Source organism: Oncorhynchus tshawytscha, linkage group LG01 (assembly GCF_018296145.1).
Source record: "Oncorhynchus tshawytscha isolate Ot180627B linkage group LG01, Otsh_v2.0, whole genome shotgun sequence".
NCBI lineage: Eukaryota > Metazoa > Chordata > Actinopteri > Salmoniformes > Salmonidae > Oncorhynchus > Oncorhynchus tshawytscha.
In genome coordinates, this window is record NC_056429.1 from 9,438,702 (window position 1) to 9,510,499 (window position 71,798).

The window sequence follows — 71,798 nt, forward strand, 5'->3', positions numbered from 1 at the left end:
CATTGAGTTTCATGTTTTTTGTTGTTGAATCACCTAGTTCTCCTGCTCAAGTCGACTACTCACTGAGGAACCGTTTCAACGCTCAGTCTTTCTGATGTTTATTCTTCTATTCTATTCCTGGTGCTGCTGCTCCACCTCCACTTCCTGGTTATTTTCGGCAGTGTGTGTTTTGGTGTCAGGCTCCGCGGATGGTGGGTTTGGGAAATACCTGGTCACGATAAATCAGGGGGGAGGTTTAGCTAAGAACATGTCACCCCCTACTGCATGGGAAGGAGAAATGCATGCATATACGGATGTTAGTAGATACATAAAGTGCTGTATTTGTATTTGCCCCGTTTCTAATTTTGCATTTTTTCTTTTAAATATTAAATGTTATCAGATCTTCAACTTCCAATGGCCCTATGGGGAAAAAGTAATTGCCCCCATACACTCGAAATTGGGTAAAGTGTTATGAAATATTATGTAATATTTTAAATTGTATATAACTGTCTTAATGTTACTGGACCCCAGGAATAGTAGCTGCTGCCATGGCAACAACTAATGGGGATCTTTAATAAATACAAAAATACAAACAACTGGTTGTGGCACCTTTATCTGCAATGACTCCAACCAAACGCTTCCAGTAGTTGTTGATCAGTCTCTCACATCGCTGTGGAGGAATTTTGGCCCACTCTTGCATCCAGAACTCATGGTTCCTTCTATTCTTTACTGCCTCAGGACCTGGATGACTGGTCTTAATAGGAGATAAACATCATTACCATTATCACACCAGCCTCCCTCTGGACCCCCCCATAATCACACCAGCCTCCCTCTGGACCCCCCATAATCACACCAGCCTCCCTCTGGACCCCCATAATCACACCAACCTCCCTCTGGACCCCCCCCATAATCACACCAACCTCCCTCTGGACCCCCATAATCACACCAGCCTCCCTCTGGACCCCCCCCATAATCACACCAGCCTCCCTCTGGAACCCCCATAATCACACCAACCTCCCTCTGGACCCCCCATAATCACACCAACCTCCCCTGGACCCACCCATAATTACACCAACCTCTCTCTGGAGACACCATTATCACACCAACCTCCCCCTGGACCCACCCATAATCACACCAACCTCTCTCCGGAGACACCATAATCACACCACTTCCCTCTGGAGCCCGGCCTGAGACAAATGCATACTCATCCAGTCAGATACACACCCCTCTTTGTATTGTTTCCATCCATGTCATGGTAGTCATGTTGACCTCAATAGGTTGCCATAGTCCCAAGCCCTAATCATTTAATAAGATGTATTCACTTATCTCAGATCTACAGTTCATTAGAACCATGTAATGGGAATGTCAGCCAAGGTGGTTATGATGCTCTGACTCCAAGAACAATTTTTACATTCTGGGTTGACGAGAAAGGGATTCTCTCGACCTGACTAGCAGGGCCATGTTCAATGGGCCGCAACGTTTAATAGAAGAGAAACTGTTAAGTGTCATTATGGTGGCTCCAGAGAGTGGTTGTGTAGTGGACATGTGTTATTATGGTTCAGAGGGATGTTGTGGACATGTGGTGTGATTTCAAATGGTCACCCTCATATAGATCACAAAACGTAAGAAAACATACCTTATAGAATGCTGAAGAATGGTAAGCATAGTTTTGGGAAAATGTGATGTTCTATTTACACCGTTGTAAAAAGGAGCAAAACATATCACGAACTGAATGCGTCCCAAGTCTCAAAGCTTCTCATACCCGGATAGAATGCATTCTGCAATGCAAAGAGAATCAAAAAACTTAAATTATTATTGCAGGAGTTCAGGGACAGGGGGGGACAAAATGCTGGTCTGTGTTGCCCTCTAGTGGAGGATTTCAGGGTCCATTTGAATACATTTAGAGTGCCGATCTAGGAGCAGCATAGCATTTTATATCATAATGAATAAGATTAGGTTGACAAAGGGGAGACCTGATCCTGGATCAGCACAGCTACTCTGAGATACTTTATAAAAATGGGCCCAATTGTTCAATGTCAAAAGGCCAACAGCAGCCCGGATGTTGATGGCCGCAGCCCGGATGGAACCCTATACCTTCCTACTTAATGGGGAAGAGAGGGCCATTTGGGATGCACCCTTGCCTTGCTATTCCAATTAACGTTACCCAATAAGAAATAACCGCAGACTAGAAATCTATTCCAATTACCATTACTCAATAACAAATAACCGCAGACTAGAAATCTATGAACGCTTAAAGAGTATGCTGTGTGTGTGTGTATTGTGAGAACAAATTCAGAATTTACTTTCAGATTGAAATCATTATTGTAAATTGCTTATGTGAGTTTGACCTTAAGCTCCTCCTCAGGCTAATGGATCTTAACCTCTTCCTCAGGCTAATTGATCTTAACCTCTTCCTCAGGCTAATTGATCTTAACCTCTTCCTCAGGCTAATTGATCTTAACCTCTTCCTCAGGCTAATTGATCTTAACCTCTTCCTCAGGCTAATTGATCTTAACCTCTTCCTCAGGCTAATTGATCTTAACCTCTTCCTCAGGCTAATTGATCTTAACCTCTTCCTCAGGCTAATTGAGCTTAAACTCTTCCTCAGGCTAATTGATCTTAACCTCTTCCTCAGGGTAATTGATCTTAACCTCTTCCTCAGGCTAATTGATCTTAACCTCTTCCTCAGGCTAATTGATCTAAACCTCATCCTCAGGATAACAGCTTCTATCTCAAGGCCATCAGACTGTTAAACAGCCACCACTAACATTGAGTGGCTGCTGCCAACACAATGACAATGACACTGACTCAACTCCAGCCACTTTAATAATGGGAATTGATGGGAAATGATGGGAAATGATGTAAAATATATCACTAGCCACTTCAAACAATGCTACCTTATATAATGTTACTTACCCTACATTATTCATCTCATATGCATAAGGATACACTGTACTCTATATCATCAACTGCATCCTTATGTAATATATGTATCACTAGCCACTTTAACTATGCCACTTTGTTTACATACTCATCTCATATGTATATACTGTACTCGATATCATCTACTGTATCTTGCCTATGCTGCTCTGTACCATCACTCATTCATATATCCTTATGTACATATTCTTTATCCCCTTACACTGTGTATAAGACAGTAGTTTTGGAATTGTTAGTTAGATTACTTGTTGGTTATTACTGCATTGTCGGAACTAGAAGCACAAGCATTTCGCTACACTCGCAATAACATCTGCTAACCATGTGTATGTGACAAATACAATTTGATTTGATTTAATTGATCTTGTCCTCAGGCTCATCGATACAGCATGTAAAAGAGAGAGTTAGCTGGCGGCCAACACTAGTTTGATTTCAATCACAAGAAAGTTCTTCATTCAGGAGGCTATGATTGATAAGATAATACATTTTTATATAATACATTTGGTATTAAGTCATTAGCTCAATTGAGAAATCTAAACCATAGAAACCACACCTTGACAATATGAACACAATAAACCACCTTGGTATTGATGTTCATCAGTTCGTTGTAGGGCATTTCCTACAAGTTGTCTTCTGCTTCACTGAAAAACGAACTATTCAGATAAAGAGGTGAGGAATTGAAACTACCACCCGATTCAGAAATATGAGAGAAAGAACCGCCCCCCTCCTCCTCCAACAGACGTGTCCCCACATGCAGACCTGTAGCTCCCACTGTGAGCGCGTGTCGAACCGAGCCAGCATGTGTGCGATGCGTGAGCAAGAGAGTCGGCACTCCATCCGGGTGTGTAAAATAAAAGAGCTTTCTTAACAAGACAGCCGCTATTTTTAGCTCCTTCAATTATTGGGCGCCAGATTCTACTCTCCCTACTTCAAAGCAGTTCTCCCCACTCAGTCCCGACGCTGGTGGAGCTGGAGGGAAAGAAAGAAGGGGTGGTGCAGGAATGGAGACAGGATACATCCCAAATGGCACCCTATTCCCTGTACAGAACACTACTTCTGACCACTATGTAGGGAACTGGGTGTAATTTGGGAGACAAAAGAGGGGGAAAAAAGAGCACCAAGCAAACCTGACAGGAGAAAGGGGGGGGACTCGGGAGAGTGAGAAGAGAGGAGGGGAGAGAGAAGAGAAGGGGGACTAGAGGGGGAAAGAGAATGGAGGGGGAGAGAGAAGGAAAATATAAAATGTGGATCCCAGATAGCAGGGCCTTAGCTAAAATTAGCTCTCCCTTCCTCCCCTCTCCAGTTGATGAAAGGGTCTGAGCCAGGACTAAACAGAGGGGGAGAGGGAAGGTGAAAAGTGGAGGGGAGGAGTCCAGCACAGACCGAGAGGAAGGGAGTGATGAGGAGAGAAGCATACAGGTGTCTATGCTGCCCTTTTTCACTTGTCCTTCTATCACTTTGGGTTTAAAAAGACCCACATCGCTCTCTGACTACACACAGAAATGCAAACGATTACTTACAATCTATATAGCGGTCATGTTTTCCTGACATAAACACACAACGACTGGACTACCATATATTCTGCTCGTCTTTCTGTTGCTGTAAGATTCTGTTCACTCTTCTCAACAAGCCCTTGGAGAGGCCCTGTTATATGTTGTTCGGTGGAGGCCTCTCCAACAGCTGCCATGTGTTCGGTGGAGGCCTCTCCAACAGCTGCCATGTGTTCGGTGGAGGCCTCTCCAACAGCCGTTTCATCTCTTCCTCTGCAAGTTTCCATTTTCACCTTGCTGCTGTCATTCTCTCCAAGCCTGGATAGATTAGTTGGTCAAATAGATGTCAAAAAGCAGATATTGTTTTTGCTTTGAAGCTAACCCCAACCTTAACCCATTACGTTAATTCTCCTAACCTGCTACGAAAAGTCAATTCTGACATACTATAGTATCTAGTCAAAACCCTGTCCAAGGTGCTGAAGAAAAGGGTTAGGAGGCAGCTTGAGAGGCTTCAGAATCATCAGCAACCTAAGCACAAATGTTTGTGTCACCTTTAGATAAAAAGGTCACCAGTAATATTTTAGCTAGGAAAATGAAATACATTTAACAAACCAATATTATTAAATCTCTATAGAAACCATGTCAAGCCATTCCTTCCTGTGGTGCTGAGGGTGAAAGGGAGTACTTCACTGCTGAATTCCACTGCTGTGGAACTGAGCGGATTGGTTAGGTGGAAGCAATATGTTAATATTTCTACCCAGCAAATCACAAGGCAGGACGAAGCAATCCACCATAACATGAATATATATTAATTCCTCTCAGATCTACAGGAAACAGTGGGATGTAATTTCCTTCAAGATACCTTACTCTTCCTTTGACAGCAAGGTCACTTGGGCTTCAGAAAACACCAGTTCTTTTACAAAAAAAAAGTTAAATCAAATCAAATGAACAAATCCTAGCAAGTGAAGCTCAATACAAGCTAAAACAGGGGGTTGTGTTCAGTTGGTCTTTTTTTTGTAGCAACAATTAATAACAGTCCATACCAAACACCACATATGTCCCAAATACCACAAGCTTGGAGGTATGTTTGCTCCCGCGTGTGGAGGGGTGCGGCATTCAGAACTGCACTGGTTGCGTTCAAATCAACAGTTGCTATGTTTCCTTCAACCCGAATGCACCCCAGGAGTCTGTTTTGTCTTTTGCATTGATTGACTATATAGACGATACACCACCAACTATAAAGCAGAGAACCTACAACACAGGTCAACTTCTGTATACTGCATAGTCAGGAAAAGCTTTGAAGGACCATTTGGTAGAAAAATACTCAAATAAATCGATCATGTATGCCAATCAGATTTGATTTCCTTTTTTTAATCCAAAAGTTTTTAAATAACACGGGGAGAAATATTTAATAAAAAAATAAAAGCATGCAAAACATTAATGGAAAACTCAAATTGAGACTCTAAACTCATTTAAATTTAGTAGAAAAGTTACTTGGGAGTTAATTAAAATTGAACTCCCAAGTCCTAAATCTGCCTTGGCTGATTCAAAAGACACCCAATGTCCAATAAAACAAATTGACTTTAATAATCATCTATTCAGCGTCACACAGCCTGTTTTGCAGAGGAAATAATCTAGTTTTTCCTACTACCTAAAAATTCAGAATACATTGGTTTTCAATGTAATTGTCTTATTTTTAACAAGGTTTTACACAAACAAAAGGGCATGGTGGTGGAGACATCAATACAAGTTTGATTTAAAAAAAATTCTGACGAAAACATTTGGATTCATACAAAGTAAGCGAAGAGAGAAGGCCAATCCAAATCCAAGCTCCATTTTTTTTTAAAGAAATAAAAAGATAGAATGCATTTGTCAACAGTTTATAAAACTTTTTTTTTCTGACAAAAATATCAAATCAGGTACAACTTGTCAGTCTCTGGTTCCACAAAAATACTAATAAAAAACTAAAACCACAAGGATCTACTTGAACAATCGCTTCACCAGGCAAGAGTGTGAGGGTGGAAATGTCAGGTAGGAAAGTCCAAATCCCAGTCTCCTTGAAGTGGATTTACTCTGAGGGCAGGAAACGACCAAAAACAACAACTTCCTTTGCACAGGTGTTTGGAGGCGGAGGAAAAAGAACAAGTGGACACATGTTGAGGAGCGGTGGTCATGGAGACCCCCTTGGTTACGGCTGGGATCCTGATGTGCTGCAGTTCAGTGTGTGTAGTGTGTGTGTGATGGTGGACTCAGTAGATTCGGCCTCGGCCCCTGCCTCCGAATCCTCTTCCCCGGCCGCCCCTGAAGCCTCCGCGCTGCTCTGGAATCACAAGACGGGCACAACAAACAGGGGATCAGTATGAACAATCATCATAAGGGCCAGGAGATTTTCCTGACTGTTAGACCTGGCCAGGAATAACCTCTGGGCCTTATTTTGAAGGGATCCAACAGCCTATAAAAGGAAAAACTAACGGTGTTACTTCATGTGTTTCATAGCTCAAAAGGATCGTAATATGGAGACATTCCCTTCCATTCAGTTGCAGATTTCTCAACTGCTCACATGAAACAGAGGGCTCAGCTTGAAAACAATGCCCGATTTGGGTTAATTAAGCAGTAAGGCACCTCAGGTTTGTGGTATATGGCCAATATACCACGGCTAAGGGCTGTGTCCAGGCACTCCGCATTAAGTACAACATTAGCCGTGGTATATTGGCCATATACCACACGGCCTTATTGCTTACGGCTAAGGTTGTCCTTCAGCACTACGCATCGCGGAGTGCCTGGACACAGCCCTTAGCCGTGGTATTTTGGCCATATAACACAAACCTGAGGTGCCTTATTGCGATTACAAACAGGTTACCAACATAATTAAAGCAGTAAAAATATGTTTTGTCATACCTGTGGTATACGGTCTGTTATAACATGGCTGTCAGTCATTCAGCATTCAAGCCTCGAGCAACCCAGTTTATAAAGTCTGATATACCACGGCTGTCAGCCAATCAGCATTCAGGCCTCAAACGACCCAGTTTATAACTATCCTATGAACACGGTACATTCTAGCATCAAATCATTAGCATGTGCACCTCGGTCACTCAAGTAACCAGAAAGGGTGTACGTGGCACAATACACGTTGGAAGTGAACAATATCCAACACACACACATTGGAGAGGCTCAGTAGGCCCCCAAAACATGACTACAGTTCAGTCAGTACATCATCTCACCCAGAGTGACTAAGTTACACCAAGAGCATTCTACTTATGTAGAAGAGACAAAATGTCAGACAATATGAGAAAAAAAACATATGTCTGCGCAACGTCTGTCTTCCACCCGGTGCCCCTAAAACCCAGCTATGGCTCAGTGTGCCACCCTCGCCGCCCCAGCGCCACCCTCACCGTTAGAGAAGTTGCCGATGGTGGCGCTGTACTTGCCACTGGGGGGGTTGTAGATCTGCCGTGCATCCCTCCGGGGCAGGGGGGGGGACAGCTGCTTCTTCATGGTACTGCCTGCACCCATATCCTCCCCGGACGGGCGCTTCAGACTGTGGTGGGCAAAGGTCACAGTGTTATGACCCCAGGTGACCTGATCGAATGGTGTTTTATATCTGAAGATTTGCCACTAACAAGTTGCTAGTGTCCCTGTATAATGCATTACAAATCCATTCATCAGTCATTGATATGGGCAGGTCCGTTGAGATGAGACTGAATCCCATGAATGAACATTACACTCCAATTTACAAAACAGACGGCCTGGCACTGAACTCCCTGACAGACTACTTTTGGAGATCTGAAAACATCTGACCCATTTCGATTTTTGACAGCGTAATGCATCTTTAAGACTGTTAAAGAACACCTCGTCAGAAACCCGATATTCTGGGTCACCAGATTCCCCGTGACAACATTGAAAGAGGCTTACGCTACAGCCTCAGCCTTCTGGACAGGCTTCCAGGACAGCGTGACTGTGCTCTTGTACGAAGGTGGGTTGTGGAAGAGATCCTGCAGAGAAAGGGAACAGTAATGAGAAGGTCAGCTAGTGTTTCAGGGTCGACCAAGTGCGTTTCAGGGTCGACCAAGTGCGTTTCAGGGTCGACCAAGTGCGTTTCAGGGTCGACCAAGTGTTTTGAACGCCTCACCTTGATCAGAACGTTGATGTTGTTGGTGATCTTCAGAGCCACCACTTTGATCTTGTTCTGAGATGGAAAGACAATATAACCATCAGGGAATACTCACAATAGAAAACGGTCTACAGCGCTTCATTGAAATCAGAACAACTGCGAGGCTTGTCAAGAAGAAACAAAACTAGTGACTTATCATTGGAGACCAAAACAACAGCCATGATACATAGCTACCTCTTCGGTCTTCAGTGCGTCTCCAGTCTTGCCTTGCAGGGCAACTCGCAGCTGGCGAATGTACACCTGCAGCCCTCTGGCGAAGTACTGTAATCTGGAGGCAGGAGAGAAATAACAAACTTGGGTTATACACCTTTCAAACCAAGACATTTTTCCTCGCCATCTTCAGCATCCCACCAACTTTTAGTTACATATTTCCGCCAACCGCCCTAGTAATGATCTCGGGAAAGTTCTGCGTACGGCCGAGTATGAACCGTAGACGTAATGCTGAGGCGGTATTGGCACGCTCTTGGTGGTTGCTAGGCAGCTAACTACTATCATCCTGGCAGTTGTAAACTTTGCGAGGCATGTCACTTCATCCATCTCGTCGCGTTGCCCACCACACGCACTGTTGTTTCCTCAACCACAACTGGATGGATCCATAAAGACTTAGTGGGAATAAATATCACTGAATGACAAAGAAAATATGGAAATAAAATAGGCTAATACAATTGAAGGCATCAAATTGTTGCTTCCTGAAAGGGGGGCAGGGTAGGGGCGGCAGGGTAGGGGAGGCAGGGTAGCCTAGTGATTAGAGCGTTGAACTAGTAACCGGAAGGTTGCAAGTTCAAACCCCCGAGCTGACAAGGTACAAATCTGTCATTCTGCCCCTGAACAGACAGTTAACCCACTAGGCCGTCATTGAAAATAAGAATTTGTTCTTAACTGACTTGCCTGGTTAAATAAAAGGTAAAAAAAACCAACAAGTTAAATTTAAAAAATTAAAAAATCAATTTTTATAAACTCTATTTCAGCACTGTTTTGAGACAAACGTGAATATTTTTTTATTTTCACCGAATCGCCGTTTGGATATTGGTTAGGCTGTGGAAATGTTAGCTAAGTTGAGGCGAGTGCTGCTCACGATTATCTTGTCTAGTTGGCTCATTATTTTGCATTGATCAGAACATTTTGCCAGCATGTTATGTAGTTTAACTAACAGATTATTTTGCTCTTCACTCGCAGTCGCTTCGTAGCCTAGGCCTACTCCCAACCAACATGTGACTCGCCTTAAAGTGATTTTGTTTCACTGAATATCTGTCTGTATATTAGGTTAATTCTAAATAAGTAGAGGTGGGACAGCTCCATCTATCGCTGCTCAGAAACATTTAGCATGCTATAATGTAGCCTAAATCAGGTAAACGTCTATTATTTTGGCTCAATTGCATAAATGCAACTCCAAAAGCCCAACGGAGGATGTGAAATTTGAACACGAGACTCAAATGATTTTCAGAACGCTATTATTTTCTACGGGTATAAATAATGAAGATACTCAACGTGAGACCCTACCCCTGCTCCCTAACAAAACAGAGAGGTTAGGAAAGAGAAAAAGAGGATAAAATTGAATTTAAAAAATCATGGACTTGCCATGGGCTCTTTATTTATATGGACAGCAGTTCCACACGTTGCCATGCAGGAAAAATATATTATTTTGTGTGTAATTTATTCTGTTATATTTCATTATATTCTTAGCCTACTATAAAAATACAATGAGCTCCAATTGGGACAGTGAAACATTTGTTGTTTTGACTGTATACTCCAACGCTTTGAAATTATACAATGACTGAGGTTAACGTGAAGACTGTCCGCTTTAATTTGAGGGTATTTTCATCCATATCAGATGAACGGTTTAGAAATGACAGAACTTTGTGTACATATCATCCCACCCATTTTAAAGGAACAAAAATATTGGGGCCAGTCAACTTGTGTATTAAAGTAGTCAACTTGTGTATTAAAGTAGTCAACTTGTGTATTAAAGTAGTTTGGTCCCTTATTCAGATTGGAGGTTAACTATAAAGTAACGCTAGTGGTCAGCAACTCTGACGTGGAAGCCAAACAACTCAACTGCTTAGAATAATGCTTGTTAATGATTTGTAACTTAAGTTGATGCCTTGTACGTCCATCCATTCCTTTTACAGCGTAATTAAAATACACTTGTATTTAGAATTCCATTTTTCAGACATTTCTTCATGGTCTATTACTGTAAATCACCTACAGTCTCCTGGAACAATTCTGTTTATCTTCTGGACTCAGAAAGACAATTCAGATAAAGACAATTCATTTAATTTGAAATCCAAAGTGCTGGAAGTACAGAGCCAAAACAACTAAATGTGTCACTGTCCCAATGCTTTGAGCTCACTGTATTATGTGTGTTGACTGTAGTCAGGGTAGCCCAAGTAGGCCTAGTTTGTTGAATGATCAATAAACACCTATTGATTTCATGTGAACGGCTCAGCCATATAGGCGGCACAGACTAGTAACACCATTCAACTCGAAATATGCCATTCTAATTAGAGGTTGACCGATTTCAAGCTTTCATATTCAGAAATCTGTATTTATGGACACCGATTTGGCCAATTTTTTAAATATATTTTTATTTAATCTTTATTTAACTAGGCAAGTCAGTTAAGAACACATTCTTATTTTCAATGACGGCCTAGGAACCCTAGGTGGGTTAACTGCCTTGTTCAGGGGCAGAACGACAGATTTTCACCATGTCAGTTGGCAACCTTACAGTTAACTCGTCCAACACTCTAACCACACTCTAACCACAAGGAGACTGCCTGTTACGCGAATGCAGTAAGCCAAGGTAAATTGCTAGCTAGCATTAAACTTATCTTATAATAAACAATCATAATCACTAGTTAAAGACACATGGTCGATGATATTACTAGATATTATCTAGCGTGTCCTGCGTTGCATATAATCTGACTGAGCATACAAGCATACAAGTATCTGACTGAGCGGTGGTAGGCAGCAGCAGGCTCTTAAGCATTCATTCAAACAGCACTTTTGTGCGTTTTGCCAGCAGCTCTTCGTTGTGCGTCAAGCATTGCGCCGTTTATGACTTCAAGCCTATCAACTCCTGAGATGAGGCTGGTGTAGCCAATGTGAAATGGCTAGCTAGTTAGCGGGGTGCGCGCTAATAGCGTTTCAAACGTCACTCGCTCTGAGATCTGGAGTAGTTGTTCCCCTTGCTCTGCATGGGTAACGCTGCTTCGAGGGTGGCTGTTGTCAATGTGTTCCTGGTTCGAGCCCAGGTATGAGCCCAGGTATACTGTTACACTGGCAATACTATAGTGCCTATAAGAACATCCAAGAGTCAAAGGTGAATGAAATACAAATCGTACAGAGAGAAATGGTCCTATAATTCCTATAATAACTACAACCTAAAGCTTCTTACCTGGGAATATTGAAGACTCATGTTAAAAGGAACCACCAGCTTTCATATGTTCTCATATTCTGAGCAAGGAACTTAAATGTTAGCTTTCTTACATGGCACATATTGCACTTTTACTTTCTTCTCCAACACTTTGTTTTTGCATTATTTAAACCAAATTGAACATGTTTCATTATTTATTTGAGGCTAAATTGATTTTATTGATGTATTATATTAAGTTAAAATAAGTGTTCATTCAGTATTGTTGTAATTGTCATTATTACAAATAAATAACATGGAAAAAATTAATTCCACCCCCCAAAATTGCCCGATTAATCGGTATCGGCTTTTTTGGAGTCCTCCAATAATCGGTAGCGGCGTTGAAAAATCATAATCGGTCGACCTCTTATTCTAATCTTTTGAAAATACATTATTCGTTTTGTGTTTTAGGACCTGCCAAAAACGATCTAATAGTGGATTTCTTTGTGATGGGTGTATATTCCAACGGATTAATTCAAATAAGACGCCCACCCACATCTACTCCCACACTGGACGGCCTGTAGAAAAGTCTGTATGCAAAAGGGTACTAGACTGACTTAAAATACAAATAAAATTATGACTCGGTAAACAATCACTAACATTACTGGCATCCACACGCTACAGTAGACTGATAGAAATGAAACAGAAGCTTTGTCAAAACGCAGATGACTGATGAAAATGGGGACCAAAATAAATGTAAATGCCACAACACTTTTCAAAAAGACAAGCGAACGTTGCCAAAAACGTAACAGGGCAAACCCTCCTCTACCTGATTTTGAAGTCTTTGAGGCGCTCTGCATTGATCTTGTCAATGAGGAAATCGGGGAGCTTTTTGCCCAGCTGGTGGAAGCTGAAGAGGAGACACTCCACGTAGCTGAACTGCAGCTTGGGCTCGTCGCTCAGTGTGTTCTCTCCGTTCTCACCCTCCGCCTCTGGAGGCAGCGGCATGAACTCCTAGACACAGGGAGGACCAGTTAGCCTTCCACCGGTCCGGACCGGTTAGCCTTCCACCGGTCCGGACCGGTTAAGGGCAAAACACACCATAACCAACATCAGCCTCATACCTTGGCACAGTCTGTTTGGTCCATTGGCCTTTTACCAGTCTGACAAACCAGACCGTTACATAAGCTGGTCCAAAATCAACAACTAGATATAGTGATATGCAGTCAGGTTAGAAGGTACCAGAGAGATACCAGTATGGTGAAAGCACTCCTAACCCCATGAGAAGGCTGAGCTGCGCTAGGCTGTTACTTACCAGCAGCTTCTCAAACAGCATGGTGAGGTTGGTCTCCACCTTCTCCATGTCTCCACAGAATGGACTCATCTCAGCAAGCAGCTTCAACACCTACACACACACGCCACATATCAATGCTATTGTCCCCGGCATGTTGGAGCCAACATGGAGGACTAGTTGCCTGAACTTTGTACGGTTGGTACAGGGGAGGGTGGTAACTGACCTCCAGCTGAATGTCCAGCTCTGCCACGGGACTGGTCAGGGAGCTGAGGTTGGGCAGGACGTGGTCACAGAAGTAAGTGACGAAGCGGGTGGAATGGACATTTTTCTGGAAGTGTAAAAATAATGAGTTTCAAGTTCAAGAAGTTCAAGTTCATTTGTCTCTGAGGAACATTTGTTTTAGGGGGAGGTCAGAAGCTTGAACAAACACGCATAAATAGAAAATAAGTAAAAATGAGACGTAAAGGCAAACACACAATTAGCATTTTGCAAACAATTACAGTGTGTGTGTGTATGGTGATAGTAAGCATTGTAAAACAACATTTCCCCCAGTGTGTTTGGTGATACTGTGTGTTGTGAGTGGGAGATAAGCAGTTGCTTCAGTTGGTAAGTGTGGCACCTAGAAGGTCGCAGGTTCAAGTCCTCAGGGGACACACAAAAATGACTATGAACTCACTGTACTGGAAGACACTAAGTGGAGTATAGTATGTTAGAATGTCTGCGTGTCACTCACAGAGAAGAGGGGGAGTATATTATTATGGCCTGTGTCTATGTTATAGTGTGTATCACTCACAGAGAAGAGGTGGAGTATATTATTATGGCCCGTGTGTGTGTTAGTGTGTGTGTGTGTATCACTCAGAGAAGAGGTGGAGTATATTATTATGGCCTGTGTGTGTGTTATAGTGTGTATCACTCACAGAGAAGAGGGGCAGGGCTTGGCGCGTGCACTGCAGCAGGCGGTCCACAGTGTCGGGGTCAGCGGGGTTCAGGGCCTGCTCCAGAAAGGCCTGCTCCACCACCAGCTCCACCAGCTGCTGCCGTCCACTCATCGTCTGCAGGCCCTTCAGCACCATCAGGATCCGCATCAGCAGCACAAACTCTTCCCCAGTCACGTCCTCCAGCACCTGGGGTTGGAACAGGGTCAACGTGGGACACAGGGTCAACGTGGGACACAGGGTCAACGTGGGACACAGGGCTGGGTCGTGTTCAGTAGGCACCAAACAGAAGAAAACTGACTAAAACTGGGAGGGACTACCAGGACTTGCCCAACAAGAAAGTAATTTTTTGCTTTCAAGACATTTTGCTACGATGTGCTCTAATGAAAATGACCCAGGAGCCAGTTACAAATATATCCTACCTCCAACTAGGTGGCAGATCCCTCCTACGGAGCTCTTGTATTCAGTTTGTCAATTAATAGTAATAAAAACAAATTTGAATCTATCCAAGCCCTCTCACAAAGAGCTCTACTAACCAGCCCCAAGCAGTGAGTTGGTTCACCACACGGATCGTTGCTACCAGAGCAGAGCGCTATGGAACAGACCTTCTTTGTCTCTGTGAAGATGTAGTCCTCCACCTCCTTGGTCATGGCGTCCTCAGGCATGGTCTTCAGCTTGATGGAGAGGAACTTGATGGCCCTCTCCCTTACTATGTCCTCCCCCTGCAGGATCTGAGAGAACAGACCTCCTAGTGTAGCTGAGACAGAATAGAGAAATGCAGGTTGGTTATCCACAGGACATAAAGAGGCTATGCAGAAGTCCTGCCTCTGGGGAGGGGGGGCTCGAGGCAAAGAAAAGGGTATTATAACCATGTTATGCTCACCTCAACTAACTAGGACTATCCACTAACTAGGATGGTTAATTTAATTTTTTATCTATTCCGGTGCCCATTTCACCCATTCATTTGGGATTAAGGCCTGCTACATGTTTACTAAAGCGTTGTTTCAGAGTTCTACACAACAGACGGCATGGAATACAGTCAGGTATGAAAACACCTGGAAAAAAACACATTTATTTTGAACTACTCTTTTCTTTTTAGAGCATTGCACGAATACAAGAGCACGAGGCAGGGCGCCCTGCCTTTTCACTAGTGTATACAAGAGCACGAGGCACTGCATCCTGCCTGTTGACTCGTGAAGTTGTCCGTCATCTCACAATTGAAAACATACCCATACATGAGATAAAAAATATATTTAATTGAAATGTTAAAAAAAAAATGGACACTTACCCTTCGCGTCCATCTTGAAGATGGAGACCAGAGCTGTGTTCACTTGGTTGAATTCAGCCGAATCTTCTGTAAAAAACAACGTAGAAGAGAGTATAAATATTGGTCCAACAGCATCCCAGACGGTACATATCTCCTATTGACACCGACCCAAACACCATGGTATACATAATGTCCACTCCCAGGAGAGTACAAACATTTCCCCTCAACAGGGCACATGCTACATAGGTTTGATACAAGGTACGAGTGTTGCTCGGTATACCGGTAACGTTCCCATGGTAATTGTACATTACAAAAACACCCCAATTCCAACAGTTTTAGAATAACACAGTAACGTTTCATCTGATACTACCGATTATTTTCAGCCCTACCGATCTAAAGAACCTGCTTGCACTTGTTATAAAATGTTAATAAATTCAGTTGAATTCAAGCAACAGCCACTGGTACTCGCCTCCTCCCCTCCCTCCGTCCACCCCTCACTCGCCTCCTCCTCTCCCTCCGTCCACCCCTCACTCGCCTCCTCCTCTCCCTCCGTCCACCCCTCACTCGCCTCCTCCTCTCCCTCCGTCCACCCCTCACTCGCCTCCTCCTCTCCCTCCGTCCACCCCTCACTCGCCTCCTCCTCTCCCTCCGTCCACCCCTCACTCGCCTCCTCCTCTCCCTCCGTCCACCCCTCACTCGCCTCCTCCCCTCCCTCCGTCCACCCCTCACTCGCCTCCTCCTCTCCCTCCGTCCACCCCTCACTCGCCTCCTCCTCTCCCTCCGTCCACCCCTCACTCGCCTCCTTCTCTCTGGGCTTTCCCTGTATATAATCTTGCAATTGTACTGCTGCTCTTTAATTACTTGTTACTTTTATTTCTTATTCCTATTTTTTCTTAAACTGCATTGTTGGTTAGGGGCTCATAAGTAAGCATTTCACTGTGAGGTCTACTACACCTGTTGTATTCAGCACTTCACTGTAAGGTCTACTAGACCCGTTGTATTCAGCATTTCACTTTAAGGTCTACTACACATGTTGTATTCAGCACTTCACTGTAAGGTGTACCTGCTGTATTCGGGGCCAGTGACAAATACAATTTGATCTATTCCTTTATCAGTTTTTAAAATGAAATTTAGCCGTGATGGCAAGTGGGATTTTTTAAATGTATTTAACCAGACAAATCAGTTAAGAACAAATTCCTATTTACAATGACAGTCCACCAAAAGGCATCCTGAGGAGATTGGGATACATTTTTGTAAAAAAAAAAAAAAAAAACACGACAAAACACACATCACAACACTACATTAAGAGGGACATAAGACAACAACATAGCATGGCAGCAACACATGACAACATAGCATGGCAGCAACACATGACAACAACACAACATGGTAACATGCCTAACATTTTAAAAGTTGGGAGCAGTGTATTTATGAGAGACACAGAAACAGAGTGTGATGAAGGGAGGGAGATGTGTGTTTGTGGGAGAGAGAGTAGTGTGTGTGTTTATGAAGGATTAGATTTGTGTTTATTAAGTGAGGAATAAAGAAGGTTTCATGCAGTATTTCCCCTTACTGCCATAACAACATGCAGATCATTATGCATGTGTATTCCACTAGGTCACTCCCACGTATGTGGTAAAAGCGATACTTGGCCTGGTATCAAAATTACAATTTTTGTATCACAACAACACCAAGTTACATGTGAAAATGTCTAGGAGGGTTAGCTTAAGAGTACTGTACCTGTCTGGAGAAGCTGGGTGAGGATATCTGCTACCCTGACGATGTTCTCCCCGGCTGCGAAACGGGGGAGCTCTTTGATGGCCTGCCTCCGAATCTACAGGAGAAAAGACGAAGAACCGACAACCGGTAAGCAACAGAGTAGTAGGACTACCGTAACCAGGCATTAGATATACAGCTACTCATTTAAATTGATTGGTTAAAATCTAACTTCTTTTCTTCTCCATTCTGCACAATGGAATTACCCAAATGGATATGATAGTGCCACTGGGATAAAATCCTTACCGAGACGTCTTCATCCTCACACAGGTCAAGCTGAGCGTTGATTGCTGCATCCGCCAGCTCTGGGAAACTGCTGAAGAATTTGGGAATGAACTGTGCTGCCAAGCGCTTCTCTTTAGGACCCCCTTTCACGCCATCAAGGATCACCTGATAGGCATCTTTGTGCTGGAGGACAGATCCAAACAATTTGATACATTAACAAGTTTGTAATATCAGGACATCACTGTCAAACATGAATGCAAAAGCTTCCAGTTTAGTGTTGATCAAAATACTGATTAGACTAGAGATGAGACTTCTGCCCAACAAGCATGCAATACTTGAATCCCTTGGCATTATACTAGCAAGTTGTCAGTAGTAGTAGCTACCTAGCTAACAACACTATAGTAAGAGAGCGCCTTTGATTTTTACATTGTAAATCTAACCAGCATGACAAGTTATAAGTCATGCCATGGCTCAATTACTTTTTTTCAGGAGCTGTGCAAGGCTATCAATAATCCATCTTAGACAATTAACGTTAGCTAGCTATCCGCTAATTAGCTAGTGGGATAGGGGTCAGGTCAAATCAATTGGCTAGCATGAAGCTAGCTAGCGGTCTGTATTCTCTGTTTTGACTTCGCTAAGCTAACTAAAATGGATTATAAACCATCGCCAAGTAAGTAACTAGCTGGTTAACTTGCTTGCTATAAATGTAAATTAGTTCCATGAGTTACCTGGAAAGCTACGATACAAACGCCGGGTAAATCAAGTGAAACAGGATTAGCTATCAAATTAGGCCCATTTTAGCTTGCTAACAAGCTAACGTTAGTTTAACATGAGATGCTAACTAGCTAGTTACTATACTTAACCAATGTGTGTGGTTCGGCCTAACTTTCACCTCTGGCTTCCACTGCTGTAACTTATTTGAAGAATAAAAAAAATGGCGCTATTCTGGAAGATACTTCAATTACTTAGATAAGTAGTCATCCATCTCCTGCATACCTGGCTCAGATCCTCCGGCTTGGCATCAGCAAGAATCCCATAGTTACGATACAGCTCCTCGATAGTGACCGCCATCAGAGTGCGTCCAACTGCGTGTTGTCGAGATGAGAATACAAACAATATTCCACCGATATGACTTTAAATTCTTCCCTTTGAGTCCAGAATTTCTCCAAAAACATATACAATATTACGTGCTGTGTATTGGACAAGGGGATGGGGAGAGGAAATTTCTAGAACGCTGCGAATGAAACCCCGTTGTCCGCTCCAACAATGTACACGACTAGCCTTGCTACGAAAATTAGTATCAGGAAGTACATTAGTGCGCATGCGCTTCCTTCAGGGACGCACACCAACGTCCTGGAACGCGCGGACAAGATTCCTCATCTTCATCTTCCCAACAATACTGTAATTTACACTGTCCGAGTGAAGTTATATATTTGATAACAGTGATGGCAAACGCACATCCTATACATAAAATAAGGGACAATGGACCTTTAATATCACTGTATGATAAGTTTTTAATGGCACAGATTTCAGACCAACTCGAGCGCATCCAAAGGCTGGTCTAACATCAACATTATGCAAAAATGTTCAGTGGTGGAAAAAAGTACCCCATTGTTACACTTTTAAATGTATTATTATTAAGACGACTCAAGTAAATTTGAAAAGTCACCGAGTAAAATACCAATTGAGTAAAAGTCTCAAAGTACATTATTTGGTATTAAATATACTTATAAAAGAAAACTATAATTTCAAATGTCTTATATGAAGCAAACCAGATTATTTATTTATATATAAACAATGTATGGATAGCCAGGGGCACTCCAACACTCAGACATCATTTACAAACGAAGCACTTGTGTTTAGTGAGTCCACCAAATCAGAAGCAGCAGCGAGGACCCGCATTCTCTTGATAAGTGCATGAATTTCACAATTTTCCTGTTCTGCTAAGCATTCGGGAATGTTACGAGTAAGTCTGAGTGTCAGGGAAAGGGTATGGGAGTAAAGAGCACATATTTTCATTAGGACTGTAGTAGAGTAAAACTAAAAGTTGTCAAATCTAAATAGTAAATTACAGATACAAAAACGACTTAAGTAGTACTTCAAAGTATTTTTTTTACGTATTTACTTTACACCACTGAAAATGGTCTAATCCATGTTGTTTCAATACACAAACCAAAAATGAACCGGAAGGCAAGTGGATGCTATAGAGACTCAGTGTAACTTTAATAACTGTAGATGATAACATGTATTAAATCAGCATAATCATTTAGACCACATTGACATATTTGACTCATGGCTGATGTCTGCCTTTCTTAGGTTTCCACTAGAGGTCTTCACAGATCCACCCGAACCGAATACCCGAGAGGGTTCGGATCCAGAATTCTAAATAATGTCACAGGTCTGGGTCGGATCTGATATGATTGTCATGGGTATGTGTAATTTTAACGACCAAATAAACACGCAAACCTGGTTTCAAAAAACAGATAAAGCAACCCGGCACGCCTCTCTCCTATTGGACCTAGATAGTTTGTGTGTATGCATTGATATGTAGGCTACGTGTGCCTTTAAAAAAAAAAATGTATGTAGTTCTGTCCTTGAGCCGTTCGGGGATCCTAATAAAATACCAAATACCAAAACCGACTTGTCCGGAAGTACCCGTACAGATCTGCTGCAGTACAGAGAGAGAGAAATCATATAATTTAAGCTGCTCCTCATTTCACAAGAGTGGCATGTCTAGCTTGTTGTTAGCCAATCATAAGTCATCAAAGCAGCAATAGGCTAGACCAGTGTTTTCCAAACTCAGTCCCGAGACCCTAAGCGGTACACGTTTTGTTTGTTTGCCTTAGCACTACACAGCTGATTCAAATAATCAACTCATCATTAAAAACGTTGATTATTTGAATCAGCTGTGTAGAGCTAAGGCAAACAAACAAAACGTGCACCGCTTAGGGTCCCCGGGACTGAGTTTGGAAAACGCTGGGCTATAGTCATAGAGCCTCCATGTGTGGCAAAAGTTAGGAGATATCAATGGAATATTTAATTTAAAATGACGGAAGTTAAAGGAGAGGGATAGGCTACAAAGACCAAGAGCCAATAGGTAGGCTGCTACTTAATATTCTGAATGAAGTCGTTTCTAACTGTGTAGGACGAGAATAACACAGCTAGCTAGGCTGCTATTCACTCTACCATAGCGCGAGTCGGCTTAGTCGGTTGCTGTTTCTCATCTCTCCCTCCCTCTTCCCTGCTCCCCGTGTCACTAGCTGACACGTCCTGCTAGAGCTCTACCTCTCCCTCCCTCTTCCCTGCTCCCCGTGTCACTAGCTGACACGTCCTGCTAGAGCTCTACCTCTCCCTCCCTCTTCCCTGCTCCACGTGTCACTAGCTGACGTCCTCTACCTCTACCTCTCCCTCCCTCTTCCCTGCTCCCCGTGTCACTAGCTGACACGTCCTGCTAGAGCTCTACCTCTCCCTCCCTCTTCCCTGCTCCCCGTGTCACTAGCTGACACATCCTGCCTCCCTCTCCCTCCCTCTTCCCTGCTCCCCGTGTCACTAGCTGACACGTCCTGCTAGAGCTCTACCTCTCCCTCCCTCTTCCCTGCTCCACGTGTCACTAGCTGACACGTCCTGCTAGAGCTCTACCTCTCCCTCCCTCTTCCCTGCTCCCCGTGTCACTAGCTGACACGTCCTGCTAGAGCTCTACCTCTCCCTCCCTCTTCCCTGCTCCCCGTGTCACTAGCTGACACATCCTGCTAGAGCTCTACCTCTCCCTCCCTCTTCCCTGCTCCACGTGTCACTAGCTGACACGTCCTGCTAGAGCTCTACCTCTCCCTCCCTCTTCCCTGCTTCCCGTGTCACTAGCTGACACGTCCTGCTAGTACTCTACCTCTCCCTCGCTTTATCATCTCCGGTCGCTTAAAAATTGACTTTAATGTGAATTTCCTCACTCGTATCCGGACTGGATCCGACCAGGTCTACGCAGAATGGGTCTAGTTGTCCTCGTGTCCATTCGGAACGGGTCTCTATATTTAACAAATAAATGTAGGCATATTGGGTCCGGACGGGAAAGCCCCAGGTCCATTTCGGAACAGGTACAACTTTTTGAACCCGTGAAGGCCTCTAGTTTTAACATCTTGAGCACTGGAGGCTCTCATCATTCATTAGTACTGGAGGAAAATCCCCATTGATGCCCTGTCCATTTTACTTACAATAGTTTGGTTGCAGTAGACATTTCATTCCCAGCAACCTTCGCTGTGTTGGAAGTGACCCCTATAGATCACCTCCCACTTCCTAAAACCAACGAAACAAACTCCCGTGTTCCACAATTCAATACAACAGGACGACATCACAGAAATCGGATTCCAGCTCCAAACTGGACCCCGTCGCATATCCTAAAACAAACAAAGACCAAAGTGTCATTTCTTAACAGTAACCCAATACCCTTTTCACAATACTGAGCCAAACATCTAGCTGTACTGGGCTGGCCTGGTTACACAACCACCACATTTGCTGAAACCATTATGGAAATGACACAGGAAAATAAATGAACCAAGCCAGTATGGTTTGAGTTGGCCCTTTATGGTGAATCAGACATAAGTCTTCTGCTCATCTCCAGTGCATTCAGAAAGTATTCAGACCCGTTACAGGCCTTATTCTACAATGGATTAAATAGTCCCCCCCCCCCTCGTCCATCTACACACACTATCCCATAATGAAAAAGCAAAAACAGGTTTTTTGAAATCTTTGCTAATTTATAAGAAAAAAACAAAAACAGAAATATCACATTTACATCTGAGAGATCTCAGAAAACATAAGAATTGTTGACTTGCATAAAGCTGAAACGGGTTACAAAAGTAACTCGAAAAGCCTTGATAATCATCAGTCCACGGTAAGACAAATTGTCTATAAATGGAGAAAGTTCAGCACTGTTGCTACTCTCCCTAGGAGTGGCCGTCCTGCAAAGATAACTGCAAGAGGACAGCGCAGAATGCTAGTGTCAGCTAAAGACTTACAGAAATCTCTGGAACATGCTAACATCTCTGTTGACGAGTCTACGATACGCAAAACACTAAACAAGAATGGTGTTCATGGGAGGACACCACGGAAGAAGCCACTGCTGTCCAAAAAAAAACATTGCTGCACGTCTGAAGTTCGCAAAAGAGCACCTGGATGTTCCACAGTGCTACTGGCAAAATATTCTGTGGACAGATGAAACTACAGTTGAGTTGTTTGGAAGGAACACACAACACTATGTGTGGAGAAAAAGGCACAGCACACCAACATCAAACTCATCCCAACTGTAAAGTATGGTGGAGGGAGCATTGTGATTTGGGGCTGCTTTGCTGCCTCAGGGCCTGGACAGCTTGCTAATGTCAATGGAAAAATGAATTCCCAAGATCATCAAGACATTTTGCAGGAAAATGTTAGGCTATCTGTCCACCAATTGAAGCTCAAATGAAGTTGGGTGATGCAACAGGACAACAACCCAAAACACAGAAGTAAATCAACAACAGAATGGCTTCTGTTGTTTTCTTCAAAAGAAAATACACCTTCTGGAGTGGCCCAGTCAGAGTCCTGACCTCAACCCAATTGAGATGCTGTGGCATGACCTCAAGCGGTTCACACCAGACATGGCAAGAATATTGGTGAACTCAAACAGTTTTGTAAAGAAGAATGGTCCAAGATTCCTCCTGATTGTTGTGCAGGTCTGATCCGCAACTACAGAAAACGTTTGGTTGGGGTTATTACTGCCAAAGGAGGGTCAACCACTTATTAAATCCAAGGTTTCACATGCTTTTCCCACCCTGCACTATGAATCTTTACACAATGTTTTCAATAGAGACAAGTGTGATATTAGTTTAAGCAGACTGCGTTTGTCTATTGTTGTGACTTCGATGAAGATCAGATCAAATGTTATGACCAATTTATGGAGAAATCCAGGTATTTCCAAATGGTTCACATTCTTTTTCTTGCCACTCAGTATTCAGACTCTTTACTCAGTACTTTGTTGAAGCACCCTTGGCAGCGATTACAGCCTTGAGTCTTCTTGGGTATGACGCTACAAGCATGGCACACCTGTATTTGTGGAGTTTCTCCCATTCTTCTCTGCAGATCCTCTCAAGCTCTGTCAGGTTGGATTGGGAGCGTTGCTGCGCAGCTATTTTCAGGTCTCTCCAGAGGTGTTCGATCAGGTTCAAGTCCAGGCTCTGGCTGGGCCACTCAAGGACATTGAGACTTGTCCCAAAGCCACACCTGCAATGTCTTGGCTGTGTGCTTAGCGTCTATGCCCTGTTGGAAGGTGAACCGCCGCCCCAGTCTGAGGTCCTGAGCGCTCTGGAGCAGGTTTTCAAGGATCTCTCTGTACTTTGCTCCGTTCATCATTCCCTCCATCCTGACTAGTCTCCCTGTCCCTGCCACTGAAAAACATCCCCACAGCATGATGCTGCCACCACCATGCTTCACCTTAGCGATGGTGCTAGGTTTCCTCCAGACATGACGCTTGGCATTCAGGCGAAAGAGTTCAATCTTGGTTTCATCAGACCAGAGAATGTTTCTTATGATCTGAGAGTCCTTCAGGTGCCTTTCTGTCATGTGCCTTTTACTGAGGGGCATGCGTCTGGCCACTCTACCATGAAGGCCTGATTGGTGGAGTGCTGCGGAGATGGTTGTCCTTCTGGAAGGTTCTCTCATCTCCACAGAGGAACTCTGGAGCTCTGTCAGAGGGACCATTGGGTTCTTGGTCACCTCCCTGACCAAGGCCACTGCGTTCTTGGGGACCTCAATGCTGCAGAAATGTTTTGGTTCCTTCCCCAGATCTGTGCCTTGACACAATCCTGTCTCGGAGCTCTACAGACATTTCCTTCAACCTCATTTCTTGGTTTTTGCTCTGACATGCACTGTCAACAATGGGACCTTATATAGACAGGTGTGTGCCTTTACAAATCATCTCCAAACAATTTAAATTGACCACAGGTGGACTCCAATCAAGTTGTAGAAACATCAAGGATGATCAATGGAAACAGGATGCACTGGAGCTCAATTTTGAGTCTCATAGCAAAGGGTCTGAATATTTATGTAAATAAGGTGTTCTTTTTATACATTTGCAAACACTTCTAAAACCCTGTTTTTGCTTCATTATGGGGTATTGTGTGTAAATTGATGGAAATTTTTTATTTATTACATTTTTGAATAAGGCTGTAACGTAACACTGTGGAAAAAGTGAAGGGGTCTGAATACTTTACGAAAACACTTTATGAACCATATAGTACAGTTTCTAAGCTATGGACTATAATGTCATGGTTTGATAACAGGAAGGGCAGATAATAGGCTACCTGTCTCCACTCTGGACGCCCATGGGAATGCAGTAGTTGAGCTCCAGCCGGGCGATGTTTCCGAGTCGCAGCACGATTCCCGCTCCATAGGACCAGCGGATACACTCTGCCAGCTTACTCAGGTGTGCTCGAGGCCCGTCACCTGGAGCAACACACATATACACACCACAGCCTGAGGGGTCATGACACCTCAAAAGCACAAGAAAGCAGATTTCCACATCCACCATGTCAGATTGTTCTGAAATTGTTTTTTTGTTGTTAAACTACTAAGATTAGCATTCCCGGAAACATTTTGTTGAAATCTAATTGGCTCTACATATTACTAGGTCATTCCACTCCTCTACATACATACATACATACATACATACATACATACATACATACATACATACATACATACATAATTGTGATGGAGTCCTGCGGATTTCTCATACTGATGAATTTGAACAGATTCAGCTTGTAAAGATATTACAGCTACCATCTCAGAAGATCTGACACTTCCACATCATAGATTGTGGGGTTCAATTACATCTTTAAAACACACACCATAGTTGAGGTTACACAGGTTCCCAGCATTGAGGAAGAAGTGAGTCCTGAAGAGGTCTCCGAATCCCCCTTTGCCTGGACGGAAGGGCAGTGGAGTATACAGGTGGACGGCTCCAGCCCAATACACCTCACCTCCCAGGTAGTCACCTGGTCATTCAGACAATAAAACCACACGATGTGAGAAAGTTAACCATCTTAAAAATTAAAAAAATAGAACTTCGTTCAAACGGACAGAGGATAACATCTCACCTTCACTCTGTGGGCCGATGCTGTACATACTGAATCCTCTGACGCTAGTAGGACCACCGAGATAGAACCTAAAGAGACATATCGGTAGAAACCATAGAAACAATCCCTAAAAACAAACCATAAAAACAGAATTCCAGCTACATCACAATCATGCTTCAAGGGAAAGAGGATCATTTTGTACATGTATTAAAACAGAGTTGGGCCAATTCCAGTCCCCTTGTTTAGGGGGTCTGTGGACCGACCTGGGATAATTTTTTTATATAGGACTGAGAAGCTCAGTTCTGGTGACTTGAGTGTATATATAGATATATATTCAAACTCCATTTAAAACAATTTCCACCTCCAGAAATGAGCCCCAAAAACATATTGGTAAAAATGTTTAAATTATTTGTACCATATATTGTCAGATGTTCTATTAGTCATAGGCATTATCACCTCTAGCCAACTGATGCTGCATAGCGGCTATAACCTGTACATGGACAGACCCCATGCTTCAGTCTATCTGCATTTACCCTCCTGGACACAACATTCTGAATGTTATTATTTTTAAATATACAGTACCAGTCAAAAGTTTGGACACACCTACTCATTCCAGGGTCTTGACTTTTTTACTATTTTCTACATTGTAGAATAATAGTGAAGACATCAACACTATTAAATAACACATATGGAATCATATAGTAACCAAAAATATATATTTTATATTTGAGATACTTTGAAGTCTCTTAAACAGATTACCGACCATTTTGAATCCCACCGTACCTTCTCCGCTATGCAATCTGGTTTCAGAGCTGGTCATGGGTGCACCTCAGCCACGCTCAAGGTCCTAAACAACATCATAACTACCATCGATAAGAGACATTACTGTGCAGACGTATTCATCAACCTGGCCAAGGCTTTCGACTTTCAATCACCACATTCTTATTGGCAGACTCGACAGCCTTGGTTTCTCAAATGATTGCCTCGCCTGGTTTACCAATTACTTCTCTGATAGAGTTCAGTGTGTTAAATCGGAGGTCCTGTTGTCCGGATCTCTGGCAGTCTCTATGGGGGTGCCACAGGGTTCAATCCTCGGTCCGACTCTTTTCTCTGTATACATCAATGATGTTGCTCTTGCTGCTGGTGATTCTCTAGTACACCTCTATGCAGACGACACCATTCTATATACTTCTGGCCCCTCTTTGGACACTTGCTAACAAACCTCCAGACAAGCTTCAATGCCATACAACTCTCCTTCCGTGGCCTCCAACTGCTCTTAAACGCAAGTAAAACTAAATGCATGCTATTCAACCGATCACTGCCCGCACCTGCCCGCCCGCCCAGCATCACTACTCTGGACGGCTCTGACTTACATGGACAACTACAAATACGTGGAATACATGGACAACTACAAATACCTAGGTGTCTGGTTAGACTGTAAAACTCTCCTTCCAGACTCACATTAAGCATCTCCAATCCAAAATTAAATCTAGAATTTGCTTCCTATATTGCAACAAAGCATCCTTCACTCATGCTGCCAAACATACCCTCGTAAAACTGACCATCCTACCGATCCTCGACTTCGGTGATGTCATCTATAAAATAGCCTCCAACACTCTACTCAACAAATTGGATGCAGTCTATCACAGTGCAATCCGTTTTGTCACCAAAGCCCCATATACTACCCACCATTGCAACCTGTATGCTCTCGTTGGTTGGCCCTCGCTTCATACTCGTCGCCAAACCCACTGGCTACAGGTGATCTACAAGTCTCTGCTAGGTAAAGCCCCGCCTTATCTCAGCTCATTGGTCACCATAGCAGCACCCACTCGTAGCACGCGCTCCAGCAGGTATATCTCACTGGTCACCCCCAAAGCCAATTCCTCCTTTGGTTGTCTTTCCTTCCAGTTCTCTGCTGCCAATGACTGGAACGAACTGAAGAAAATCTCTGAAGCTGGAGACTCATATCTCCCTCACTAGATCTAAGCACCAGCTGTCAGAGCAGCTCACAGATCACTGCACCCATACATAGCAAATCTGTAAACAGCCCATCTATCTACCTACCTCATCCCCATACAGTATTTATTTATCTTGCTCCTTTGCACCCCAGTATCTCTACTTGCACATTCATCCTCTGCACATCTACCATTCCAGTGTTTAATTGCTATATTGTAATTACTTCGCCACCATGGCCTATTTCTTGTCTTAACTCCCTTATCTTACCTCATTTGCACTCACTGTATATAGACTTTTTTATTTTGTTCTACTGTATTATTGACTGTTTTGTTTATTCCATGTGTAACTCTGTTGTATGTGTCGAACTGCTTTGCTTTATCTTGGCCAGGTCGCAGTTGCAAATGAGAACTTGTTCTCAACTAGCCTACCTGGTTAAATAAAGGTGAAATAAAAAAAATAAAGTAGCCACCCTTTGCCTTGATGACAGCTTTGTACACTCTTGGCATTCTCTCAACCAGCTTCATGGAATGCATTTCAATTAACAGGTGAATGACTAGCTGTGTCCAAACTTTTGACTGGTACTGTATAAATAATGACTAATTACTATTATATATTTGTTCCATTTAAGACCAATTTCTCCTTTGAGATTTGTTGCCAGGATGCTTGAAACTCTGGTTGTAACCGAATCTGTTAAATGACACCACCTGAAGGAGAAACAGTTGTAACTGAGTCTGTAAAAAGATGCCACTTGAAGGAGTAAAGAAATAAAATGGTAGCAAACTGACGCCGCTCTGGTTTAACAAAGGCCAAAACTGCTTTCAAAAAGGCTTTTCCCGCAATGGCATTAATAATTGTTGTGTATTGACAGAGTACATGCTTCCCTCCCTATCACAACCTGAATGCACCTCGAGAGGAAAACCTTTCATATAGAACGCATAACAACAAGCCGACCAGGGAAACAGCGTTAGGTTCTAACACACAACAACAAGCCAACAACAACAGCGTTAGTTTCAAACACACAACAACAAGCCAACCAGGGAAACAGCGTTAGGTTCTAACACACAACAACAAGCTGACCAGGGAAACAGTGTTAGGTTCTAACACACAACAACAAGCTGACCAGGGAAACGGTGTTAGGTTCTAACACACAACAACAAGCCAACCAGAGAACCTAACACCGTTTCCCTGGTTGGCTTGTTGTTGTGTGTTAGAACCTAACACCGTTTCCAACACACTCACGGGAAGCTTAGTAAAGCTTAAACTAAGTTTATTCATCCACTGGGTCATACAGCTGCATAAGACAAGGAACATATTCATACAAGCACCTGAATTTGACCCTTTCTCCTATGCTGAGCCCCTTCCTTACACATCTAAACAGCCAATACATCTCTGTTGCTAAGATTATATTCTTCCTCACTTCATCTGACCTCAGCCCCAAATTCCTCACTCCTCCCCACAGGATCCCTGGATGTTCAACAAAAACACATCCTGACAGAATGTAAACGTTATACATTCCCCCTGTCTCCCTCAGTGACATGAATAAGTATATTTCATATCTAAAAAGTCAGAACCCATCAATAGGGCAGCTGTTCTACTAGGTTGGTTGTCTGATTTGTGTTAATAACATGACATGGTGAAAAATAGTAGCACTGGAAAGTCCTGACCTCAGTGATAAAGTTGAGGCTTTGAATGATGCTACAGTAGCTACAGTAGGCTAGACACCACTGTCTGAGTTGAGCGCCACGGCCCATTATAGACCATTTAATTCCCTTCATCTGAACATCAGTGTCAGCAACAATCATGCATGTCAGTTCAGTGCACACAGCTTAACAGAGAACATGAAATATTTGGGAATATATTTCATAGCCTAACACTGAAGCGTGTATTTTCTATGTCATCTCCAAACCAGAGACTTTTATTTTGGATCTACACAGATCTCAAAAACGACCTCTCCAGAATCCATATGACAGAAATCCATCGTACTTTAACCCCCGACTGACTATACAGTATAAAGACAACATGGCAGGGCCACATTAAAAATCGGCTAGCGTGCCATGTTCGACACCCCTGCGTTTCAATTATGGTTTTGTGAAACGGAGAGAAGTATTGTCTTACCTGTCAGCAATGCAAGTTGGCTTATCTCCAATGGGCAGGAGGCATCCGCCCCAGAGAGATGCAGACAGGACCTGGAAGAGAGGACGAGGTCTCAACAAATGTGCTCTTTTATCCTACATTTATTCCAACCTGGTCAAAACCATTTGTCAACCCTCCATCAACAAGCTGTTTACATAGGCTCAGGCTCTCCTGCTGTCTCAAACTCTGAATGCCCGGCTATGAAAAGCCAACTGACATTTACTCCTGAGGTGCTTACCTGTTGCCCCCTTATACAACCAATGTGATTATTATCTGAACCTGCTGGTCATTTATGAACGTTTTAACATCTTGAACAACTATCTGGCCTTAACGACCATGTCATTTTATAATCTCCACCCAGCACAGCTAGACGAGAACTGGCCACCCATCAGAGCCTGGTTCCTCTCTAGGTTTCTTTCTAGGGAGTTTTTCCTAGCCGCCGTGCATCTACATCTGCATGGCTTGCTGTTTGGGGTTTTAGGCTGGGTTTATATATAAGCAATGTGACATCTGCTGACGTAAATAGGGTTTTATAAATAGATTTGATTGATGGATGGTTATAACTTGTTTACTATAAAGATGGTCCAGAACCAGTTCAATACTCAGTTTGAGATCCAACTTGTGATTCATGTGTGTAACTAAAGTTTTTCGCACAAATTTCTTCTTGATAAATAGGACGATTTAGTTTCTCACCGAGTCCCAGAAAAGACGTTTGTTAAATTGGAGCTCAAAGTCCTCTTTCAGAAAACTGGCATCTCCTCCAGTGTAGCCAGCCAACTCCTACAAAATCACAACAACGCATCAGCTGAATGAGTTGTTGATTCAAAAATGGTCTGGGCAAAATGGTTTTATTAAGGTATTACCATTGAATACAACACTGGGCCAGGTAATGTTCACCTAACCTACACACCTGGTTGATTTTCAGCAAGGCTCCCCTCCTGGGAAGGATTGTGGAGTTTCTGGTGTCGATGACCATGGCATGCTATGAGGGCCAAGGAGAAAAGAGCAAAATGTTGAGGAAAAAGTCAAGTGTCTAAGTAGGACCGAATCTTAACTCGAGATCCACGTTAGCAAAGTTTTTTTTTTTCTCTCACAAATTTCCCATTGACATCAATGGAAGATTTACACAAAAGCCTAAATGAAGTGTACAGATCTCAGAACAGGAGTTTGGGCCTCAATGTATTACCACAATGTCTTAATCCCTTGGACTAAAAAAAAGGTAGTTGTGTGGGATTGTGAAGCGAAACTCAAGTCCCGGTACCGAGAGTGATGACTTGAGGGAGTGGCCGCTCTCCTCCCGGACTGCGAACGAGGCGGTACGTGCCAGACATCCCAGCTCTCGCCACACACCCTCCCACTTCAGGGTGTGGTTCGTCTTCCAAAGAGGGAACTGTTTGCAAAACAGAGGGGGAGAAAGAAGAGAGAGGATCAACCACTTGCAAGTGCATTACAGTAGGATTAAATTTAATTCGAAAATAAAATAGCTGAGAAGTTCCAATTCTACTCATCGCAGTTAGCATAACAGCAAATGAGAACTCGATAGTAATGATAGATGGATGAATGGAAAAATGTTCTTTACACTGAATTCTGTGGAGACGCCACGATCAGTCTCTCTCAGCGAGCTCCATGGAAACTGGCCTGTGACTTTGTAAAAGTTAACAGCGAAACTGCAACAGCAAGAGCAAGTCAATTAGAAGAAGAACAAAAAGAGCCCAGGGATCTATAGAATGAACAACTTAAAGGTGTTCCATCCCCAGGGATCTATAGAATGAACAACTTAAAGGTGTTCCATCCCCAGGGATCTATAGAATGAACAACTTAAAGGTGTTCCATCCCCAGGGATCTATAGAATGAACAACTTAAAGGTGTTCCATCCCCAGGGATCTATAGAATGAACAACTTAAAGGTGTTCCATCCCCAGGGATCTATAGAATGAACAACTTAAAGGTGTTCCATCCCCAGGGATCAATAGAATGAACAACTTAAAGGTGTTCCATCCCCAGGGATCTATAGAATGAACAACTTAAAGGTGTTCCATCCCCAGGGATCTATAGAATGAACAACTTAAAGGTGCTTACACAGAGGAAAACATTCAGAGAAATGCTAAGTGAATTGCAACAGCACAAGGCTCCATTCTAAACTAATCTCCCCCGTATCCACGGCAACAATGGCGGAGACTCGTGCTTGAGCCTCTTACTTTCGGTTTTGTTTCACCAGGTTAATTGATCATATATTTCACAGCGATTTAGATGGTACAATGATTCTCTCCACTATTCCGTGGTCGTTTTCTCAAATAAACTGAAATTGAGTGAACAGCGTAGAATTTTTACAACCAGGAAATGGCACAGTGATTTCTACATTGGCCACTTGACACGATTTCCACTAGATAACACAGCCACAAAGTAAAAACAGCTTTCCTTCAGATGCCGCACCGGCGGGATTAATCAATAGTTGAATATCACTGCCAATCACAACACTGGCGGGTTAAGTAATACTGTGAAACACGATCATTCCACTATTACTGCAGATATATTATAAACATTTTCAGAAATTACAAATCAGAAAAAGTATAAAATAAAAATCCGGTGTAGCACCTTTAAATGTAAATCTGTGTATTTACAGCACTGCTTATAATATAAGTGGCAGGTTTTTGTTCTCATACTTGCGCTCAAAGTGACCAGGTTGAGGCTTGAAGAAAGACAGCCCATAGGAAGTCTCTTTGGTGCCGTAGGAGAACTGGAATGTAAGCTTTTCCGCACGACCGAAAACATTGGGCAGCTTCAGACCAAGAACCTGCAGTAAGAGGGAGGGAAAACTAGTCAAAAACCTGACCACAGCGGAGGATGGTACCTCCTAGAGCATGTGTAATCACCACCATAGCTCTTTTATAAATGAATCTGTCCTTGATTTCTAATTTCCTCGCTTCCTTCTCAAAACACATTGGAGAATTTGGTCCAAGGCAGTGTTTCCCAAACTCCGTCCTCGTGACCCCAATGGATGCAGGTTGTTGTTGTTCTTCCCACAAGCACTACACAGCTGATCTTAAAATGATTAAAGCTTGATGATTAGTTGAATTGGCTGTGTAGTGCTAGGTTAAAACGTGCACCCCTTGGGGACCCGAGGACCGAGTTTGGGAAACACTGGTCCAAATGGAGGGACATTGGGTCCTTCTCCTCCAATACAATTTAGAAGGAGATAAGGAGATAGGACTCACGACAAGATGACTTGAGATAGAGCCCCAGGAGTTCTCACCATGCTGCCTTCGTTATTTCCAACCATGGTGTTATAGCTACCAGTCATACGTCTCAGCTCAGTCACTTCAAACGTCACATCTAGTCCGTTAGGCAGCGCATCCACCCCTGAAAGGAAGTGTTTAAAAATGTTGTGTGTGATTTAACCACTTTCCCCATTCATTTGTATTATTTTCCCAATGTAATATGCAAAACTTTGGTAGTGATACTGTTCGGATAAAGAACGGATCATCTTTCTAACCACAGTACCTTGTGAGGTATCAATGACAACCTCCACCTGTCTGAAGATACCAAGACGGAGGAGCTTTTGTCTGGCTTCGTGGGCTCTCTTCATGACCTACAAAAAATAATTAAAAATAAATAAATAAACAAAGTAAGTTATACTTTTGCTACAATCTCCACAGCGTCTCCATACACAGCGTTTCCCCACTAGCTCCGGCTGTCGATTACAGACTCATTTTCAGACAGGTACTTTTTCCTCACTGAAATAAACTAGGCTACTTTTCAATTGGCTAGTCAGGAAAAGAAAGGTCTGAAGAACCCTCTCCCTCTAGAATGAACGATATGAATCTTCTAGCGATCTATTGACAGGACATGTTTCTGTAAATCACAAAGCGAGTAAAGACAGGGAAACACTGCTGGTTTGACAGTCTGCTGTCTGTCCCGACTCTCGGTACCTGGGTGTGTGCGCTGAAGTTGCAGTCAAATTTCTTTAAAGGTGTGGAGAAAGCATATGGAAAGCCGTTAACATATATTCACGATTCTTTTTATATCCATAAAACTATTCTAAATCTATTGCATTTTTTAAAAATAAATAAAAAGAAAATTTGATTTTTTTTTTGGATAAACAATTAAAATTATTTATGGAAAAATACAATTATTGATATTTTAAAAAATCATGAATATATGTCAACATCTTTCATTAGAGAACATGAATTTGCATGTCCCATATAATGTGGGAACGACAAGTCAACATCCACTTAGTCTATTGTTTTCTAGCACATTCCTTTTCGGGTCAGACATTAAAAGGGATACAATTTGTATGTCTCTGTGTCCAGAAAGAAGAAAGTTTGAGGTTAGTTTTGCGAGCCAATGCTAACTAGCGTTAGCAGATACCCATGGACTTCTAGTCATTGCGCTAATGCTAGTTAGCAATTGCGCTAGTTAGCAACTTAATTTAAACTGCACACAAAGATATAAATGGAATCCACGAGTTAATCTAGAATGCATTTAAGAACTACACCATGTCCTGGCCAGTGAGGAAAAACTAACGTTGGGCCCTGGCACATTTCTGAAGCAGCCACGGCGTGGTGGCACATAGGCTATTTACTGTGCTTTGACTGATGAACAGCAAGACTGACTAGTTTATAAAAGGTGTCGAACTGACTGAATAAAGTCCATCTCATATATTCTTGCCATTCATACAATGTAGTTATCTGTCCATGGTATCGCATCGGGACAAGTAAACCTTGTCTTGTATTTTGATATGAAGTTCATCCATGCTTGCCAGACAGTGACATTTTAAAATTAGTGACTCATCAGTAGCCTACCGAATTGCATCAGTAAGAGAGCTGTTAATTTGGCTTATTTGCATACTGGTAGACTTTTTGGCAATTATCAGCAATTATCAGCAAATAAACTATCAAAAACATTAAATGAAGTTGGTGAATCCTCCTCACTGCAGGAACATAAGATAGCCTCACTCTGGTCCAAAATATGATTAAAGAAAACAGATTGAATAGTTTTAAAAGATAATGATTTATATGGTATTTCAAAGATATTGATATAGGTCTATTGATTTAATCAAAGTGTTGACAATAGACTAGTCAACTGCGGCTTTCTGTGTAGCAAAGCCCATGTTTAACACCTGCTTCATTATTCAAATCATACCTGTATTGCACAAAGCTGAGAAAATGCCTTGTAAAAGGAAGCTTGAAACCCACGGAAGTCAGCGGATTCTTAAGGCCCAGTGCACTCAATATTTTTTCTCCCTATGTTTTATATAATATTGTACAACAGCTGATGAAACAACATGGTAAAATATGTAGATCAGTGTTATTTCCTGATAGTTACTGGTTGAAAATACAATCTAGCATTAGAATGAGGCCACCAAAATAGAGCTTGTTCTGCAAAAATTGAAAAAAAAACACACAAAAAAACCTGTCTAAACCCCTCCCCCAGATCGAGGGAGCCTGGCTGGCTACTGTCTAAACCCCTCCCCCTGCCCGAGGAAGCCTGGCTGGCTACTGTCTAAACCCCTCCCCCAGCCCAAGGGAGCCTGGCTGGCTACTGTCTAAACCCCTCCCCCAGCCCAAGGGAGCCTGGCTGGCTACTGTCTAAACCCCTCCCCCAGCCCAAGGGAGCCTGGCTGGCTACTGTCTAAACCCCTCCCCCAGCCCAAGGGAGCCTGGCAGGCTACTGTCTAAACCCCTCCCCCAGCCCAAGGGAGCCTGGCTGGCTACTGTCTAAACCCCTCCCCCAGCCCAAGGGAGCCTGGCTGGCTACTGTCTAAACCCCTCCCCCAGCCCAAGGGAGCCTGGCTGGCTACTGTCTAAACCCCTCCCCCAGCCCAAGGGAGCCTGGCAGGCTACTGTCTAAACCCCTCCCCCAGCCCAAGGGAGCCTGGCTGGCTACTGTCTAAACCCCTCCCCCAGCCCAAGGGAGCCTGGCAGGCTACTGTCTAAACCCCTCCCCCAGCCCAAGGGAGCCTGGCAGGCTACTGTCTAAACCCCTCCCCCAGCCCAAGGGAGCCTGGCTGGCTACTGTCTAAACCCCTCCCCCAGTCCAAGGGAGCCTGGCAGGCTACTGTCTAAACCCCTCCCCCAGCCCAAGCGAGCCTGGCTGGCTACTGTCTAAACCCCTCCCCCAGCCCAAGGGAGCCTGGCTGGCTACTGTCTAAACCCCTCCCCCAGCCCTTTTTCTATTTAGCTGGCTACTCCATGTGCTTGTGGAAAACACTGCATACCGTCTCCACACATTAAAATCGGTGGTCTGTATCCTACTGTAGTGATAGATTCACTCACGTCAATCAAGTTCTTTGCTCTGAAGACACCAGCAATCTCGTATGTTAAGCAATCCTCCTTGGTTCTTCCCAGACCATCTATGTGAACATGCTGGACTATGACCTATAGGACAAATATAATAGAGTTATAATCAAAATTGACAGGCAACAATAAAAAGGTCACTTTTACATTCAACCACACAGAAAAGATGAACTAAGAAACAACTTGAGCCATACATCTTTGTTTTCAAGAACCTCTTGTTTTGATTCCTGCTCCATTTCTGGTGTCTCGATGTCATCCGCATGAACCCCCAACTCAGGTCCCTGCATTGGCAGAGGGTCAAGACTCTGCAACACAGAGATTGTGATGAATCAATGACTTACCAGGATACTTCTTGTATTGTAAAGCTAGTTATCTGTACAATATCCAATAGCTAAAATGACAGTTAGGTGGCTTTAGTGGTTTGGTTATTATGATAAAAGGTAGTTGGTAAATACCATATTGAGATGAAATTGTACAAGTCATTCTTCAAAATGTTATTAGTTGAAGATAGTGGAAATTTCAGAATGTGGTTGTAAGCATCTAAGCAAGCGCATGACGGCACTGGAGAATGGCACTGAAATGTATAGAGGCCGTTTTGCAGGCTCCTGTCCAATTCTGCTATTTTGTGTTTTTTCTTCTTTTTCTTCTTCTGGACATCATAAAAGCGATCACTATCCTCGATTTGGATGAAGATTTCTACATCAATGAGTCGAAGGCACAAGACATACTGCTTACCCAGGTCCTAATCTAGGACACTGGGAAGAAACTGCTATGAGTCTACACTGATCAGATTGTCTGATTTGATGATGCACCCCCATGCATTAGTTCTGTAGGCAGCATTCTGCCTTATCCCAAACTGTTCTCAGCCATTAGCTTCGACCCACAACTGCCTCACGTGAACTACAATCCAGACACCATGTTTTAGCATTTAGGTTAATAATCATTGCTTGGCAATATGGCTTTCGAAACATATAGCCCTTATCTTTCATCAGCGAGAATGAGTGTGCCCCTGGCTATGCATCAAATGTTTTTATTTTTAATGGTGACATCTGGTTTGCTTAATATAAGGAATTTTAAATGGTTTATACTTTTACTTTTGATAGTTAAGTACATTTGAGCAATTCCATTTACTTTTGATACTTAAGTATATTTAAAACCAAATACTTTTACTCAAGTAGTATTTTACCGGGTGACTTTCACTTTTACTTGAGTCATTTTCTATTAAGGTATCTTTACTTTTACTCAAGTAGGACCTTTGAGTACTTTTTCCACCACTGTTGAATTCAACATCAGACAGAAATTAGTGTTTGAATCAATAAGTTTACTATCACGTCCTCTACAAGACAGAATGTTGAATAAAATCATATTTTAACGCGCTTTACCGGTTGTCCGTGCGGTTGGTCCTTTTGACTGTAGGAATGTAAGACAATATATCCACAGGAAAGTATAATTACATCAACTCAAAGCGCTGGTAGTTTGTTCAGAAGCATGCACACAAGATAAATAATACATACAGAAGACGCACGCATATTTGCCGAGCTCATGCACGTGTTTACATGGTTCTGCGCTACAGGTGATTGACATCTGATATCAGCAAAACTCCTTCCTACAGAAGGCGCCTTCGTCCAATGACTCGTGTCATGATCCAAGGGCTAACCCATATGATCACTATTTAAGATCTGTGAACGTGTAGGGCGCCCGTTGCACGTTCACCAATGCTGTTGTTGCAACTATGATCATGTTAATTTCCTTTACTGACATCGACAGTTCATGTATCTGAAGTTCAGCTAGTTTCCATAGTTGGCAAGCTGTCCAACTGGGCCCCTTTCGCTGTACGTGACAGCTAGCTATACTAAGCTAGCTACTGCACTCAGAGGTCATGCTGTCACCCTTTGCATTTTGAGCAGTTATCCTTACCCTTGCGTGGACGGTGCCCATGATTAAGGTATTGAATGTGTAGTCCTTCAAATGTTGGTGTTTATTTTACGAAATTAAAGGACATTTAATTCACGCTCGGCTCAATAGAGATGTAGCTTCGTGGACGGGGGAAGCCATGACACCATCAAAACCACACCCCCAACTCATCCTGGGTGTATTCAAGATGTCAACGTTTCACAGCGTATTGCATTTATTTGATTGAACCTTTATTAAGCTAGGCAAGACAGTTAAGAACACATTCTTATTTACAATGACGGCCTACACCGGCCAAACCCTAACACGGATGAAGCTGGGCCAATTGGGAGTCCCATAGGACGGCGCACAATCACAGCTGGATGTGATACAGCCTGGATCTGAACCAGGGACTGTAGTGACACCTCTTGCACTGAGATGCAGTGAGCTTAGATCGCTGCACCACTCGGGAACTAACATTTTTGACAACAGCTGGTTACTGTAAACACAAAACAATAGTGTACACGTAAAACCTATTGAAGGCAGAGAGATTCATATTTTCAAAACTGAAGCTTTGCTTAATTATCATTATATGATAACATGTACTTGGATTTGTGTAGGACTTTTCAAACAAGTGCATGATGGATGGTGGACAAGCCGAGACAACTTGCATTCAAGAATGTGACCATACTGGGTCCAGACAACATAAGTCTGCCTGTAGCACTAACCCAATTTCACTATTACTTGATGTATTGTTGTCTCTACCTTCTTGTCCTCTGTGTGGTTGTCTGTGCCCAATAATGTTTGTAACGTGTTTTGTGCTGCTGCCATGTGTTGCTACCATGCTGTGTTGTCATGTGTTGCTGCCTTGCTATGTTGTCTTAGGTCTCTCTTTATGTAGTGTTGTGTTGTCTCTCTTGTCAATAATGTTTGTACCATGTTTTGTGTTGCTACCATGTTGTTGTTAGGTTGTGTTGCTACCATGTTGTGTTGCTGTCGTGATGTGTCTTGTCCTATATTTGTATTTTATTTTTAATCCCAGGCCCCGTCCCCACAGGAGGCCTTTTGCCTTTTGGTAGTTGTTCTTAACTGACATGCCTAGTTACATAAAAAATAAAGAAATTACTTTAATTAATGAAGAGTTCATGTAGCCATCATAGACATATCAATCAAAATACCACACACTATTTTGACAAATGTTGCTGAGCTTCTCTGTAAAATAATGAGGAAAAATACAGAAAGATAGTAATATCACAGATTATCTCACAATAATAAACATTTAATCCAGTGAATAAGTAACTGGTTTATGTTTGACTGAAAAGAGATCGATTTTACTTCTCTCTCGAAGGTTTCCTGCGATAACTTGCCCTTGGCCACACCTTCAGGATACTCATTAAACTTCATTATCCCCTGAGTGGTTAATGCTGCGGAACAAAATCATGCATAGTATGTTGAGTGAGTGTTTTTCTTCAGGAGTGATGAAATATTGTAAACATTGGGGTGGCTAATCTCAGAAACCCAGAAGTAAAATTTTGCGTAATTGCGTCAGATATGTTACTTGTGTCTCTCAACTAGAGGTTATGTATAGACTTTTATATAGGGCCGAATCATCGGTATGCCCCCCAACTTTTGGATGAATCTCATTGTCCCCACTTGTTTTTGATGCACTTATCTGATACAGTAGGTAGTTGTCCCACTGTCTTTTCCCATCCAAATGGTTTCTGGACCATTGCCATGCAAATGATCAAAGTAACCTTTTCCATGACTCCCCCTCCATGTATTGAACAAAAGTGATGTGCCCTTATTTGGTAGGGTCAAAGATTCCAAAAACGGAATTCAAGTTTGTGTCATTGAACAGGCTTGGGTAATCCAGGGACCGGATTTTGGACATTCTTAATGTTCAAGATGTGTGATATAACTCTCTTGGTCTCTCTGTAGTAGAAACAGCACAGAGGATGGGAAAAGATATGTACACTAACGGTCAAAAGTTTTGGAACACTTACTCATTCAAGGGTTTTTCTAAATGTTTTACTATTTTCTACATTGTAGAATAATAGTGAAGACATCAAAACTATGAAATAACACATATGGAATCATATAGTAACCAAAAATGTTTTAAAGAAAACAAATCTATATTATATTTGGTATACAGAAGATGGCCCTATTTGGTAAAAGACCAAGTCCATATTATGGCAAGAACAGCTCAAATAATCAAAGAGAAACGACAGTCCATCATTACTTTAAGACATGGTCAGTTAATGCAGAAAATTTCAAGAATTTTGAAAGTTTCTTCAAGTGCAGTAGCAAAAACCATCCAGCGCTATGATGAAACTGGCTCTCATGAGGACCGCCACAGGAATGGAGATCCAGAGTTACCTCTGCTACAGAGCATAAGTTCATTAGAGTTACCAGACTCAGAAATTGCATCCCAAATAAATGCTTCACAGAGTTCAAGTAACAGATACATCTCAACATCAACTGTTCAGAGGAGACTGCATGAATCAGGCCTTCATGGTCGAATTGCTGCAAAGAAACCGCTACTACAGAACAACAATAATAAGAGGAGACTTGCTGGGCCAAGAAACACGAGCAATAGACATTAGACCGGTGGAAATTTGTATTTTGGTCTGGAGTCCAAATTGGAGATCTTGGTTCCAAACGCTGTTGTGACACGCGGTATGGGTGAACGGATGATCCGGTGTGGGTGAACGGATGGTTTTTCAACAGGACAATGACCCAAGGCACCTCCAGGCTGTGTAAGGACATTTTTTTGAAGAATTAGAGTGATGGGAGTGCTGCATCAGATGACCTGGCCTCCACAATCCCCTGACCTCAACCAAATTGTGACGGTTTGGGATGAGTCGGACCGCAAAGTGAAGGAAAAGCAGCCAACAAGTGCTCAGCATATGTGGTAACTCCTTCAAGACTGTTGGAATAGCATTCCAGGTGAAGCTGGTTGAGAGAATGCCAAGAGTTTGCAAAGCTATCATCAAGGCAAAGAGTGGCTATTTGAATAATCTGAAATATAAAATATATTTGGATTTGTTTAACACTTCTGGTTACTACATGATTCCATATGTGTTATTTCATAATTATTCTACAATGAAGAAAATGGTAAAAATAAATAAACTGTTGAATGAGTAGGTGTTCTAAAACTTTGGCCCAGTAGTGTATGTCATGTGTCAATATTCCACAAAGTCATACTCGTATGCTTCAACCCTTCTATTCATCAAACTAGTAGATCCTGGGTGAAAAACAACACTGCAGTATAAGAAGAGTACAAAACACAAGAAGGTGAAAGAAAAAACATGATTTGGGGGGTGAATTCGTTAACTAATGTTGCCAAAGAGGATGCTAGTGTATTTTGTTCTGAAGTCCCGCTCTCCAGCCTTAGTCCGTCAAGCCATCAGTGCAGTTAGCGTTAGCAGCAGCAGGCTAACTTACATTTCTTTGTACTTTTAAACCAGCAAACATGAAAGGAAGAAAATGTTAGAAAATAATTAAAAATAAGTCTAAACTGGTCTGTAAAAGACGAGCATGCTTGTTAAATTATCCACGGGTTCACCTGGATATTGCCATACTTGCTCTCCTGGCATTGCCATACTTGTGTGAAAATAATATTTAGCTAGCTACATTGATTGCTATGGATACGCCAGGTGGTCACTGAAACAGAAATATAATTAATTATATTTCTATCATGTGGAAGCTGCTCTTCTTATGCTCTGATCAGAATGATGATGATAATCATTTTTTATGAATAAATAATGAAACTCACATTTTGAAAATATTTGGTGAAAGACACCCTTTCTCAGAATTCTTACATGTGTGGACCTGATTTATATAATCTATTAAATTATAAACACAATAAAACGTGTTCACATCCGCTGATAAAAAACCCCCACTGATTATTTACATATACACCTACAGTTTCTGACAAATTCATACTAGTCTGTGCAGTATCTATAGGTGACATCATTCTCAGAGCATGTATCAAGGCAGGAGTGGTCTTATCAGAAGACATGGTCAAAACTGAAGTAAAGGGGGGGCTACTCTGCAAGTAGTCCTATCCTCAACACCTCATAAGTTATTCATGGATACATTTATACAGGCAGCCCAATTTAGATCCTTTGCACAATTATTGGTAATAAGTTGACAAATATTGGAATTCAGCTGCCTGTATGGCTCCCAAAAAAAAAACGCAATGAGAGGCTCCTGAGCTCAATGAGAGGCTCCAACCAGCCATGTGAACCCATCATTGCCTGATGCAACTTTGAATAGAATTGGCACAGGTACATTTACACCAAATGTTATATTCCATTACATATGTGATACATACGCACATGCACATCCTATTTTCTAGTCATAATTGTCTCTTTGTTGTGGTTTGAGCATGTACAATATGTACATGGATTGCTCTGGAGTAAGATACTGTATGAAAGAACACAGAAAGGGTCACTGTCTCTGTTCAGCAGCAGCAGCCTCTTCTCTGCCCAGCAGTTCTGTCCTCAACTCGCCAGGTTTCTGGAATAGTCTGGCGAAGGGAAATTAAACGTGTATGCATTACATTGGAGTCTCAGCAACATTTTCAAGCAATACATTTCCATGTATGATTTTATCAACAAGTATGCAAAACACAAAGACAACGTGGACCTTTAAATTTTGCAATACATATGGTCATATAATATAAAAAGCACACGGGGATGGATAGGGTGCTTGTTCCCGTGCTTACCAGATCGGGTCTGTAGTACTGATGACCTCTGTTCTGGCGAACATGGATAGTACACTGGCACCAAACATCCGCAGGTACCGAGGCCAAGATACACCGGCAGGCATCTTCACCTCAGCCCGAGAAGACCAATCAGTTACCTATACAGGAGAGAGATGGACAGTGATGTAGTCATTATACATTAACACAGGGTGCTCTTTTAATGGAAGCTTCTACAACATAATCCAGGTAGAATCAGGAATTCCCCAGGGCAGCTGCCTCGGCCCTTTACTTTTTTCAATCTTTACTAATGACATGCCACTGGCTTTGAGTAAAGCCAGTGTGTCTATGCATGCAGATGACTCAACACTATACACATCAGCTCCGACAGCGACATAAATGACTGCCATGCTTAACAAAGTGATGCAGTTAGTTTCAGAATGGGTGGCAAGGAATAAGTTTAGTCCTAAATATTTCTAAAACTAAAAGTATTGAATTTGGGACAAATCTTTCACTAAGCCCTAAACCTCAACAAAATATTGTAATAAATAATGTGGAAATTGAGTAAGTTGAAGTGACTAAACTGCTTAAAATAACCCTGCATTGTAAACTGTCACGGTCAAAAATGTTTACAACATTAGCTAAGATGGGGAGAAGTCTGTCCCTTATAAAGCGCTGCTCTGCCTTCTTAACAACACTGTCAACAAGGCAGGTCCTACAGGCCCTAGTTTTGTCGCACCTTGATTACTGTTCAGTCGTGTAGTCAGGTGACACAAAGAGGGACTTAGGAAAATTACAATTGGCTTAGAACAGGGCAGCACGGCTGGCCCATAAATGTTTTTGTTGTTGTTGTTGTTTTTTAACCTTTATTTAACTAGACAAGTCAGTTAAAAACTAATTTTTATTTACAATGACAGCCTACCCCAGCCAACCCTGGGCCAATTGTACGCTGCCCTATGGCACTCCCCAATCCCGGCCAAATGTGATGCAGCCTGGATTCAAACCAAGTACTGCACTGAGAAGCAGGGTTTCTGTACAGCACTTTGAGATATCAGCTGATGTACGAAGGGCTATATAAATAAATTTGATTTGATTTGATTTTGATTTGATTTGATATTCCACTGCACCACTCTGGAGCCCTAAATGTACACAGAGAGAGAACATTAATAATATGCATGTCATGTCAATCTCTCATGGCTTAAAGTGGATGAGAGATTGACTTCATCATTACTTGTTCTTGTAAGAAGTGTTGACAAGCTGAATGCACCGACATGTCTGTTTTAAAACATTAGCACACAGCTCAGACACCCATGCATACCCCACAAGACATACCACCAGAGGTCTCTTCACAATCCCCAAGTCCAGAACAGGCTATGGGAGGTACTATATAGAGCCATGACTACATGGAACTATATTCCAAATCAGGTAACTGATGCAAGCAGTAGAATCCGATTAAAAAAACACCTCATGGTACAGCGGGTGTGAAGAGACACACACACAGGTACAGGCACATGCACTCTACACATGTACATTATAATATTATTGTATGGTGGTATTATACATTTTGTGTTGTGGATATGTGGGGGTCTGACAGTGTTATACGATGTACTGTTTTCTTTTGTTTTATGTGTAATATAAGTGCCTTAATGTGTTTGTACCCCAGGAAGAGTAGCCGCTGCCTTGGTAGGAACTAATGGGGATCCATAATAAACCCCAGGAAGAGTAGCCGCTGCCTTGGTAGGAACTAATGGGGATCCATAATAAACCCCAGGAAGAGTAGCCGCTGCCTTGGTAGGAACATAATAAACCCCAGGAAGGGATCCATAATAAACCCCAGGAAGAGTAGCCGCTGCCTTGGTAGGAACTAATGGGGATCCATAATAAACCCCAGGAAGAGTAGCCGCTGCCTTGGTAGGAACTAATGGGGATCCATAATAAACCCCAGGAAGAGTAGCCGCTGCCTTGGTAGGAACTAATGGGGATCCATAATAAACCCCAGGAAGAGTAGCTGCTGCCTTGGCAGGAATGAATGGAGATCCACAAAAAAACCCAGGAAGAGTAGCCGCTGCCTTGGCAGGAACTAATGGGGATCCATAATAAACCCCAGGAAGAGTAGCTGCTGCCTTGGCAGGAACTAATAGGGATCCCTAATAAATACAAAAAATACAAATACTGCAGAGGGAGCACGCCCCCATCCACATCGACGGGGCCACACATCACTGACAACCTGAATTGTTCCATCCACACAGACAGTGTGGAGAAGAAGGCGCAACAGCACCTCTTCAACTTCAGGAGGCTGAATAAAGCCAGCTTGGCCCCTAAACCCCTCACAAACTTCTACAGTGGCACCATTGAGAGCATCCTCAATGGAATGGCTGGTAGCCTAGTGGTTAGAGCATTGGACTAGTTACCGAAAGGTTGCAAGATTGAATCCCCGAGTTGACAAGGTAAAAATATGTATTTTTGCCCCTGAGCAAGGCAGTTAACCCACTGTTCCTAGGCTGTCATTGAAAATAAGAATTTGCCTAGTAAAATAAAAAATCCTGTCGGGCTGTATCAAAATCAAATCAAATTTATTTATATAGCCCTTCGTACATCAGCTGATATCTCAAAGTGCTGTACAGAAACCCAGCCTAAAACCCCAAACAGCAAGCAATGCAGGTGTAGAAGCACGGTGGCTAGGAAAAACTCCCTAGAAAGGCCAAAACCTAGGAAGAAACCTAGAGAGGAACCAGGCTATGTGGGGTGGCCAGTCCTCTTCTGGCTGTGCCGGGTGGAGATTATAACAGAACATGGCCAAGATGTTCAAATGTTCATAAATGATCAGCATGTTCGAATAATAAGAAGGCAGAACAGTTGAAACTGGAGCAGCAGCACGGCCAGGTGGACTGGGGACAGCAAGGAGTCATCATGTCAGGTAATCCTGGGGCATGGTCCTAGGGCTCAGGTCCTCCAAGAGAGAGAAGGAGAGAATTAGAGAACGCACACTTAGATTCACACAGGACACCGAATTGGACAGGAGAAGTACTCCAGATATAACAAACTGACCCTAGCCCCCGACACATAAACTACTGCAGCATAAATACCGGAGGCTGAGACAGGAGGGGTCAGGAGACACTGTGGACCCATCCGAGGACACCCCCGGACAGGGCCAAACAGGAAGGATATAACCCCACCCACTTTGCCAAAGCACAGCCCCCACACCACTAGAGGGATAAACTTCAACCACCAACTTACCATCCTGAGACAGGGCCGAGTATAGCCCACAAAGATCTCCGCCATGGCACAACCCAAAGGGGGGCGCCAACCCAGACAGGATGACCACATCAGTGAATCAACCCACTCAGGTGACGCACCCCTTCCAGGGACGGCATGAGAGAGCCCCAGTAAGCCTGTATCACCACCTGGTAAGGCATCTTTAACCGCAGGGCTCTCCAGGGGGTGGTGCCTGCCCCTCAGCCACCCAAGCCACAGCCTGTTCACCCTGCTACTATCTAGAAGGCGGAGACAGTGCAGGTGACAGTGCTTCTCCAGGCCATTGGACTGTTAAAAAGTCACCACTAGTTGGCCTCCGCCCAGTACCCTGCCCTGAACTTTAGTCACTGTTACTAGCCGGTACTCGACCCTGCACCTTAGAGACTGCTGCCCTATGGACATTTATCATTGAATACTCGTCACTTTAATAGTGTTTACATAGCGTTTTACCAACTGTTTTTCTTTTGAAGCCAGAAGAAGGCTAGTATTAGTTACATTTATGTCTTTACTTGAGTATGGGGATATTTTATATATGAATGCTTCCACTCAGTGTTTGAGATCAATTGACACCCTTTACCATGGCACTTTGAGATTTATTTTAGACTGCAAATCCCTTACGCACCACTGCACTTTGTATACCAGGGTTGACTGGCCTTCTAGTCACTCGTAGGCTCGTAGGTTTACTACATTTTTATTTGGGCATTTTTATTGTTCAGAAATGTGGTGGGTACTCTCTTCGTTCGCTGGACTTTCTCCTGCTAACTGTTCCAAATGTCTGAACTGAATTTGGTAAAAGGGCTTTTATGTACTCTGCGCCATCGTCTTGGAACGCCTTACAAAATACTTTTAAACTGGTAGAACTTGTCCCGATTGGTATTTTTAAATCACTGATGAATGATCTTGAGACTGATTCCCTGACCTGTCAATTTTTTAAATTTGCTGTTTTTGATTTCGTTATACTCTTGTGAATTCTATGGTTTTTACTAGATTACTTGTAGTTTTTCATGTTGTTTGTCTGTAATTTTTGTAATGACTTAGTGCTGCTGATCTTGGCCAGGACACTCTTGAAAAATTGATTTTAAATCTCAATGAGCCCTTTCTGGTTAAATAAAGGTTTAACAATAACAATAATAATAATAATAATAAACTTCATATGTATGTACTGTATTCTAGTCAAGGCTCATCCTATAACTGCTGCTGTACACAATTGTTTTTATTCATATACTGTCCATAATGTCTATACACACGAACATATACATATATATTTATAGTCCGGACTCTGACATTGCTCGTTCTAATTTTAATTATTTGATATTTATTTTGGGTATTCGGGTGTATTTTTAGGCATTACTGCACTGTTGAACACAAGCATTTCACTACACCCGCGATAACATCTGCAAAATATGTGTACGCGACCAAAACAATTTGATTTAATTTTGAATGGATTAATGATGTGAGCTCCACACTCCAACCCAGTAGGCGGCGACAACGCAAATACTTTTGTTACGGTAAAGCTAACAATAAACTGAAAAGACGCTTCACCCCAATGTTCCTAAATGGTCTTTGTTTTGGGTCCATTGATCGCCCTCAATCGGTACATTTTGTGAAAAAGGAATTCTAAACATATGTATAACAGGTATGTCGCTAGTCAACATCTCTTGTATTAGCACGTTTATATACTCCCCTTGCAATTCCCCAGCAAGCTTGTTTAGTAGCTAGAATGAATGTTAGTCTGTAACCCTTCTTACCACCAAACGTCTTTGTGGTGTTGTGATAACAATCAGTTTGCCAAATCTAAAGGCCGATAGTTTTGCCAATACTCCTACTGTGGTAAATTACAGTGTAAAAGGGCATATCATTGTAGCTAACAGCAACATGAATGTTAATTTATTTAAGTAAATCCTCGTAAAGATGGAAGAAAAGCAGTATACGTCACTGACGGTTCCTACGGATTATCTCCAACAGTGGTGAGTTGTCCTCCGAACGCGTTGGTGTTGGGAGGTTTTTGCATAAAATACAATTGCTGTGGAGTGTCAGTCTCCATCAACATGTATTAAATAAAGCTACTTTTGCAACAACTGTCAAAACAGTTCCTATCGCCATGGCCTACAGCAGGCTATGTATTAATGTCATTATTAGACAAAGCATGCCCCCCCCCCCAACACTGTACTTTTTAAAATTAAGAAACAATTATGATCCTGTGAGGACAGACTGGCAGGAAGGCAGACATTTCTACATGGTACAATGTACATGATTAAATAATGATTTGCAAAGAAAAAAACTAATTGGAAGTTTATATGCGAAGTTACTCTATGGGATGCAGAGTGAGGTGACATGTCATTGATAGGCCATTTACATTTAACTAAAGTAATCCTAGACGTTAAAACATATGCATCCTTACAACATGATCATTAATAGCACACGCACCCATGTCAAATCCAAAAGTTGGGCCATGAAATGTTTTCTGACCAGGAAACATGAGACGTCAAACCAATGTGTGTGTGAAATGTATTCTAGGAGCATGAACAGTTTCTCTATGGACCCTCAGTCATTTCTTTTTGTCACCTCTCTGGACAAACCCCATTTGAAAACAAAAGAAGATGGTGTCACCCCAGTCTGTTTCTTTTGTCTTATGGACCTGTAGGTACCAGTCCACCCAGCAGCACCCCCAAGCTCAACATGTGATGCAGTACCATAACACGGGCCATATGGGTCATTACATGGAGGGATCCAGAGAGGACCGGGTCATGACGGAGCTGTCGGTCCACCAGGACCTCCCTGTCCACCAAGAGCTGGACTTCCATCACGACTTCCATCAAGAGCCAATAGTCCAACACGATCAGCCTGTGGATACATCACAAGGTATGTGATGACCGCCCCCCTTACTTAGCCATGCCGTCTGCCATGTTTGCGTGGTCAATATTTGTACAGCTCTATTTGTTGTGCGCTCTCTCCTCTGCGTACACATTTCCCCAGTCCCCACCACCCTGGTGTTAACATGAACTGATCTATCCTCACCCTAGTGCTGTTCCAGTAATCAATCCAATTATATTTGTCTGGCACCTTCCACAGAATCATTGGGCATGTCTGAGATTGACTACGATGCAGTCGGACTGCACAGGATCACTGATTTAAAAAAAAAATAAATCCCCTTTTGCTTCCCGGATAATCACTCATTATGTGATCAAGAGTTGCGATTCTGCACCTCGTCTCAAATGGATTCCCCTGCAAACTTGTTCATTTTCTGTCTTTTAGCTCCGACGCCAGGGAAGAGAAAGAGAGGTCGGCCTCCCAAACAGAAGCCGGGGGAGGGCCAACCGCAGGAGGACTACGATCAGGCAGAGGCCCTGAAGAAAGCCAAAAGGACCCTTAACCGTTTCAATGGCATGTCAGTGGATGAGGTTATGGCCAAAACCCTGCCAGATATTATTGACCACAACCTGGACATTTTGATAGTGAGTTTTAACATAATTTAATTTGTGAAATTTTCAGACTGGTGATGTTGAGTAGGGCTGTTTATGTAAAGTTTGGCCATTTAAAAAAAAATCTGTACCATTATTAATGATAGGCCATTCTACCCTAATGATAGCCCATGGAATACACCATTCTACCCTAATGATAGCTCATGGAATACACCATCCTACCCTAATAATAGCACATGGAATACACCATTCTACCCTAATGATAGCCCATGGAATACACCATTCTACCCTAATGATAGCCCATGGAATACACCATTCTACCCTAATGATAGCTCATGGAATACACCATTCTACCCTAATAATAGCACATGGAATACACCATTCTACCCTAATGATAGCCCATGGAATACACCATTCTACCCTAATGATAGCTCATGGAATACACCATTCTACCCTAATGATAGCCCATGGAATACACCATTCTACCCTAATGATAGCTCATGGAATACACCATTCTACCCTAATGATAGCTCATGGAATACACCATTCTACCCTAATGATAGCCCATGGAATACACCATTCTACCCTAATGATAGCTCATGGAATACACCATTCTACCCTAATAATAGCACATGGAATACACCATTCTACCCTAATGACAGCTCATGGAATACACCATTCTACCCTGATGATAGCTCATGGAATACACACACCATTCTACCCTAATGATAGCCCATGGAATACACCATTCTACCCTAATGATAGCCCATGGAATACACCATTCTACCCTAATGATAGCCCATGGAATACACCATTCTACCCTAATGATAGCCCATGGAATACACCATTCTACCCTAATGATAGCCCATGGAATACACCATTCTACCCTAATGATAGCTCATGGAATACACACACCATTCTACCCTGATGCTTCTACACCTGCATTGCTTGCTGTTTGGGGTTTTAGGCTGGGTTTCTGTACAGCACTTTGAGATATCAGCTGATGTACGAAGGGCTATATAAATACATTTGATTTGATTTGATGATAGCCCCTGGAATATACACACCATTCTACCCTGATGATAGCCCATTGGATCAAACACAATTTTTCATTAGATTAAACCCATGTACTGTGAATTTGAATTGAATCAAAAATGACTCTAGCATTTTGCAATAATAATTTATGATCCCTTTCTCAGATTGGTATCAATCCAGGACTGTTGTCAGCCTACAAGGGACGACATTACCCAAACCCAGGAAACCATTTTTGTACGTAGCACTCACTTCAATTTCCATACATACATACAGAGTACTGTAATACCACATACTGACTGCCTGATTAGGGTCATGTTCATTAGGGCACAACAAAGCAAAACATTGTGCAGCGGAAGAAAAAAAAAACAAGCCATTCTTGTTGGACGAGTTCAAACGGTACCTCCTCTCTTTGACTCGTTTTAGAACGCTTTCTTCCATTTCGTGCCTAGTGAACACAACCCCCGTTATTAGTAACAGTATGATGAAAGTGATTGAGCTTGTTTTTGTTTTGGACCTTAGGGAAATGCCTGTTCCTCTCTGGTCTTACTGATGAGCAGCTCAACCACATGCACGATCTGAGCCTGCCGGAGAAGTATGGCATTGGCTTTACCAACATGGTGGAGAGGACAACGCCAGGAAGCAAAGACCTCTCAAGGTGTCAAACCTATAGTAATAAACCTATAGTAATAAAAAAAGCACAGATGTCATTAAACATCCATGATGCATTTTCTTTCTAGTTACAATTGTCGTCATGGTTATTGGTTCATAGTCGTCATGGTTATTGGTTCATTGTCTAGGCTAACTTTGTTACTATATCTACAGCAAAGAGTTTCGTGAAGGAGGCCGGCAATTGGTGGAGAAGCTGAAGAAATACAAGCCACTAATCGCAGCTTTCAACGGAAAATGTGAGCACGTTTTTAAAGAGGATATCAGTAATTACAATTATAGTTTGTTTTGTCTTTTACAGATAAAAACAGAAATACTTGTCATTTCGACAAAAGTTAGACCCACATAATTTAATGATGATATTCATTGCATTACGGTCTGGTTCGATTCCAGGCTGTATCACAGCGGTCTAAGGCACTGCATCTCAGTGCTAGAGGCGTCACTACAGACACCCTGGTTCAAATCCAGGCCGTATCACAACCGGCCATGATTGGGAGTCCCATAGTGCCGGTGCACAATTGTCCCAGCGTCGTCCGGGTTTGGCCGGTGTAGGTTGTCATTGTAAATAAGATTTTTTTCTTAACTGACTTGCCTAGTTGAATTAAGGTTAAATTACTCTTCTTCGGCAGGTATTTACGAAATTTTCAGCAAAGAGATCTTTGGAGTGAAGGCAAAGAAACTTGAGTTTGGCTTACAGCCGTACAAAATCCCAGAAACCGAAACAGTAAGTAGTTTTACCAAAATACACTGAACCAAAATATAAACGCAACATGTAAAGAAAGTGTTAGTCCCATGTTTCATGAGCTGAAATAGAAGATCCCAGAAATGTTCCACACACAAGCTTATTTCTTAAAAATGTTGTGCACAAATTTGTTTCCATCCCTGTTAGTGAGCATTTCTCCTTTGCCAAGATAATCCATCCACCTGACCGGTGGGCGAGCAGCTTGCTGATGTCAACATTGTGAATAGAGTGCCCCATGGTGAGGTTATGGTATGGGCAGGCATAAGCTACTGACAACGAACACAACTAGATTTATCGATGGCAATTTGAATGCACCGAGATTGTTGTGCCATTCATCCACTGCCATCACCTCATGTTTCAGCATGATAATCCATGGCCCCATGTCGTAAGGATCTGTACACAATTCTTAGAAGCTGAAAATGTTGCAGTTCTTCCATAGTCTGCATACTCGCCAGACATGTCACCCATTGAGCATGTTTGGGATGCTCTGGATCAATGTGTATGACAGCGTGTTCCAGTTCCTGCTAATATCCAGCAACTTCGCACAGCGATTGAAGAGGAGTGGGAAACCATTCCACAATCCACAATCAACAGCCTGATCAACTCTATTTTGAAGGAGATGTCACGCTGCATGAGGCAAATGGTGGTCACACCAGATACTGACTGGTTTTCTGATCCACGCCCCCCTCCCCCCCCTTTTTTTTAAGGTATCTGTGACCAACAGATGCATATCTGTATTCCCAGTCATGTGAAATCCATAGATTAGGGCCTAATGAATTTATTTCAATTGACAAATTTCCTTAGAATCTTTAAAATTGTTACATGTTGCGTTTTTATATTTTTGTTCTGTATAGTAACTAGTCGCACATGTTTGTATCCATTCTCTCATTGTCTGTTTCTACTGTTGTTTTGGGGTCTGTTCAAGAGGGTACAACTTTATAGATTCAGATAGAAATGTATTGTAGATCAAGTTTAGCGTTATGTCACGTAGAGCTGTGAGCCGTGTCGTCTCCAAACATTTCTACCTGCAACGTTGCGATTGTCTTCACTCATTGCATACATCCTAGGTGTGCTACTTGATGCCTTCGTCAAGCCCCCGCTGTGCCCAGTTCCCCCGCGCTCAGGACAAGGTTCACTTCTACATCAAGCTGAAGGAGCTACGGGACAAGATCAAAGGTGTGGTCTCAGTGGCCCGCGAGGTGCAAGAGACTGAGTACCACTTCGACTTGGGACTTGCCAAAGGTAAAATAATGGTCATGACGGAGTTAAGCGTTGCCAAACTTCAAAGTCTTGTTCACGCTGCTATTTCAGAACGAACATGAGAAACCCGTTAACTGAATCTCTGATATATATACTGAATATAATGCCATTGATAAGGATGCCATCATGCACGTCATGTTACGCCAATTATATTCAGTCATGTGGTGTACATTCAAATGATAAATCAGGGTGTGCTCTCTAGATTGGCAATCGTGTTGAAGAGCAGTGTTGTTGATCACTAATCTTGTATTTCCTGTACCACTGCTACAGAGGATGCTAAGAGGATGACCATCAAGGAGGAGCAGGTGGATCCTGAGTACGAGACCTGCGACGGGGAGCGCGAGGAGGCAAGGCAAAGCACAAGCTACTGCAACATTTCCTCCACCAAAGAGACCGGTGAGAGAAAGTTTCTGAAGAGTTTTTTTTTTTTGTCTTTCGTTAGTGCATCTCGGTTGATAGGAAAATAGACCCTAAAGATGAATGTATGCCATCACTATTCATACAGCTGTTGGTTTGTTAAAGGGTTACTTCCCTTTACCTTCTAACCCAGAGTCAGATAAAGCCCTTAATCTACTGACCCAGAGTCAGATAAAGCCCTTAATCTACTGACCCAGAGTCAGATAAAGCCCTTAATCTACTGACCCAGAGTCAGATAAAGCCCTTAATCTACTGACCCAGAGTCAGATAAAGCCCTTAATCTACTGACCCAGAGTCAGATAAAGCCCTTAATCTACTGACCCAGAGTCAGATGAAGCCCTTAATCTACTGACCCAGAGTCAGATGAAGCCCTTTATCTAGATGAAGTCGTGGATACCATTTTTACATCTGAATAAATTGTGTTTTTTTTTATACTCCTTTTAGCAATGCCCAGTAAGGACCAAGCCCAAGCCCAAGCTACACCATTGAACCACATGCCATACGACCAGTGGATGACACAGTCGTTTGCAGACCAGATACCGGACATTAGCTGTAACAGTAGCAATGTAGCTCAACCTCAGTTGGGAGCAGAAACCTTTTGAAGAAGGCCCCCCACAAGAAAGTCATTGGGTCACACCGTTTCTGAGGCATCATAATGCATGCGTCACACTAGAAGGAAGATGGAGGAGAAATGGCCCATCTTGACTGGACTCCTGTTTTTCAAATTCTCTCTTTTAAAACACAGCCCATTTTATTCCCCATTAATTTTTATAACTATTTATTGCATTTCATATTGCATTTCATACAGCATGTGTCCAGTGTCTTATTTTTATATTTTTAAAGAATGGGATTTTGTTGTATCCCTCACATGTGGAAGTGTAATTGTGCTCTGGAATTTTTACGTTTGTTATTACAGAGATATTAAATCAGTTGTACAACTGACATTGACAGTTATTTTGTGGAATCCGGAACTTAATGATGTACATGGTTCATTATGACATGTAAAGTGATCAAGTTGAATGAAAAAGATAGGTGCCTGACAGTTCCAAGACGACATGGGCCGTATTCATTAGGGCACACCGTATGAAAACATAATGCAACGGAAAATGAAGTTTTTCTTATTGGACAAATTCAAATAATACCTCCCCTGTTTGCTTCTGCTTTATGTCTAGTGAATTCAACAGTGGAAAGCTTTTAAAGAGAACTGGAATAACAGGGAGGCACTGAAATGCTTTGAGTTTTGTTACGGTGTGCCCTAATGAACACGACCCTAGTTTCCGTCTCCTGGCTTCACAGCCACCTTTTCCAGGTCCTCAGCAGTTTTCTCCAGGCCATTTTAGAGACCGTTTCAGGTGAAGGTAGCCCCAGTTTCCTCCTCATGACTGATGATCATGACGTTATATCATTCATCTGACCTCTGAACCATATATTGATCTTCAGCAGAGAAACAGAGTTTATAATTGACCAAACAAGACAGACATCTTACAATGTCAAACCAGAATATGTCCCTGGACGCAGAATTGAATCACTCCTTTCATTATACAGAAATAACCATGCCTTGTCTTATCATGACAAATGTTTAGATGACCACCAATGCTAGTCCCTGGATGTTGCATAACGTGTTCAGCCAATCAGGTTTCAAAACGCTACCGTGGACCTACGGGACATGGAATGGATGCCTCTGCCACAGGAGACTAGATGTGTATTCATTCCACTGATTCTGTTGCAAAACGTTTATTAAGGGGAAGCAAACAAAACGGAGAAAGACCTATCTGAATTTGTTCAGTAGAAACTCTGGTTTTTCCCTGTTTGCTTCCATTTGGTTCTGAAACTGTAAACGGTTTCCATAGCAAAACAGTGACCGTTTTGGAACAAAAACTAAGTTTCTATTGGAGAAATTCAGGTAGGTCCCCCTCCGGTTCATTCCGTTTGGTTCCTAATGAATACACCCCTGGGCTCACACCGTTTGTCACACCAATACACAGAGAACCCAGCATGGCTAGAAAGTACTACTTCACGTGGGAATCGTGTTGCTCTCCTCATTCACGCCTCCGATAAGCTATTTGCATACACTTTGAAAATGGAAAAGAGACCATGCTAATTTGGTAGTTGGAAAATTAAAACAAACACCCAGTTTCTCTTTACCATTTGGGATTTTCATTTAGGAAGTTATGTTCACCATTTACAAATCAAAATGTTCAATTTCTTTTGAATTTTGTGGCATTAATCATGCACACTGATATGAAAATATAAATTAATGTATCATTTTCACACACCTATTTAGCATTTATTTACAAAGTGGCACTGATAATCCCTCATAACCACATTCTGTATCCTGATATCCTACCATCAAATTGAAAAGGCTTTTCTCCTGGCAACCCTGGCTGGGTTCCCACTTGATAGGCCAGTTGCAAAGTAAAAAATGGCTATAAAGTAAGAATGTGAAAAAAATGTAGTTTTTTAGGTTAGCAAATGTGATTAGGGTTTGGTTTTAAAGAGATATGAGTTCCTCAGCTAAGGCGAGGTGACGCAACAAACAACGGGCGAACTCTGCTGGTTCACGCTGGGTTCATAACCCTTCCATAGACTTATACAATCATTATGACAACTCCCAGGGACATCCTCGAACCGATCAGAGCTCTTGCAGCATGACGTGACATTGTCCACCCAATTAAAGGATCACAGAGCGAGAAAGACAAAAGTTGAACTGTTTTTCTCATTCATTTCTTCCAAAATTGAGAAGCAATTGTATTTAAAAAAATAAACAGTGGGGAGAACAAGTATTTGATACACTGCCGATTTTGCAGGTTTTCCTACTTACAAAGCATGTAGTTTTTTCTACTTACAGTAGCATGTAATTTTTATCATAGGTACACTTCAACTGTGAGAGACAGAATCTAAAACAAATCCAGAAAATCACATTGTATGATTTTTAAGTAATTAATTAGCATTTTATTGCATGACATAAGTATTTGATACATCAGAAAAGCAGAACTTAATATTTGGTACAGAAACCTTTGTTTGCAATTACAGAGATCATATGTTTCCTGTAGTTCTTGACCAGGTTTGCACACACTGCAGCAGGGATTTTGGCCCACTCCTCCATACAGGCCTTCTCCAGATCCTTCAGGTTTCGGGGCTGTCGCTGGGCAATACGGACTTTCAGCTCCCTCCAAAGATTTTCTATTGGGTTCAGGTCTGGAGACTGGCTAGGCCACTCCAGGACCTTGAGATGCTTCTTACGGAGCCACTCCTTATTTGCCCTGGCTGTGTGTTTCGGGTCATTGTCATGCTGGAAGACCCAGCCACGACCCATCTTCAATGCTCTTACTGAGGGAAGGAGGTTGTTGGCCAAGATCTCGTGATCTCCTCCATCCTCCCCTCAATACGGTGGAGTCGTCCTGTCCCCTTTGCAGAAAAGCATCCCCAAAGAATGATGTTTCCACCTCCATGCTTCATGGATGTGATGGTGTTCTTGGGGTTGTACTCATCCTTCTTCCTCCAAACATGGCGAGTGGAGTTTAGACCAAAAAGCTCTATTTTTGTCTCATTAGACCACCTTCTCCCATTCCTCCTCTGGATCATCCAGGTGGTCATTGGCAAACTTCAGACGGGCCTGGACATGCGCTGGCTTGAGCAGGGGGACCTTGTGTGCGCTGCAGGATTTTAATCCATGACGGCGTAGTGTGTTACTAATGGTTTTCTTTGAGACTGTGGTCCCAGCTCTCTTCAGGTCATTGACCAGGTCCTGCTGTGTAGTTCTGGGCTGATTCCTCATGATCATTGATGCCCCACGAGGTGAGATCTTGCATGGAGCCCCAGACTGAGGGTGATTGACCGTCATCTTGAACTTCTTCCATTTTCGAATAATTGCACCAACAGTTGTTGCCATCTCACCAAACTGCTTGCCTATTGTCCTGTAGCTCATCCCAGACGTGTGCAGGTCTACAATTTTATCCCTGATGTCCTTACACATCTTTCTGGTCTTGGCCAATGTGGAGAAGTTGGAGTCTGTTTGATTGAGTGTGTGGACAGGTGTCTGTTATACAGGTAACGAGTTCAAACAGGTGCAGTTAATACAGGTAATGAGTGGAGAACAGGAGAACTTCTTAAAGAAAAACTAACAGGTCTGTGAGAGCCATAATTCTTACTGGTTGGTAGGTGATCAAATACTTATGTCATGCAATAAAATGCAAATTAATTACTTAATCATACAATGTGATTTTCTGGATTTTTGTTTTAGATTCCGTCTCTCACAGTTAAAGTGTACCTATGATAAAAAATTACACACCTCTACATGCTTTGTAAGTAGGAAAACCTGCAAAATCGGCAGTGTATCAAATACTTGTTCTCCCCACTGTATATGTTTTTTTACTCAAACATCCGGCTCAAACCGAGAGGGATGCTATGTTAGCTAGCTGGCTATGGCTATCCAACACTGAAACTCTTCCAAGTCAAGGTAAGCTTTTGGTTTTATGAATTTATTGCCACCAGGGCCCGCCGGTGTAACTGCTAAACCGCTTTCTGACTGTACACTGTACTGCATGATTGTAGTGGGTTTAATAACATGTTAGTTCTAGTAGCTATGTTGACTATAAAGTGACAACGATGTAGGTTGTTTGTAGGGGTTAACGGTCATGGTGTAGAGGTTTGGCTTGGAAAGGTTTTTCACCTGGTCACAGACAGATAATGTGTTGTGCACTGAAGTCCACAAGAGAAGGGAAAAGGTGACAGGAGGAGAGCACATAGATCGCTGCTAGAAGGAATTATATATACAATGATCAAAGTGACCATGCTGTTTTTATGAGGCTGATGTGAAAGTGACCTGATAATAATAATCCTCCCTCGTCTTAAACGACACCAACCACCACTGATACTCAGTGTATATCAATGAATTGGTGAGGGCACTAGAACAGTCTGCAGCACCCGGCCTCACCCTGCTGGACTTGGAAATCAAATATCTACTGTTTGCAGATGATCTGGTGCTCCTGTACCCAATCAAGAAGGGCCTACAGCAGCACCTAGATCTTCTGCACAGATTCTGTCAGACGTGGGCCTTGACAGTAAATCTCTGTAAGACAAAAATAATGGTTTTCCAAAAAAGGTCCAGTAGCCAGGACAACAAATGCAAATTCCATCTAGACACTGCTGCACTAGAGCACACAAAAAACTATACATACCTTGGCCTAAACAAACAACACCACAGGTAACTTCCACAAGGCTGTGAATGATCTAAAAAGACAAGGCAAGAAGGGCTTTCTACTTCATCAAAAGGAACATAAAACTCAACATCCCAAAATGATTCAGTTATATAACCCATTGCCCTCTATGGTTGTGAGGTCTGGGGTCCACTCACCAACCAATAATTTACAAAATAGGACAAACACCCAATTGACACGCTGCAAGCAGAATTCTGCTAAATATATACTTTGTGTACAATGCAAACCCCAAACAATGCATGCAGAGCAGAATTTAAGATGATACCCGCTAGTTATCTACATCCCCCAAAAGAGCTGTTCAGCTCTATATCCACCTAACCTATAAAATAGTCCCCTCAGCCAGCTGGTTCTGGGGCTCTGTTCACAAACACAGACCCCATAGAGCCCGAAGAAAGCTACACAATGACCTAAGCAACAAATATAGGTATTTGACACACTGAAAAGAATCAACCACAAAAACAGAGCAAATGTGAATGCTATCAGGCTTAATTTGGAGTCGGTCACAGTGGTCAGGTGTTGTGCCCCTGTGTACTTTATGTGTGTGTGAACTATGTGGAATATTTTGGACCATTTGATTTGCTGGCCCTGACCAAACCGCTAAGTTTCCTCTCACTATAGCTGCACTTCTCCACATGGCCAGACTTCTAGTTAGTGGTCTTCTCCCCTTGTAACGCTCTTACGCTCATCCTTGAAAAAATGCCATAAGATCTGAAAGACTCCAAAGACGACATACTGTACAAAGCAATTATCTAGGCTAAATAAGCATCTACTGCTCTGCTAACTAGCTAGCTAACGTGCAGCTAGCTAAGATGGAGAAAAGGGATGGAAGAACTTCACGGATTGGGCATTTATGCCGTTCCAATATGAATGAGCCGGACAATGGAGATTTGTCTGGAACTCTCCACTTTACTGTAGTACCGTTTGAACACACGTCACGTTCAGCTACGGATACCTGTATAGTACATGACACCCCTCTTCATGAAAGAATGCCTCAAGCAAAACTGAAACAAAGAAATAAACCTTCTGACGCTTTTTATTTTATTCTTTCAAATCAGCACTTACATTCAATTACAACACATTTCAGACATTGTCCCTATTCTTTTCACATATATCAAATCAAATGTATTTATAAAGCCCTTCTTACATCAGCTGATTTCTCAAAGTGCTGTACAGAAACCCAGCCTAAAAACCCAAACAGCAAGCAATGCAGGTGTAGAAGCACGGTGGCTAGGAAAAACTCCCTAGAAAGGCAGGAACCTAGGAAGAAACCTAGAGAGGAACCAGGCTATGAGGGGTGGCCAGTCCTCTTCTGGCTGTGCCGCGTGGAGATTATAACAGAACATGGCCAAGATGTTCAAATGTTCATAGATGACCAGCAGGGTCTAATAATAATAATCACAGTGGTTGTCGAGTGTGTAACAAGTCAGCACCTCAGGAATAAATGTCAGTTGGCTTTTCATAGCCAATCATTCAGAGTATCTCTACCACTCCTGCTGTCTCTCGAGAGTTGAAAAAAGCAGTACTTGGACAGGTAGCACGTCCGGTGAACAGGTCAGGGTTCCATAGTCGCAGGCAGAACAGTTGCCACTAAACATGAACATAAACTAAGTGTAAGTCTGTGCTGCGTGTTTTTTAGTCTGAATCTAGTTGGAACTTTAATCTCTCTACCTGATCTAGTTGTCTGACACGGTTGTAACTGTCTCTGAGGTGTCAGGCTCGTACGTACAACACCTGTTCTGCAAGTCACATTTTGTTAAAGGTCCCCAAAGCACACACATCCCTGTGTCCCTCCTGTTTTCAGTTCGCTGCAGCTGGAACGTTCCGCAACAAACACTCAAACTGGACAGTTTTATCTCAATCTCTTCATTCAAAGACTCAATCATGGACAGTCTTACTGACAGTTGTGGCTTCTTAACGTGATCTATTGTTGTCTCTACCTTCTTGCCCTTTGTGCTGTTGTCTGTGCCCAATAATGTTTGTACCATGTTTTGTGTTGCTACCATGTTGTTGTTAGGTTGTGTTGCTACTATGCTGTGTTTTGTCCTATATTTTTATTTTATAATCCTATGCCCCTGTCCCCGCAGGAGGCCTTTTGCCTTCTGGTAGGCCGTCATTGTAAATAAGAATGTTTCTTAACAGACTTGCCTCGTTAAATAAAAGTTTAATAAAACAAGCATGTGATCTTGTTAGATTTTGACTCATCATCATCATCATCATCATCATCCATGAGTGTTTGTGATCCCAGAGTCAGCACTAATCACTGACTCCGTTTGTGAAAATGCTTGTTCGCTCATATTCAGTATATTCTTCCATCCAACGTACGACAGCTGGTTGCCACGTCTCCTCTCTGGAGCCTGAGGTATGTCTGGTAATTGTCTTGTTTGTCTCTCCTAGTAGCTTTTCTGTTTAAGCTGTCTGTTCTTCAGCTTGTCGTGGACTTGAACGTTCCCTTCAGGAGTCAGTAGGGTGGTAGAGGTTGGCAACTTGGACTTCAGCCGTCTTCCCCTTAGTAGAAGGGGCTGGTGATAACCCTAGTGGTGTGTTGCGGTACTCCAGTAGCGCTATGTAGAGGTCACTCTTTGTGCCTTTTTAAGCAGGTTCTTAACAGTTTGCACAGTTCTCTCCAACTGTCCATTTGACTGAGCGTGTCCTGGACTGGAAGTTGTGTGCTCGAACTCCCAGCTTTCAGCAAAACATCTGAACTTGGCGCTTGCATATTGCGGACCATTGTCGGAAACGACAACATCTGCTATGCCATGCCTGACTAATCTAGACTTCATGGCTGTGACGACACCTCTGCTCGTAGTTTCAGTCCGTTTGGTGAGCTCTGGATATTTGGAGTACTAGTCAACACAGAGAGGATACTCTGAGACGTTGTAGTGAAACAGATCAGTGCTGATCTTTGCCCACAGTCTTTCTGGTGGACTATGTGGAAGCAGTGGCTCTCTCGGGTTGCTGCTCTTGTTGGCGTTACAGACAGCGCACTGAGACACAATGTCCTCAATCTGGGTTGACATACCTGTCCTCAATCTGGGTTGACATACCTGTCCTCAATCTGGGTTGACATACCTGTCCTCAATCTGGGTTGACTAACCTGTCCTCAATCTGGGCTGACTAACCTGGCCAATATAGAATGTCTTTTGCTCTTTCTTTGCACTTGCCTATTCCCAGGTGTGAATCGGCACCTGTTCAGCATTTTCTTGTCTCAGTTGATTTGGTACAATGAGTTTTGCGGCTTTGAACATCAGTCCTGATGTATAGCTGATTTCCTCCTTGAAAATGTCCAGCATGGATGGATTTTTTTGGGAACCACACTCTTTTCACTGGGCCATCCACTCATCGTTGTTACTCTCAGCAGTTGCATTGTGGGATCTTCTACTGTTGCTTTCCTGAAGGCTTGTAGCTTCTCCTCTGAGATTGGCAGCGGAGGTGTTATCCAGTTTACCTCCAACTCCTCTCCCAGCAGATCTTCGTGTTCGTTGAAGTTGGCTCTACTCAAAGCATCTGCTACGTGCATTTCTTTGCCTGGCTTGTAGGTGACAGTGAGACTGTATCTTTGAAGTCGGAGCAACATCCTCTGCAGCCTTGAAGGAGTGTGATGCAGCAGGCTTCTTGAATATGCTCTCGAGAGGTTAGTGATCACTTTCAACTTGTACCCCTCTGCCATACACGTACTGATGGAACTTCTCACATCCGTAGACTATGGAAAGTAGTTCCTTCTGGATCTGTGCATATCAACGTTGAGTGATGAGAGCCATATACAACAGCTCTACCATCTTGGAGTAGGACTGCTCCCATACCTCCTGAACTGACATCTAGTGAAAGTAATAGGGGTTTATTCAGGTCATTTGCATTTGTTGCCAGTCTTTTGAGTAAAAAAAACACACAAAAAAAACAGTTCTTATGTTTTTGTTCCTAATGCCATTCAGTGTCACTCTCAAGTAGCTTTCTGAGCAGAGCGTTCACCTCAGACAGGTTGGGAATGAATTAGGCAAGATTGGTGTAGAATGCACATGAATCTCTGCAGTGCTTGTTTGTCTTCGGGTAGAGGCAGCTGCACCATGGCCCACACCTTCTCATCATCTGGTTTCAGACCACTGGCCATTAGCATCTGCACCACAGCCCTCATCATCTGGTTTCAGACCACTGGCCATTTGCATCTGCATCACAGCCCTCATCATCTGGTTTCAGACCCCTGGCCATTAGCATCTGCACCACAGCCCTCATCATCTGGTTTCAGACCACTGGCCATTAGCATCTGCACCACGGCCCTCATCATCTGGTTTCAGACCCCTGGCCATTAGCATCTGCACCACGGCCCTCATCATCTGGTTTCAGACCCCTGGCCATTAGCATCTGCACCACGGCCCTCATCATCTGGTTTCAGACCCCTGGCCATTAGCATCTGCATCACAGCCCTCATCTGGTTTCAGACCCCTGGCCATTAGCATCTGCACCACGGTCCTCATCTGGTTTCAGACCACTGGCCATTAGCATGTGACCAGTGTACTTTATCTCTGTTATTACCTTTTTACATTTCTTCCTGTTTAGTTTTAGATTGTACTCGCTCGCTCTGTAGCAGCTTGACCAGTCTGCGGTCATGTTCCTCCTTAGTTTCACCCCAGACCAACAAATGATCGTTGACGACTCCATCCAGGGCTTCAATCATCTGTGCCAAGGGTCTCTGGAACACCTCAGACGCAGATGACACACCAAAAGGGTAAACACAAAAATCAGATGTTTAATAGTCACATGTACAGGGTTGCAGGTGTGATTGCAGGGTACAGTGCAAATCTTCAGCTTGGAGCTCCAACATGCAGGACTAAAGTGAAATAGAATAATGACAATGGTCCTAAATAGAATTGAACTAGAACTATTGGGCATGTTGAAGTTACAGATCTTGGAACTTCTCGAAGTAAAGTTTAATCTGTCAGAACTCTTGGTTCGCGGCCAATACAGAGAATATCTTAGCGTTTGGCCCGTTGGACACAACTTCCTCAACAGTGAGCAGTGGGTAGTGTTCCTGTTTGATCGCTTTGTTTATTTTAATTTTTTTTAAATTGTAGTCTTCTGTCTAATGTATTTTGTGTTATACATGTCGGACCACAGTAAGATAGCGGTCGCCATTGGCTAATGAGGATCCTAATAAATCACGTCAAATCTATACATATCCGGATCGTGTTAGGTTTGTCCAGTGACCATCCTACTAACCCTGTCTGTTCTGTTTGCTTAGCGATTCACTTCCTTGTGTGTGTTCTGTTTAGTTCCTCAACGATCTCGTCTTTGAGAGGAACTGGAACCTTTCTCTGGGTGTGTTCAACTGGTGGGTCTAACTGTATATGACTGTATATGACATGGTCCTGGCATGCACCCTAGACCAGAAAACAGATCTTCAAAGTCTTTCAGTATGTCAATATCTTTGACTGTGATATCATGTGTTCTGTTCACCATGCTTAGTTGTTGACATTGCTGGAGCATCTCTTTCAATAATCTGTAACTCAACCTTGTGTCTATGTACTATGTACACACCGATTCCTGACCCAACGGCGACATCTGCTGGCAGTTTTCAGTTTTCAGTTGGACTGCTTCAACTTTCTCTGTCCAAGCGAGTTGAAGATATTACTTTGCATTCAGCACGTGTCAAGCTTGTATGTTACATCTTAGTTGTTTATTCTCAGTCCATTTCTTTTTGTCACTGTCCATATCTACTGACACCTTGGTTTGAATCTTGGCTCTATCACAACCAGAAGTAATTGGGAGTCCCATAGGGTGGCGCACAATTGGCATCAGCGCCGTCCGGGTTTGGCCGGTGTATGCCATCATTGCAAAAAATGATTTGTTCTTAACTGTCTTGCCTAGTTAAATAAAAGGTTACATTTAAACAAAAATATATCTGATGTGACAACTTCAATGTGTTTTAATTTTCCAGTCATCTCAACTTCAATTGTGCCTAGGAACATACTGTCATTCTCCTCACTCTGCTCAACGGTGTGCATTATCCTCGGTTGGCTCTAAGATTCTTCTTCTTTTGGCAGGATTTACATACTTGACCATAGGCTGGGCATTTTCTGTGCTCATGCTTGCAACCACATCTATTGCAATTGACACACATATTTAGTTCATCTTGAGCTGCCTTTGCTCTGTTCTTCTTGAACCTCTGCAGTACTGACACTTTTTATATGGCGTACTTCAACTTCCTCATTGACCATTTTTACCCCACTGGACGTGATTTTACTAGCACAACACACATTAATAGCTTTAGCCAATGTGAGATCTGCCTCTTTCAACAGCTGGTCTCTTTTTCTGTTTCAGCATGGCAATCTTGTCTTTCTCGCCTTCGGCAAATTCAAACCTGTTTGCATCCCTTGATTGCCTCCTCTCCCGCGATGTCTAGAACGTAGCACATTGCACTTTCTCCTCCTTTTCAGCAATGCCACTCGCGGTCAGAAACAATTCAAACTTGTGTATCCAAATCTTCCAGTCTTCAACAAAAATGTCCTTGTAGACAAGCTAGATGTTGGTTGTAACAGAGCCATCTTCCATTTTTCGCGGTTTATTCTGACACCATGTTATGTTGTTACAATATTAATGAGCCGGACAAAAAAAGTACTGTATCTCCAAAGTTATAAAAAAAATCTAGTGCCTCTGCCTTCTTACCACAGGGTCATTGCTATCCGAGTTCCCTTGGACGTCCCTACCACGCATTGAATCTGAAATGTTAAATGGTTACGTTAGGGGTTTTAGAGTAGGGACAAAGATACTTATAGCCCCTTCTGTCTGTGTTAAGGACGTCCCAATGATTCCGGATAGCACTGACACTTGCCACAGAGGCTTGTAGCCAATGAAAACAACCTCGGGAGTTTAAATGTCCGTTGAGCAAACCAACGCTAAAATGGGGGAGAGAGGCTAGGGCTGTATTTGAAAATGTGTAAATTATGCAACAACAAAAAATATTATCAGTTTCTATGATATTAGCATACATTCCTGATATCAATACAACGTTTGATATATACACTAAACCTTTACTATGAATTTCAAGATACGAACGTTTGACTTAACCCCCCCCCCCAACCATTATCATGTTGGTATCTTCCCATGTCAAAGTTGACGTGCTTTACTGTCATGTCTTTGTTGCTTCAATGCTAGCAAGTCCAGCGCGAAAGTGATTGAGCACAGTCGTTTTTAAGAAAGAAATAACAAATTCAACTATTTCTGTAATAGGTATGTATGCATTTGATTAATTGCATATCATTTGTATTCATTTGACAACGAACCAGCTCATTGCTAGCTAGTAAAGTTAGCAAGTCATTCATCCATGCTAATTAGCTAGCTTGCTTGCTAACGTTAACCAGTGAATAGCTATCTTGACTATCCATAATGACTTAATACGCCAAAATCCAGTGGGTTAGCCAACATTGATTTTAAGTATACTATAGACTAAGTCGGAGTTAAATGTGTGTTGGCTGTTTACTTTGTTGACAAAGCAGCGCTGGTTGTCTGCTAACGTAAGCTAGCTAGCTGCCAAAGCGCCTCTAACTACTTGTCTAGGACAAATATCCTTTTTGAGTTCTCGCCCCGATACACTGTTGCTAATTCTACAAACCCAGGCAGTTTATAAGAATGTGCTATATCCAAATCAGAATATTAATGTCTCATCAACATGAATATTGATCTATCTAACAAAGTAAATCCAAGATGGAAGAAAAGCTGTATGGATCAGTGCCTGTCCCCTCGGAATATCTTCAACAGTGGTGAGTTCTTACGCCGTCAAAAAAAAGAAGCCCAGGACATTTTGAACGAACTCCCTCCTTCATCCCCTGAATGGCAAAATGTTATGAATCTGAAATAACAGCATGTTTTTGTTTTGTTTGCATCTGATGGATTGTGCTATCTGAATCACCTAAATGCTTTGAGTTGAGTTTACCACAGAACGACCTGTCTTTACTTGCAAGCCTAGATAATTGTGAGAATGAATTATGAGGACGAATTGTGCAATTGGTACTATCAAGACAGTTATGATAAGTGTGTGTGTGTGTGTGTGTACACCCACACTGGCCAAACCCAGACAGCTCTGGGCCAATTTTGCACATACAGTCTGCATACACATTGTATGTATGTATGTATGTATGTATGTATGACTGGCTTAACAGTTCAGCCTCATCTAGGAACCTTTCAACATGCAGGTGGTATAGGCAATTACAGGTTGCTTCTATGCTGTTGAAGCTGTGTCTACTGTAAGTTACCTTGTGAATATGGTGGAGGTAGGCCTACCTTTTCTGGACCTTCTGGTACCTTTGAGGGGTCTGGGATTCTGAATGTCCTCGAGGGCATGGTGTATTTGTTTTACAGGACTCACAAATATATTTACAATATTTATACTGGGGCTCTCACTGCAATATATTTTGGCTGTAGGATTAATACTGGGGGTTCTTTTATTTTGTCTTCCTTGTACAGGATTCAGTCAGCTCAACAGCTTCAGGCTCAGCAGGGCCAGTATCCGGGCATCAACCATCACCACAGTCCTCACCCTCACTACACAGAGGAACCAAGTGAAGAGAGAGTAATGGCACATGCACATATGGCTGTCAATGATGAGCTCATGGCTCAGCAAGAACCTGCCAACTTAGCGAAAGGTACCCTGCTTCTTCATTCCCACAGAGCTGTATTCAATAACAATAAGGACATGATCCTCAATGTATTGCGTGCCCAATGGATTTGAAGTTGATTTATTTGTGGGAGAAGTGTTCTTTTTGATGCATTTCCCAACAGATTAAAAACAAATGTAACTCTTGTTTGTTTCAAACTACTTAGCTTTATCTTGGCCAGGTTGCAGTTATAAATGAGAACTTGTTCTCAACTGGCCTACCTGGTTAAATAAAGGTGAAAAAAAATACCTCATCAACAAATTGTTGGGAAGGTTAACAGCAAGGTGATTGGGAGTTCTCTCTATCTCTTGCAGCTCCAGCGAAAAAGCGAGGGAGAACGGCACAACCAAAGGAACCCAAGCCACCCAAAATGCCCAAGCCCCCTAAGGCCAAACCGGGCCCCAAGCCCAAGAAAGGCAAGGAGGGTCAAGAGGCTGACGGCACGCAGGAGAAGATGGACGAGACCGTCCAGAAGGTCAGGAAGAAACGAGACCGATTCAAGGGCATGACGGAAGATGAGGTCATGAGCAGAACTCTGACTGACATCCTTGACTACAACTTGGACTATGTCATTGTGAGTTCTACCTGTTTGTCACTTTATGCCAGATATTATTATTATTATTATTAATGATATGAGACTGAAAATCGAGCTACCTTGATTTATCCAATAAGAAATACTCATTTGTTTCCAGCTGCAAAATGTATTTTGTTGCGAGCCCTACGCAGTGTTTCCCAACACTGGTCCTCCAGTACCCTGTTTTATTGTAACCCCAGACAAGCACACCTGATTCAACTTGTCAACTAATCATCATGCCCTCAATGAGTTGAATGAGGTGTGTTTGGCTACAATTAAACTGTGCACTGTTGTAGGTACTGTAGAACCAGTGTTGAGAAACACTGCAATAATGAACACAACCCAGTTGCATGATGTGAATCTCACTGTTCTAGATTGGAATCAACCCAGGTCTGGTGGCAGCCTATGTTGGACGATGGTTCCCTGGCCCTGGAAACCATTTCTGTAAGTTGCTTTAGTAGATATTTAGTCTTGATTTGGTGTGTGAACAGCTGTCAGGAACTCTTATTTTGAAAATATTTTCTATTTTTAGTCTACGCTTTCATTATCTCGACACCGTTTATGAATCAACTGAAATCGCAAAAACTTTAAATTCAAGGCATTGTAACTGCAATGTTTTCCTATGCTTAGGGAGCAGAGCATTACAAAGTTGACCTCAATTTCAGAAGAATAATGGTACGACAAATTTAATGAAAACTTGTCCTCATCAGGGAAGTGCCTGTTCTTGTCTGGATTCACTGATGAGCAGCTCAACCACATGAGTGACACCAGCCTGCCAGCGAAATATAAGATCGGTTTCACCAACATGGTGGCAAGGACAACGCCTGGAAGCAAAGACCTTTCAACGTAAGCTTAGGAAGAAAATAATGAAATCCTTAAGTCAGTCAGCAATGTGGTGAGAAATGACGAGTGAGACAATAGAGTATATGTCAAACAGTGGCCACACAGCAACATATAGATGGAATACAATGTTTGACATCTTATGTTAATTCACAGCAAAGAGCTACGTGAGGGTGCCTTAATTCTTGTGGAAAAGCTGAAGAAGTACAAGCCTCTCATAGCTGTTTTCAATGGAAAATGTAAGTAGCCACAAAAACCCTGCTAGAGAGGAGAAAATGCCAGTTGCAAGACCTTTCCATTGAAATTCCATATTAAGCGTTGAAATGGTTTCTTTTCAGGTATCTATGAAATGTTCTGCAGAGAGATGTTTGGAAAAAAGCCCAAGAAGCTTGACTTTGGTCTGCAGCCACACAAGATACCTGACTGTGAAGTGGTAAGGGCTCTGCTTCCTGATAGTCTGATGTGGTGCTCTGCTTCCTGGTAGTCTGATGTGGTTCTCTGTTACCTGGTAGTCTGATGTGGTGCTCTGTTACCTGGTAGTCTGATGTGGTGCTCTGCTTCCTGGTAGTCTGATGTGGTGCTCTGCTTCCTGGTAGTCTGATGTGGTGCTCTGCTTCCTGGTAGTCTGATGTGGTGCTCTGCTTCCTGGTAGTCTGATGTGGTGCTCTGTTACCTGGTAGTCTGATGTGGTGCTCTGTTACCTGGTAGTCTGATGTGGGGCTCTGCTTCCTGGTAGTCTGATGTGGGGCTCTGCTTCCTGGTAGTCTGATGTGGGGCTCTGCTTCCTGGTAGTCTGATGTGGGGCTCTGCTTCCTGGTAGTCTGATGTGGGGCTCTGCTTCCTGGTAGTCTGATGTGGGGCTCTGTTACCTGGTAGTCTGATGTGGTGCTCTGCTTCCTGATTGTCTGATGTGGTGCTCTGTTACCTGGTAGTCTGATGTGGTGCTCTGCTTCCTGATTGTCTGATGTGGTGCTCTGTTACCTGGTAGTCTGATGTGGTGCTCTGTTACCTGGTAGTCTGATGTGGTGCTCTGTTACCTGGTAGTCTGATGTGGGGCTCTGCTTCCTGGTAGTCTGATGTGGGGCTCTGCTTCCTGGTAGTCTGATGTGGGGCTCTGCTTCCTGGTAGTCTGATGTGGGGCTCTGCTTCCTGGTAGTCTGATGTGGGGCTCTGCTTCCTGGTAGTCTGATGTGGGGCTCTGCTTCCTGGTAGTCTGATGTGGGGCTCTGCTTCCTGGTAGTCTGATGTGGGGCTCTGCTTCCTGGTAGTCTGATGTGGGGCTCTGTTACCTGGTAGTCTGATGTATATGACTTCCTGTTTGTGGTTTTTTGGGGGTGTGGCTTTCAGTTAATTTTGGCCACCCATCCCATGAAAGTGAATGTCATTCCAGTGCGCTGCTTGCTATGAATTCTATATGATGGAGCATGTTTAGGTTAAGACACTGACAAGTATAGCGTAATATTTTTATTTGGCGCAATCTGATTGGGTGGGCCTGACTCCCCAGTGGTTTGGCCCAGGCTTGTGCGGGTGATTATTAACCCCCAAGAGTTGATTGACGCACCGGTGCGTCATAGTAACATTAAACAATTGCCATCTAAATCAGTTAGTTTAAGGTAGAAATCTTTTCTCTTTTTTTTGCATTGGATGCGTCTCCATCCACCACATCTGCTGATGTGGAACTTCTGCATCCGCGGTAAAAGGTGGCAGAGCTAGAGCGGTGTTTGTCAGACCATGAGACGTCCCGAAAATCACTTCTCACCAAAACGTATGTAGCATATTACTACCACTGTGTGTCACGGGACTCGTCTGAAGTCGGTACAGTCGATGTGCCAACTTTTTGTTTGTAGGGTCCAAACCACTTGGGTTACAAACTAATGTGACCCCACTGTGGAAAGGGGAGATTCTCACGAACACCCTGGTGTTCTCCGTTTTGCTCTATGACCCCCACGGGACTCGTCTGAAGGTAACCTGGTGCCAGTTTTTTTTTAAATGAATGGAAGTATCAATCAAATCAATTACATTTATTTATAAAGCCCTTTTTACACCAGCAGATGTCAGTGCTTATAAAAAAACCCAGCCTAAAAACCCAAACAGCAAGCAATGCAGGTGTAGAAGCACGGTGGCTAGGAAAAACTCCCTAGAAAGGCCAAAACCTAGGAAGAAACCTAGAGAGGAACCAGGCTCTGAGGGGTGGACAGTCCTCCTCTGGCTGTACCGGGTGGAGATTGAAGGTACCCAAAAAAGGGGTTATATGTATAAGAACTAAAATATTTCCTGAGCTTTCTTATATCTCTTAGATCTAGGACAAACACTTCAAAACCTTATTCCTTATGATACATTTTTTGACTGTCTTTGTTTGCTGCTTTATAAATGTGTTATTCAATTAGTTTCTCTGGGATATAGTAGTTCAAGCCAAAAATCTCTCTCTCATATATATATATATATATATATATATATATACTGCTCAAAAAAATAAAGGGAACACTAAAAATAACACATCCTAGATGTGAATGAATGAAATATTCTTATTAAATACTTTTTTCTTTACATAGTTGAATGTGCTGACAACAAAATCACACAAATTATTGATGGAAATCAAATTTATCAACCCATGGAGGTCTGGATTTGGAGTCACACTCAAAATGAAAGTGGAAAACCACACTAAAGGCTGATCCAACTTTGATGTAATGTCTTTAAAACAAGTCAAAATGAGGCTCAGTAGTGTGTGTGTGTGGCCTCCACGTGCCTGTATGACCTCCCTACAATGCCTGGGCATGCTCCTGATGAGGTGGCGGATGGTCTCCTGAGGGATCTCCTCCCAGACCTGGACTAAAGCATCCGCCAACTCCTGGACAGTCTGTGGTGCAACGTGGCGTTGGTGGATGGAGCGAGACATGATGTCCCAGATGTGCTCAATTGGATTCAGGTCTGGGGAACGGGCGGGCCAGGTCATAGCATCAATGCCTTCCTCTTGCAGGAACTGCTGACCCACTCCAGCCACATGAGGTCTAGCATTGTCTTGCATTAGGAGGAACCCAGGGCCAACCACACCAACATATGGTCTCACAAGGGGTCTGAGGATCTCATCTCGGTACCTAATGGCAGTCAGGCTACCTCTGGCGAGCACATGGAGGGCTGTGCGGCCCCCCAAAGAAATGCCACCCCACACCATGACTGACCCACCGCCAAACCGGTCATGCTGGAGGATGTTGCAGGCTG

At 42.8% G+C, this 71,798-nt stretch overlaps 4 protein-coding genes across 5 annotated transcripts in view; 2 read left to right on the top strand and 2 right to left on the bottom strand.

Moving 5' to 3' along the window:
• Positions 1-5,756: 5,756 nt before the first annotated feature.
• api5 (apoptosis inhibitor 5) lies at positions 5,757-18,730 on the bottom strand. The gene is made up of 14 exons (XM_024445549.2): positions 18,420-18,730; positions 17,445-17,606; positions 17,163-17,256; positions 15,444-15,509; positions 14,761-14,912; positions 14,138-14,344; positions 13,444-13,548; positions 13,242-13,331; positions 12,756-12,940; positions 8,752-8,845; positions 8,536-8,592; positions 8,319-8,398; positions 7,799-7,944; positions 5,757-6,726 (listed from the first exon to the last, which is right to left on the bottom strand). Exons 1-14 carry the CDS (start codon positions 18,492-18,494, stop codon positions 6,656-6,658), a joined length of 1,584 nt encoding a protein of 527 aa, XP_024301317.1. The 5' UTR covers positions 18,495-18,730; the 3' UTR covers positions 5,757-6,655.
• Positions 18,731-20,943: 2,213 nt separating this feature from the next.
• On the bottom strand, positions 20,944-37,998 carry LOC112267190 (sorting and assembly machinery component 50 homolog A). The gene is made up of 15 exons (XM_024445432.2): positions 37,827-37,998; positions 36,104-36,214; positions 35,889-35,990; positions 33,115-33,202; positions 32,867-32,973; positions 32,277-32,407; positions 31,194-31,281; positions 30,876-31,004; positions 30,525-30,596; positions 30,308-30,394; positions 29,597-29,667; positions 25,547-25,614; positions 25,298-25,444; positions 24,752-24,893; positions 20,944-21,811 (listed from the first exon to the last, which is right to left on the bottom strand). Exons 1-15 carry the CDS (start codon positions 37,845-37,847, stop codon positions 21,766-21,768), a joined length of 1,410 nt encoding a protein of 469 aa, XP_024301200.1. The 5' UTR covers positions 37,848-37,998; the 3' UTR covers positions 20,944-21,765.
• A 9,245-nt stretch (positions 37,999-47,243) lies between these two features.
• On the top strand, positions 47,244-54,243 carry LOC112221315 (G/T mismatch-specific thymine DNA glycosylase-like). The gene is made up of 11 exons (XM_042327263.1): positions 47,244-47,395; positions 47,656-47,726; positions 48,404-48,621; positions 49,015-49,214; positions 50,381-50,450; positions 50,736-50,871; positions 51,039-51,121; positions 51,512-51,606; positions 52,692-52,866; positions 53,155-53,280; positions 53,746-54,243. Exons 2-11 carry the CDS (start codon positions 47,671-47,673, stop codon positions 53,901-53,903), a joined length of 1,317 nt encoding a protein of 438 aa, XP_042183197.1. The 5' UTR covers positions 47,244-47,395; positions 47,656-47,670; the 3' UTR covers positions 53,904-54,243.
• An 11,374-nt stretch (positions 54,244-65,617) lies between these two features.
• The window catches only part of LOC112222201 (G/T mismatch-specific thymine DNA glycosylase), a 10,837-nt gene continuing 4,656 nt past the window's right edge, over positions 65,618-71,798 (top strand). Inside the window, exons 1-8 of one of the 2 annotated variants that reach the window (XM_024384886.2) lie at positions 65,618-65,741; positions 66,206-66,271; positions 66,975-67,153; positions 67,480-67,739; positions 68,114-68,183; positions 68,450-68,585; positions 68,736-68,818; positions 68,918-69,012. In XM_024384886.2, the coding sequence (XP_024240654.1) occupies positions 66,216-66,271; positions 66,975-67,153; positions 67,480-67,739; positions 68,114-68,183; positions 68,450-68,585; positions 68,736-68,818; positions 68,918-69,012 (879 nt within the window). In that variant the 5' untranslated portion in view covers positions 65,618-65,741; positions 66,206-66,215. The remainder of the gene's footprint in view (positions 65,742-66,205; positions 66,272-66,974; positions 67,154-67,479; positions 67,740-68,113; positions 68,184-68,449; positions 68,586-68,735; positions 68,819-68,917; positions 69,013-71,798) is intronic. The other variant, XM_024445298.2, reaches the window with a different exon arrangement.

Bases quoted from the DNA above. Each gene is read 5' to 3' on its own strand.
- api5 (XM_024445549.2), bottom strand. From the start codon at position 18,494: ATGGCGGTCACTATCGAGGAGCTGTATCGTAACTATGGGATTCTTGCT. The intron at 13,549-14,137 runs GTGAGTGATACA...TTACACTTCCAG, and splicing joins AAGCCCTGCCCCTCTTCTCT to AAAAATGTCCATTCCACCCG. The intron at 8,399-8,535 runs GTGAGGCGTTCA...CTTTCTCTGCAG, and splicing joins ACATCAACGTTCTGATCAAG to GATCTCTTCCACAACCCACC.
- LOC112267190 (XM_024445432.2), bottom strand. From the start codon at position 37,847: ATGGGCACCGTCCACGCAAGG. The intron at 30,597-30,875 runs GTACCGGGACTT...TGGCCCTCATAG, and splicing joins CCCTCAAGTCATCACTCTCG to CATGCCATGGTCATCGACAC. The intron at 21,812-24,751 runs GTAGCCTATTAT...TGTTTGTTTTAG, and splicing joins GGCGTCCAGAGTGGAGACAG to GATATGCGACGGGGTCCAGT.
- LOC112221315 (XM_042327263.1), top strand. From the start codon at position 47,671: ATGGAAGAAAAGCAGTATACGTCACTGACGGTTCCTACGGATTATCTC. The intron at 48,622-49,014 runs GTATGTGATGAC...TCTGTCTTTTAG, and splicing joins GCCTGTGGATACATCACAAG to CTCCGACGCCAGGGAAGAGA. The intron at 50,451-50,735 runs GTACGTAGCACT...TTTGGACCTTAG, and splicing joins AAACCCAGGAAACCATTTTT to GGAAATGCCTGTTCCTCTCT.